This window comes from Salmo salar, chromosome 22, assembly GCF_965601325.2.
Source record: "Salmo salar chromosome 22, fSalSal1, whole genome shotgun sequence".
Classification (NCBI taxonomy): Eukaryota; Metazoa; Chordata; class Actinopteri; order Salmoniformes; family Salmonidae; genus Salmo; species Salmo salar.
The window spans coordinates 49,985,940-50,047,210 of record NC_138312.1 but is presented as its reverse complement, the minus strand read 5'-3'; the positions used below and the strand labels follow the sequence as shown (position 1 = coordinate 50,047,210).

Here is a 61,271-nt window from a genome sequence, read left to right as displayed (position 1 = left end):
ATAATGACAAGCCATTCGAATAGATGGAATGTTCGTGAAGTGTGTCCTTGCCTATCCCCTCTCAAGAGTGCAGTTTTGAATTCGGGCTGCGCAGTATGAGAGACCAGGGGTAATACGAACAACCCTGGTCAATTTCCCTGTCCAATCCCTTGCCAGATCCTACAAGAACGACACCTCATATTCCATTCATGACACTTTAGGTGGGGCTGACCTCTGTCGTATTCCCTGGTATGGGGCACTGAAGACCCCGTGTAGCTAAGGTTGGCTACTCTGTTTCGGTATGTAACGAAGGCTCTTTCCCTTTGCGTTGAGAATACATACATAAAAAAGACATTCAAGCAATATAATCCCTCTATAAAATAATCAAATAAATCCTCGGCCTTTTCATTTAATTACTTGAGCATTTCCCCCATATTGTAGACACGGGTCCGCTTTTTGTATAAAATTCTCTCCCGAATCCATCCATTCTACCGATACTTGCGATCACTCCTGTGTGCCACAACAACACATGGCAAAATCCGAATGCGCTTCAGCAACCCTTCCTAGAAAAACGTCACGCCCTCTTGGCATAGACAACAGCAAAATTCGGCGCCCTATTTGACCAATGGCTTGCTCGTACAGCAATGTTGTCCTTTGACAGGCACTTCACTGACCAATAATATATTGGAGGTAGGACATCAGTGCAAAACCCGCCCTAGTAGTGAGCCCCTGCATCATTGCCTGTGAAACCCCGTGGCACCGTTGTGTGTCAGACAGTTTCGCTGGGACCCGCGATCTATGCCGGCGAGGAGGGGGATGGGCGCCACTGCGAATGTTAGGACCCGAGACAGAATCATAGCCCTGTACTACTACCACATAGAGCTGCATATACCCCTTTATAAATATCGATTGTAAATAATATACAACACCATAATAAATGGATTAAACCACCCTGGACTCAACATATACACTCGATGGAAATACGGTGCCCAAGCAGGACAGGGAATTAAACTTTCAACCTTTACGTGAGGGAGATTTAGAAGTTTGTTTCCTACCCCAGAAGAGGGAGCTACCAAGGGGGGCAAAGCATACAGGAGACTCCGAGGCCGAGTTGGAGGCCTGGTTCGATTTGATGTTGGAATACTCGAAGATCTGCAGACAACACAGGAGGATACTTAGTTCGTACTGGGTTGGAATGTCTCACTAGGTGAGTGGTTTAGTCATGTTAAATGTGTATTATTGGCTGATTTACTTATGCATTTTCAACGTTTTAGTTGAAACACATTGGATTGCTTGCTGTCTTTCACTATCATAACGTCATCCCAAATTCTGTGCTAGCTAAACCTGTTAACTTATCAAATGCAACTGTTCACTTTGTTAATCCTTCTTTTGCTAATATTCCTGTTATTGTCTTATGTCGCAAAGCAGTTGATGTATGCAATGGTTGTCCTTGGTTTTGGCCATGTAACTTAGCTAGCCACATTCATTGCAATTATTTGATAGCTAGCTAGGCTAACCAACGTTTACCTGATTATAAACAATGTTCATTCCTGTTTTATGATCACCTGAAACATTGTATTCTTAGTTATACGTATATGATTTTTCGTGAGTTTGACTTAACTAACTCAGCAATGAATGCATTTTATTCATTAACACCATTTCCAATGTACCTAAGGTTTCAACTGTAATAATAACGTTAGTTGGTTCCCACGATGGCTGAACAGCTGAATAACATCACCTTTGTTGTTCTCACTAAATGTATTATTGCCTTGTTTTAGCTTTACTATTATATCTAGTTATTTTAACTAACTTAGGTATTATTAGTTATTACATTTTCTCTTTAAGTTACTGGCCACGTAGTGATTGGTTTTATACTACATTAGAATAAACCACACTTCAAGAGGACATTCTTCTTATTGCCGGTGGTCTGGTGTTTATTAGTTAGCCAACTAAGATTGGCAAAATAGGTTGCTTACAAGCTTGACTAACTGGTAGCGTAGATGGCTGCGTGTGGCTTGGAATCATCAGCTTGATGCGTTGCTTTTCTTGGCAACTATCTATATTTAGGAGTAGTTTTGGAGACAAATTAGAGGTAAATGTCCCTAAGGTAGATAATTACCTAGTTGACCAGACTAGTAAGGCTGTTGGGACATTTTCCAGTTGATTGTGTCCACACTTGATTCACAGTATTTCGTTATCTGTCCGAGTTGTGACATGGTGCATATTTTTACAGCTTTGCATTCATTGATTTAGGCTATCCCCCTTTCCTGTTATGTATTCACAGTTAGCCAATACTGTAACGTTTACTGTTGTCAGTCTAACACTAGACGCGTTTGAGTTCATGGCGTGTGAAGTGTGTTTTATTTGTTTTGTGTTAAAATATATATATATATGCGCTACATAAGATTGGGCCACTTAACTTTTTTACTTTATGGATTAAAGCTAATAGAAAGCCATATCTCGAGTAGTGACTTATTTGTCTAATTTGCCAACCCCCAACGTCTGTGGCGGATAAGAGAAATGGGTGGTATCTTTGAGTGGAGCTCGCGTTTCCTTTGGACCGAAAATTGTTGCGAGAGAATGGAATGGCTGTAGACTCGGATATCGAGCTTTCAGCTTTGCTAAATTTGATTTATCATTTGTTTTGGCCTGTTTTAACCGTCCGTCTATGTTGGACAATGAATACACTGGTAATGACCGATATGAGGAATTCGAGCGACAATTGTTTCACTTAGTTGCCACCAATGTAGACTAATTAGTCTTTACAATCTTTCAAGAGACTTGATTAGCACAAGCCCGCCCAGTTTATTTTTAGATCTAACCGGATGAAGCTATCTTGTTGACGTAGTTGTTCTGCATAGTATGCTTACTGATCTTATCATGTCATTTTGTGTATTGGCTGGCAGCTGTTGGACTGTTTCACTAATGCGTTGTTATAATAGAAAAGGGCCACTGCTTGTGGGTAGCCGCTTCATCGTGTTCCAGTGTTGAGCTCCCAGACCGAGAGCAGGGTAGTTGTGTGGGTAAAAATGTGATTGGGTAGTTGTGTGGGTGAATGCAAGGTAATGTATTCTGCTGTTGATGAGTTAGCTCTGCTTAGAAACCTCCCCATTGTTACAACACAGCATGATTGGCCTAACTACACATCAAGTGTTCCTGTTCCATATAACAGCAGATTTCCAGAAATAAAATGGAAATGTCACTGATCGATCCGTTCGGCTACCACGACCTATCTTATTTCATACAGAATAGGCAGGATTTGAATGTTTTTGTTGGTCTAGAAGACTGCCTGGCGGTTGGCACGGCGCACAGCCTGGACTCGTTTTCATTGGTCCCGGCTCGCATTCTCTGAATATGTTTTCACGTATTTTAATAACCTTGCCGCTCTCCCTCGCCTGACCCTTCTTTTTATCTAAAACAAACTGTGTGCTCACCGAGACAAACACACCAGTTCCTAAGAAACTCATGGAGAATTGGGACACGGACACACAATGGCTCGCTTTCTTAACCCAATCTGCAAATACTGTGAAATGTGTGCGTGGTCTACTTGGCCCTTTCATTGACCCGCCTCATATAGCCTCCCATTTTCTATTTGTCGACCTCTATAAAACAGGCTCACATTTACCGCATTACATAAAGTTAGCCTAAATAAATGTAAAAACATAACACTATCAACATACATGAGTTAACGTAGAAGGGTTGAATGAGTGATTCAGGAAGAGAAAATGGCTTCAGCTGTACACAGTAGCCTACACTGTTAATGTGCTTAGCCTTGGCAAGTGTGTCTTCCTTCGACAGTACTGTTGAATAACCTGCTTGGATTTCCCTTTGTGTGTGTCTGGAGGCTGCGGAATCCCCCCCAAAAGTGGGCCTCTCCAACTGTCAGAGATTTAAAGAAATGTGCAGAAGGCCTGACGACTCACACTAAATCCTTCCGTTGATCACTACATACTTCAGTCTGAGACTGCCATCATTGACGTTGTTTGTGGTGATGAGGGCGCAGTACAAAACAAAGTCATCAGCGATTGGGTTGTTTCTAACCAATCAGAGTATCTAACCAATCAGAGTATCAAAGCCAATGATGAATTTTCAAACTGCCGCTTTACCCAAGTGTGTTCTTTCATCGGTTTTTGGACCAATCAGATGGCCCCGAATGTGTTCCCATTCGGTCAAGGGTTGTGGAGATACTCAGATCCAGACCCATTGTGGAGGAGAAACTAATATCTGTGGGCGTGGTGTAGCATTTGGCTGCCGCAAGGAGTCTGGCTAGCCAGGCAAGGTTAGTCTGTCCTGATTCTGTGTTCCTATTAAAGTGGATCGCTAGCTATACACACAGCCCTAAAAGCACTGCAAGTGATCAATAACTGTTGGGCAACAATGTGTCGTTGTCACTAATAGATGGGTTAGCTGACAACGTCATGAAAACGATGTGCACTCTTCAATGGGGCAGAAATATGAGTTGTATTTCTGGCTGGTCAGATAACAACCAACAATGACAATAAACTGCCATGTGGGGAATTGTGATTCATTTCAGCTACTTTAATCTTGTTCTTGATACCATGTCTTGTTTTGAGGTGTTTTGACTGATTTCATGTCAATGCTAATATGGCAGAAATTCGCAAGCTAGCTAACCAACAACTGTAACAATGTATTTGACAGACAAGTGTTCATTGTGCAAATGTTTTTACGTTTCCAATAAAAGTTGGAGACGAAATATACTTTATATGTTCAACAATCTAATCCAAACCCGTCGATTTTGTCGCTAAACAACAAATCCGCCTATATAAAACCAATCAATGGAAGGTGAAGTTGCTGATTTATTAATGTTCCTGGAATGTTGAACACCTTATCATGCGAGTAGATTAGCTAGGTTTTCCAGCCTGTGTATGTCAGAAAGAGACAGAATACTGGCCTGTTTCCAACAGAGGAAGATTCCAGCTCCGTCGTGTAGACTGCTTTAGGCCGGGGAAATGAAGTCTTCCACTGACCATATACATGTTGATGGCACACTGTGCCATTACATGAAGGACAGGTGTGCCCATTGACATGGTAATGTGGTGTGTTTCTGCAGTCCCTGTTTTAAACGTGTCGTTATATGGACGGATCGAATTCACCGCTCAGAGAATTGAACGACAGAAGCTTGGTTGTGAGAGACCTCTGTGGTTTGTACTTAGCTACTTCCTTGTTTGTTAGTGATTTGCAATGGCTTTTAGTGAAGCCATTACCTCTTCCTTGCCTAATAGTAAATGGGTCTCAACCACAGTTGCCTTTCCTGTCTCTGCACCTTTTTTACTGACCGGATGTGTGTTGTACTGTACCAGTTGGATATTGATTGACTTTGCAACGTTGGCACGTTGGTTGTTTTGCTCGTGTCCATGTCAGTGAAGGTTGCCTGAATTTTAATATGTATTTGCGCAAGGGTGTGTGTGTGTGGAACGGCCTGCATATGTCACTCTCTTTCTCGCTTACTCCTCCCTGCTCTCTCTCCTCCCCCCTCTCTCCACTGCTCTCTGGCAGCTGCTCTGTGTTGTGTTGCTGGCTCATCTTGCACAATGGGGTTAAAAACAAGTCGCTGGGATGCCTGGCTCTCTGATTGGCCCAGGGGCTCTGAAGCCGCTCCAATGGCGCCCGCCGATTCCTCAGCCCAACCACTGCACTGGGGGAGCTGTGTTGGAGGAGGTGGCTGGTGGGGAAAAACAAGGTGGGGGAGCGAGCTACGTAATCATCTTGCACTCAAACTCTTCATTCTCTCCCTTTCTCTCGTTCTTTCTGGCTGTTTCCTCACTCCCTCCCCTTCGCTAACGTTCTCTCTTTTCTTTGCTTTTGCGCTCTCATGCTCCGTCCTTCGCACTCCATTCTCTTTTGTTCTGTCTCTCTTGGTCGAGGTCAGGGCTCTCTACAGGCCAGTGAAGTTCTTCCACATCGATCTCGACAAACCATTTCTGTATAGACCTCCCTTTGTGCATGGGGGCATTGTCATGCTGAAACAGGAAAGGGCCTTTCCCAAACTTTTGCCACAAAGTTGGAAGCACAGAATCATCTAGAATGTCATTGTATGCTGTAGTGTTTAGATTTCCCTTCCCGTGGAACTTAGGGGCCTAGCCCGAACCATAAGAAAAACAGCCCCAGACCGTTATTCCTTCTCTACCAAACTTTACAGTTGGCACTGTGCATTTGGGCAGGTAGCGTTCTCCTGGCTTTCGCCAAACCCAGATTCATCCGTCGGACTGCCAGGTGGTGAAATGTGATTCAGAGAATGCGTTTCCACTGCTACCGTCCAATGGCGGTGTGCTTTGAACCACTCCAGCCAATGCTTGATATTGTGCATGGTGATCTTAGGCTTGTGTGCGGCAGCTCGGCCATGGACACCCATTTCAGGAAGCTCCCGACGAACAGTTATTGTTCTGACATTACTTCCAGTGGCAGTTTGGAACTCTGTATTCAGGGTTGCAACCGAGGGCAGGCCATTTTTACGCGCAGCGCGTTTCATCTCCTGTCTGTCCCCTTCTGTGAGCTTGTGTGGCCCACCACTTCATGGCTGAGCTGTTGTTGCTAGATGTTTCCACTTCACAATAACAGCACTTACAGATGACCAGGGCAGAAATCTGACAAACTTACTTGTTGGACAGATGGCATCCTACGACGGTGCCACATTGAAAGTCACGGAGCTCTTCAGTAAGGCCGTTCTACAGCCAATGTTTTTTATGGAGATTGTATGGCTGTGTGCTCGATTTTATACACCTGTCAGCAATGGGTGTGGCTGAAATTGCCGAATCCACCAATTTAATAAAGGGGTGTCCACATACTTTGGTATATGCAGTGTTTTCCCCTCATGTGTGTCGGGGACAATAAAACAAGCTCAAAGTCAGAGTAGTGACACATTTGCCTTGTCCAGCTGAAACATTGCAAAACCTTGTGCATATTTATGACATGTGTTTACACAAAGGGTGTTGTCGCACCGCGGAGAGCAAATAAGGGAGATGAATAAACTAAATAGGAGTCAGACCCTTCAACACCTACCTACCCATTGCAGCTGCCCAGTTTTGTAATACACAGCTGAAAACAAATGGGAAAATGGCTCACTGCTGCCAAGTTGTTCCTGCTCTAGCCGCCGCCTCCTGTGACCTGGAACTGAGGTTCCTGTTGGGGGGAGGGGTGCCTTTTTATTGCCTTCCTTCAGATTTCTCTCCCTCCCCTCCCAAAACTGGTTATGGCTGAGTTGGAGGTTAGGCAGCACTAGCTGTTCCATTTAGTTCCTCTTCACCAAGCAATGGTCTAAATGTTTTCACTCATCCATGCTTACTTTACTGAGTACTGTATATTGTAATTTTTGTGCCTGTTTTAAATAATTTGTATCGTTGCATTTCCTGAGCCCAAAACAGAGTAGAATTGGTGGGCAACAGACTCTGTATTGGTACCCCCAGTATATAGCCTCACTACTGTTATTTTACTGCTGCTCTTTAATTATTTGTGCTTTTTATTTTTTACTTATCTATTTTTTTACTTAACACACATTTTTCTTAACTGCATTGTTGCTTAAGGGCTTGTAAGTAATAATTTCACTTTAAGGTATACAACACCTGTTGTATTCGGCACATTTGACAAATAAAAATGAATTTGATAGGCTAAACCCAGGAACCCAAAGGCATGTCAAAATGGCCGCTCTGTCTGTGTGACGCTGCGTTTGGTCTAGCGTTAGCATACGTATGCATTTTCTGATGAACATCAGCGCGAGGTGGAGTGAAGGCTGACCGTCTGTCTCGCTGCATAAGCGCATCAGCTAAAGGAGGAAATGGAAATGTCATGTAAATGTGTTCGTCATGGGAGAGAGAGAGAAAGACTGCTTTATGTTATGCTAGAACACGGGCTTATCTGAAAATGAGTGGTCAGGCCCTTGTTTGGTTTTTATGCTCAGGCTTCTGCGGACTATTACATGAAGTACAGGGAGTGTATTAGCTAAAGAGACTGTTACCCAGACTCACTGCCCTTTTCATTTATTTAAATTTCTCCCTGTTTTGATGTGAAAATTCCACCCTGACACCCATGAAGCAGGCTGATGCAAAAATAGAAGGCATACATTAGTGAAGTGACCACAAGTCAAGCACTGTACCCAGCCAACAAGTTCCAACAAATGTAAGAAAGTAACCATCCCATGATGAATGTCGACTGTTGCTTTGTACGGCCCTATTAACATCTACGCTAAACAGATGGTTTGCTACCTCAACGACAAGAAGCAGACTTTATTTATTCAATGAGCAGCTCTTGTGTCAGTCTGACTAATAGAAAGTGATAGGTCAGACAGATGATGTGTACGAGAAATTGGCGACATGGACAAAAATCCGTATGGCGATTAAATTGCCTGAATTGATGCGAGAATGTTAGTAATAACATTCATGTGCACCACAGTTTTTATTATAATTACTCTTTAAACTATTACCCATCAATTGTCCCATTTAACAATCACCCATAATGAACGACATCAGCAAAATGCCTGCGATATGTGATCGTTATGGTCGGTTTCGATAATCTTCTGTTATCGTCCCAGTTCTATTGTGAACCCAAACCAGCATCTCTTCCCTTTCCCTCAGGCTCTCTCTCCTCTTCTGCCCCAGTGGACAGTGGCTTGGTTTGTTTGCTTCCGAAACAGATGATTGATTTTGTGACGCATTGGCCCTTCTGTCGGCCTGCTCCCCCTTTTGTTTTTCCATTGTGTCCCCCTCATCCCCACTCTGGTTCCGGTCCATTCAGACAGCTGGACATTGTTGTGTTAATGGCAGGCTGCAATGCGCTTCTCGCTGCTTGACCGCATGGCGTGAGAACCGTCAGATCATGATATCGGTGTTTTAATCTGACGACACGATGGCTGACCAAAATTGAGTTGAAATCGCGGTTTAGCCATTTGACTTTGAGGTGCTGTCTCAACTAGGGCTAGCCTATATCACAATATGAAAAAAGAATGAGTGTTGGGACTCAGTTTGTGGGATTATTAACATGCTACCTTGTCTCAGTATCCCATGTTTACTTTCAGGGGGTTGCTTTTAGCAGGAGGCTGGGTGGGGTCCTATTTGATGCAGAAATGTGGAGGAGCTGTTATCGTGCATACTGTACTTTCTCTCCTTTCTCTATCTCACTTTCTCCTTCTCGATCTTTCTATCTATCTCTCTCTTTCCCCCCTGTTGTTTTCATGTTGCATAAGTGACGAGCGACTTCTACCAAATATGGTGTGGGATTCCAGAGAGGAGCTTTACTATCTACCTGCTTCAAGAACCTCAGACTCTTTCTTTTATTTTCTATTTTTCTAAAACAGAAAATATTTCTTATTGAGGCCTTCATTTCCTACTAGTTTCCCAGAAGCTAGCTATTCCTCTTTTGATCAATGTTCTGTTAGTGATGTATTTTTTAAAACTTCACATCACCCACCACAGATGTTATTTCAGTGCAACTCAGCCAGTACCATGTGCATCAAAATGTAAGCTCCATGTTTGAGGTCAATTTAAATTGTAGTCAATAGCAGAGGTGCATGAAGATGGCCATGCATTTGCCACAAATTCCTCGTTTTGCTAAGTTCGCCGTATTGTACCTTGCTCTCTTTTACTCTGTTGTTGTTGTATGGTTATCAGCAGAGTATACATGATCCCAATGTTGGCTTCAAGCCAATGGCACTTTGAAAAAAGTAGATTGTGCTGATTTGTGGGGACATTTAAACCATGTTGTATGCCATAGTTTAAAAACGCAGTGTATAGTGCTAAAACAATGACCGCAAGAATCAGATTTTTTTCCATATCAAGTAGCTGCAGTTAAAAAGACCCCCCCCCCCCCCCCCCCAGTAAAACATGCATTGCTAGGCTACGCCCAGTACTGAAGCACTGAAGTTTCGATGCATTGAAACACCAGATGAGTTTTGCTGATCCATCTTGTCGTTTCAAGTCTATTTCTCAAACGTTCTGTGTGTGTGAAGTGGCTTGCGTTGTGCCAGGCTATTGTCTTCTGCTTCTATTAAAAGTTTCTGGTGCAAAAATACATTTGCTAACAAAATGCCTCATCCACATCACCAAGGTTGAAAGTTTTGTACTTATTCAGTTTCACATTTTTGGACTTAACCTCTATGGGCTAGGTGGGACGCTAGCGTGCCACCCGTGGTGCACTCCATCAACAGCAGGTGCATTTCAAGAGCGGCAAATTTGAAACCAAATAAATGTCCAAATTCAAATTTTTCAAACATACAACTATCTTACACCATTTGAAAGATAAACATCTCCTTAATCTAACCACGTTTTACGATTTCAAAAAGGTTTTACGGCGAAAGCATAAATTTAGAGTATGTTAGGACAGTACATTTACAAGAGTTGTGTGTAATGTTTTGTCAAGTCAAAGACAGGGTCACCAAAACCATAAAACCAGCTAAAATGATGCACTAACCTTTTACAATCTCCATCAGATGACACTCCTAGGACATTATGTTAGACAATGCATGCATTTTTAGTTCTATCAAGTTCATATTTATATCCAAAAACAGCGTTTTACTATGGCATTGATGTTGAGGAAATCGTTTCCCTCCAATAACCGGCAGTCAAGTCAGCGTCACAAATTAAATAATTAAAATTAGAAAACATTGGTAAAATATTATATTGTCATTTAAAGAATTATAGATTTACATCTCTTGAACGCAATCAACTTGCCAGATTTAAAAATAACCTTACTGGGAAATCACACTTTGCAATAATCTGAGCACTGCGCCCAGAAAAATACGCGTTGCGATACAGACTAGACGTCATGTTGGGGAGATCTAAAATCGAAAATACTATGTAAATAATCCATTACCTTTGATTCTCTTCATCAGATGTCACTTCCAGGTATCACAGGTCCATAACGAATGTAGTTTTGTTCAAAAAAGCTCATCATTTATGTCCAAAAATCTCCGTCTTGTTCGCACATGATCTAAGCCAGCCGGACTTCTCGTCATGAACGAGGGGAAAAAATATATTTCCGTTCGTTCAAACATGTCAAACGTTGTATAGCATAAATCATTAGGGCCTTTTTTAACCAGAACATGAATAATATTCAAGGTGGACGAATGCATACTCTTTTATAACGTATTGGAACGAGGGTACCCAACATGAACTCGCGCGCCAGGTGTCTAATGGGACATCATCGTTCCATGGCTCTTGTTCGGTCAGATCTCCCTCCAGAAGACTCAAAACACTTTGTAAAGGCTGGTGACATCTAGTGGAAGCAATAGGAAGTGCCAAAATATTCCTAAACCCCTGTGTTTTTCAATGGGATAGGTTTAAAGTCAATACAACACATCAGGTATCCACTTCCTGTCAGAAAATGTCTCAGGGTTTTGCCTGCCAAATGAGTTCTGTTATACTCACAGACACCATTCAAACAGTTTTAGAAACTTTAGAGTGTTTTCTATCCATATATAATAAGTATATGCATATTCTAGTTACTGGGTAGGATTAGTAACCAGATTAAATCGGGTACATTTTTTTTATCCAGACGTGCAAATGCTGCCCCCTAGCCCTAACAGGTTAAGCTAGCATGTTTTTAAAACCAGCCAAACCAGTGAGGTTTCATGCCGTCCTGTCTGACTGTTTTTTTTTTTTTTTGTATTATTATTTTTTTTGAATCGGTAATATGAATGCGGCATTGAAGAATACGCACAGCCGTTGTGGTGTGGTTTTTGGCTGACAGAGATTTATTTAATTTTTTATTTAACCAGGTAGACCAGTTGAGAACAAGTTCTCATTTACAACTGCGACCTGGCCAAGATAAAGCAAAGCAGTGCGACAAAAACAACACAGAGTTACACATGGGATAAACAAACGTACAGTCAATAACACAATAGAAAAATCTGTATACAGTGTGTGTAAATGAAGTATGGAGGTAAGGCAATAAATAGACCAATAGTGGCGAAGTAATTACAATTTAGCAATTTACACTGGAGTGATATATGTGCAGATGATGATGTGCAAGTAGAAATACTGGGGTGCAAAAGAGCAGAAAATCAAATATGGGATGAGGTAGGTGGTTGGATGGGCTATTTACAGATGGGCTGTGTACAGCTGCAGCAATCGGTAAGCTGCTCTGACAGCTGACGCTTAAAGTTAGTGAGGGAGATATGTCTCCAACTTCAGTGATTTTTGCAATTTGTTCCAGTCATTGGCAGCAGAGAACTGGAAGGAAAGGCGGCCAAAGGGGGTGTTGGCTTTGGGGACGACCAGTGAAATATACCTGCTGGAGCGCGTGCTACACGTCGGTGTTATCGTGAGCTGAGATGAGGCGGAGCTATACCTACCAAAGACTTATAGATGACCTGGAGCCAGTGGGTTTGGAGACGAATATGTAGCGAGGGCCAGCCAACGAGAGCATACAGGTCGCAGTGGTGGGTGGTACATGGGGCTTTGGTGACATAACGGATGGCACTGTGATAGACTGCATCCAATTTGCTGAGTAGAGTGTTGGAGGCTATTTTGTAAATGACATCGTCGAAGTCAAGGATCGGTAGGATCATCAGTTTTACGAGGGTATGTTTAGCAGCATGAGTGAAGGAGGCTTTGTTGAGAAATAGGAAGCCAATTCTTGATTTACCTTTGGAATGGAGATGCTTGATGTGAGTCTGGAAGGAGAGTTTACAGTCTAACCAGACACCTAGGTATTTGTAGTTGTCCACATATTCTAAGTCAGAACCGTCCAGAGTAGTGATGCTAGTCGGGCGGGTGCGGGCAGCGATCGGTTGAAGAGCGTGCATTTCATTTTACTTGCATTTAAGAGCAGTTGGAGGCCACAGAAGGAGTGTTGTATGGCATTGAAGCTCGTCTGGAGGTTAGTTAACACAGTGTCCGAAGAAGGGCCAGAAGTATACAGAATGGTGACGTCTGCGTAGAGGTGGATCAGAGAATCACCAGCAGCAAGAGCAACATCATTGATGTATACAGAGAAGAGAGTCGGCCCGAGAATTGAACCCTGTGGCACCACAATAGAGATTGCCAGAGGTCCAGACAACAGGCCCTCCGATTTGACATACTGAACTCTATGTGAGAAGTAGTTAGTGAAGCAGGCGAGGCAGTCATTAGAGAAACCAAGGCTGTTGAGTCTGCCGATAAGAATACGGTGATTGACAGAGTCAAAAGCCTTGGCCAAGTCGATGAAGACGGCTGCACAGTACTGTCTATTATCGATTTAGGTTATGATATCGTTTAGGACCTTGAGCGTGGCTGATGTGCACCCGTGACCAGCTCGGAAACCAGATTGCATAGCCTTGGTACGATGGGATTCGAAATGGTCAGTGAACTGTTTGTTCACTTGGCTTTCGAAGACTTTAGAAAGGCAGGGCAGGATGGATATAGGTCTGTAACAGTTTGGGTCTAGAGTGTCTCCCCCTTTTGAAGAGGGGATGACTGCGGCCGCTTTCCAATTTTTAGGAATCTCAGACGATACGAGATGTTGAACAGACTAGTAATAGGGGTTGCAACAATGGCGGCGGATAATTTTAGGAAGAGAAGATTAAGATTGTCTAACACAGCTGATTTGTAGGGATCCAGATTTTGCAGCTCTTTCAGAACATCAGCTGTCTGGATTTGGGTGAAGGAGAAACAGCAGGGGGGGGGGGGGGGGGGCTTGGGCCAGTTGCTGGGGGGGTGCAGAGCTTTTGACCGGGGTTGGGGTAGCCAGGTGGAAAGCATGGCCAGCCGTAGAGAAATGCTTATTGAAATTCTCGATTATCGTGGATTTATCAGTGGTGACAGTGTTTCCTAGTCTTAGTGCAGTGGGCAGCTGGGAGGAGGTACTCTTATTCTCCATGGACTTTACAGTGTCCCAAAACTATTTGGAATTAGTGCTGCAGGATGCAAATTTCTGTTTGAAAAAGCTACCCTTTGCTTTCCTAACTGACTGTGTGTATTGGTTCCTGACTTCCCTGAAAACGTTCATATTGCGGGGACTATTCGATGCTAGTGCAGTACACCACAGGGTGTTTTTGTGCTGGGCAGTCAAGGGCAGTCAAGTCTGGAGTGAACCAAGGGCTATATCTGTTCTTAGTTCTACATTTTTTTTGAAGGGGACATGCTTATTTAATATGGTGAGGATGGAACTTTTGAAGAACAACCAGGCATCCTCTACTGGCGGGATGAGGTCAATATCCTTCCAGGATACCCGGGCCAGGTCGATTAGAAAGGCCTGCTCGCAGAAGTGTTTTAGGGAGCGTTTGACAGTGATGAGGGGTGGTCGTTTGACCGCGGACCCGTAACTGACGCAGGCAATGAGGCAGTGATCACTGAGATCCTGGTTGAGAACAGCAGAGGTGTATTTAGAGGGCAGGTTGGTCAGGGTGATATCTATGAGGGTGCCCATGTTTACGGATTTGGGGTTGTACCTGGTAGGTTCATTGATAATTTGTGTGAGATTGAGGGCATCTAGCTTAGATTGTAGGACGGCCGAGGTGTATCCGGCCTAAATATCCCAATTTAGGTCACCTAGCAGTACGAACTCTGACGATAGATGGGGGGCAATCAATTCACATATGGTGTCCAGGGCACAGCTGGGAGCTGAGGTGACTGAGGGTTGGTGTAGGCTGATCTTTGGCACCCGAACAGGGGCATGACTTGACAAGGTGCCGACAGGGTCTCATGGATGTGTGTAGGTCTACTACTCCGTGATAGTGTTTTGCACAATGATTGCTGTGCGACAGAAAAGCCCTATGCTAAATAATACTTTCAACAAACACCTCTCTGTAAGTAGAAAAAAAGCTCAAATTTCATTTTTAACCCTGGCTGCGACATCCGTTGAGCAATGGAAGGGGGATATCTCTAATGTGACAGAAATCAAAAAGTTGACGCATGACAATCATTTATTCTGTACTTTTTGCTTCTCTGTATAGGCTAATTGTCAATTGGGCAAGCACCCGAAACCCAGCACCAATGCTCCTCAATGGCAACAGAGAGTTGTAGGGAGTGGCACTATTTACAAATCGAAGAACACATTGCCCAAGGAATTTTCACCCTGTCAATTCCCCTTTTCCTGAACCTAGACTCCTAAAACAGCGCCGAGGGAATTGCCAATTGTAAAAAATAAAATAAAAAACGTGTTAATTATGTCTAGGGCCTATTGAATGAGCGTACACACAGACTTATTTTTATCCCCAGTCAGCCTATTTCCTGAAATATGGCTGGCTGTGTGCGGGGTGAGCTGCATGGCTGCTTCACTTCGGTTTGTTATGGCGGGGGTCTGTCTGTCTGTGTGTTTTGGTCAAGCGGTGCATGGCTTACTCTGCCTGCTAGGCTGTTTCTAGGTGTTCAGCTGTTTGTGTGTGAGTGTTTGTCTGTAAACATCCTGTTTCCTCTCTCCCTTCTTGTGGCGGCTTATGTACACTATATCCCTCCAGGGACACGCGAGCACCTAAATCATTCAAATATTCAAATAATTTATTACCAGATGGTACAAGCACGTCTAGCAGAGCTCAACTGTGTCTGGAGAGTGAAAGAGAAGGAGGGGAGTGAAGGACAGGCAGGGAAGAGAGGAAGAGGAGGAAGAGGGAGGTAAAGGATTCCTCTGTGCTGTTCATTTTATCACCCTCACAGACTCCTCCAAAATGGCCTCTGTTCTAGTGAAGTGAAAAGACTTTGAGCCCGCTGGTAATTTGAGCCTGCTATTCAAGGCTGGGGGGAGCAAACAAGGGAGGGAGGAAGGGGGAGAGGTAAGAGAGGCCCTTCTGGAATATACCTCTCGGTTCATTGTCGTTTTGGAACGAGGCCCAATGGTGAACTCCCTTTGAGGCCTTGCAGGGAACCGGCTATTTCTGTCCCAAAAATGTATCTCTTGTACAGCTCTCTCTACTAACAGTCAAGTTGTTTCTAGTAAGCTCTTGTTCTCTCTATGGCACTCTGGCCATATGCTATGGGATTTTCTTTTTCTTCTTAAAGTCACAGTTACTCTTAACTCTTTGTGTGACCTTGCATAACTTTACATATTACGTAACTTTTCCCTAAAGTACAATTTTACGATTGTACGTACTACATAGACTGAGTCCACATCCAAGCAAAATACGGCTTTTCTTACTACAGCCTACTGTATTTGCACAAGATAAGCCTTTTATTGAAAAGATTTCAACTCAGAAGTGTAAAATTGGCATGTTCTGTACCGTAAACACTCTGTATATTGTTCTTATCAAACCAAACACAAGGTTTGAATCTGTTTGTAGCAGAGCAACACACATCTAGGACCACACCTTTCCACTATTGTATTTGGATTGATGTTTTCTGAGCAACAACCACTCTGAGGAAGAGTGCATATTTTTCCGCAGTCGTCACTGTTCGGCTAGAAACTGCCCAGAGTTAACTGACCTTGACGTTAGTGGAGGGAGCTAGGCTATTAGGTAATCCATTGTTGTTGCCTAGATGCTGGTAACTAGCCACTGGGTATGCATGCAAGTTAGCGTAGCTAAGGGACCAGTTCAGAAATGCCATGCATCTCAGTACTTTGACCAGGCTACCAATTACTGGACTCACCACAGTAGAACAATGCACTTTATACAAGGATGGGTCATAAAGTCTACGTGTCGTCTTCATTGTGCCAACCAATATTATCTGCATTACCACCAGCGTTACGTGTTAAAACCACTTCCTCGTGTGTGTGTGCGACAGTGTATGTACATTTGAGTATGTTCACGTAATTTCATGAATGTGAGAGTCTGAGTTTTAAGATGACCTTGCTCTATGCCAGATCATCTCCCTCTCTCTGCTGCTGGGTTCACACGCTCCTAGGGCTGGTTCTTCTTTCTGCAGCCTCAGTCTGCTGCCTGCCTGCCTGCCTGACTGCGAGGTGGCTGGGTGGATGAGACAGAGCGCGAGAGAGTCGGAGGAGTGTTCGTCAGTGTTCCAGAGTTGTTGTCATGGTGTATGGATCATATGACAGCCGGCTGGATGACTCACCCTTGTGGTGTGTCTGGGCAAACACTGCGCCCGCTGGTTCTCCTTGGTACTGCACCTGGTGAGGAGGAGACAGGCCCAGTTAGAGCTCCTACTGTAGGGGTGGTGACTGGGGGAATCTGTCTGTTGTTTTTCTCCACACTGGATATTTAGCACCACTGGCCTGGGCGTCACTTTGACATGTTGGTCATTTAGCAAAACCTCTTATCCACAGCTTACAGTCAGTAACCCATCGGGTCCTGGTCAAAAGTAGTGCACTATATAGGGAATAGTGTGCCATGCAGACCGACTCCTCTCCAGGCAGTCATTGCTGCTGTAACAAGGCCAATCTAGGTGGAGCAGCCTGCATGACTCAGCATACTGTTTGTTCTATGTCAAGTATTATAGGTGGCTCTTTGACTTTCCCCCTGTGTGTTTGTGCATGTACATGTGGCTGTGATTGTGTGTGGCTGTGCTGCATGCGAGTGTGTACGGGAACAAATGCCAAAGAGACTGGTTCCTCATCTGATTTGAGTTTGGGACACTCTTTTGCTATGGAGCTGTTGAAGTATCAGATGTTCTTTTTCACCGTGTCATTGCTGCTACCATTCTGATCCAGCTTGCCTCAGACGAAGGCCTAGGTACCAACCCATGGTCCAGAAAGTCACATTCATTGTTCACACACACTTACAGAACATGAGCAGGGGTTTGCCAACTGTTTTTACATTTTTTTTGGAGAGTGTTGTTTCTTACTTGAGGCTGAGTAATGCTGCTTCTACCTCTGTAGTCCTTTTTAGACTCGCAAAGATTTAGTATGACCTCTGAGTTGGGATGACTCACGATAGTTGATTGAGAATCCAAATGAAATGGTCCAGTGGGGTGTCAGCCGCGGGGAATGCAGCTTCATGATTCGTTGCCAGCTTGTCTCTATAATGGTGTTTTGACCATGGAGGTTTTGCCTGTATCCTGCTGGTGCTTTACCCAACTCCCTCAGCTTCACAGGGTCAGAACTGTGTTTGCTGACTTTTCACTTGTTACTCTGTGTGTGGATCTGGTGTCTGTGTTTTTGGTGTCTGTGTTTTAGGGCTGTGACGGTCATGGAAATGTTGGATTAATAGACACTCTCTTCAGCTCCTGACTGCATGTGCTGCTGCAGGGGGGGGTGAGAACTTGTTTGCTAAAACACCTTGCTTGTTTCAGCACGGAGCAACGGTTTCATCATGTTGGAGAGTCTAGTCCATGTTACAGCAGAAACAGACTTAACTGCACAAATGCCTGGGTGTCCCATCTCCAGGCACCTGTTCATCCAGGCACCTGGTCCATCCAGGCACCTGTTCATCCAGGCACCTGGTCCATCCAGGCACCTGTTCATCCAGGCACCTGGTCCATCCAGGCACCTGGTCCATCCAGGCACCTGGTCCATCCAGGCACCTGGTCCATCCAGGCACCTGGTCCATCCAGGCACCTGGTCATCCAGGCACCTGGTCATCCAGGCACCTGGTCCATCCAGGCACCTGGTCCATCCAGGCACCTGGTCCATCCAGGCACCTGGTCCATCCAGGCACCTGGTCCATCCAGGCACCTGGTCCATCCAGGCACCTGGTCCATCCAGGCACCTGTTCACTCCACACATTTATTAGAATAAAAATATATATGTTTACGTTTAGTTTATATTCATGACGGCCTTCATCCATAACCGTCTGTTAAATGGTAATTGTGCCAACCCTATGTCTGTGTAGGTGATTGTGTCTCACGAATTACCTCTCTTTCTCCCAGGTCTCCCCATGTCCGTGAGCCGTCGGCTGCGGCTTTGCGGCACCCCACCCCTAGAGTGGTCTGTCGCTGCAGTTCGGACCCTGTGATTTCCCCCCCCCCCCCCCTCCTGTCCCCCCCCCCCCCCCCTCCCCATCCCCTCCCCACCCCTCCTCCTCCCTCCCCCCGTTCCCCTCCTCATCGCTGTGCAGGACGTCATGAGCATAGTAATCGCGCTGGGAGTCACCACACCAGAAACGTCCTACTCAGATATGGCTGCTGGATCAGAGTGAGTACCGCGCGGGTGGGTGGGTGGGGTGGAGTGGATGGCAGGCAGGCGGGGTGGAGGGTGTACCGTGCGGGTGGAGGAGAGAGGAGGTGTGAGGGTGAGAATGCATCCTTCTTCACCTTCTAGAAATAGACTTGTCAACTGTGGTGAAAGCCTTTCTCTTACATTGTAAAAATAAACAAGGTGGAAAAACCTTGAACTGATGCACTCAACCACCACATACATCACATACTGGAACTGAATAGTGATGATGCCAAGGCTAAATCAGACAAGTATTGAAATAGGAGCCCAACAGTCCACTGTTCTGCTGAACACTGTGAAGAAATGTCCATAGAAACCACAGATGAAATGGACCTGAACCCAGCGCTGCTGCTACACTGTAGGTGGGACAGATGAAATGGACCTGAACCCAGCGCTGCTGCTACACTGTAGGTGGGACAGATGAAATGGACCTGAACCCAGCGCTGCTACTACACTAGGTGGGACAGATGAAATGGACCTGAACCCAGCGCTGCTGCTACACTGTAGGTGGGACAGATGAAATGGACCTGAACCCAGCGCTGCTGCTACACTGTAGGTGGGACAGATGAAATGGACCTGAACCCAGCGCTTCTGCTACACTGTAGGTGGGACAGATGAAATGGACCTGAACCCAGCGCTGCTGCTACACTGTAGGTGGGACAGATGAAATGGACCTGAACCCAGCGCTGCTGCTACACTGTAGGTGGGACAGATGAAATGGACCTGAACCCAGCGCTGCTGCTACACTGTAGGTGGGACAGATGAAATGGACCTGAACCCAGCGCTGCTGCTACACTGTAGGTGAGACAGATGAAATGGACCTGAACCCAGCGCTGCTGCTACACTGTAGGTGGGACAGATGAAATGGACCTGAACCCAGTGCTGCTGTAGGTGAGACGGATGAAATGGACCTGAACCCAGTGCTGCTGTAGGTGAGACAGATGAAATGGACCTGAACCCAGCACTGCTGTAGGTGAGACAGATGAAATGGACCTGAACCCAGCACTGCTGTAGGTGAGACAGATGAAATGGACCTGAACCCAGCACTGCTGTAGGTGAGACAGATGAAATGGACCAGAACCCAGCACTGCTGTAGGTGAGACAGATGAAATGGACCTGAACCCAGCACTGCTGTAGGTGAGACAGATGACTGAGCTTCTATGGAATGTAGCTGGATCAGGCCTCCTTCCCCCTCTCCATACATGTCTTCTCCTCCTTCTTCTCCCCACCCAACCTGACTCAGGGGGATTTCACTTCACATCAAAACAATGATAAGCAGACAAGACATTTACAAAAAAATCTCCTGCTGGGATGTAATATGTTCTTGTTTGAGATGGAGCGTTATGACATTTGAGATGATAGTTATGCAGCACTTTGTGCACCTGGACTATAGTTGTTAGGTGAAAGACGAGGTTGTTCTCCTCTCCCACCGAGACCTCTGCTAAAGGGCAACGGGGGAGGTGCATAACACGCCAGGCATCATGGCGGCCGACATTCCATTTCCTGAATGGTCATCATTCTCCCAGGCTTTCCTTGGTTCTTGGGGGATGTTTTGGGCTGTGGTGCCATCTAGTGTACAGAACAGGCCTGGGAGATTTCACCTGCTGGTTGTTTACAAGCTTAGCTGCTGTATAAGTGGTTGACAAAATGGCTTTCACCATAGTTAGACTAAATGTTTAGTCTTTCTAGATAAAATGTTTCTTCTAACTTGTCCCATTATCTGGTTGTCTTTCTATCTTGAACTTCTCTACTTTCTCCTGCTCTCACTCGCTCTCTCGCTCGCACTCTCAGCCCTGAGTCAGTGGAAGCAAGTCCTGCTGTGAACGAGAAAAACTACCCCAACCACAACTGTGGGAGTGCACACAGTCATGGGTATCGGGGACTACCATATACTGTGAGTACACGGCTCTGCTCTATCACTATTAGTCTCTGTTCTATACTTAGATATCTACCTTCACTCTAATTATAGTCTCTGTTCTATACTTAGATATCTACCTTCACTCTAATTATAGTCTCTGTTCTATACTTAGATATCTACTTTCACTCTAATTATAGTCTCTGTTCTATACTTAGATATCTACCTTCACTCTAATTATAGTCTCTGTTCTATACTTAGATATCTACCTTCACTCTAATTATAGTCTCTGTTCTATACTTAGATATCTACCTTCACTCTAATTATAGTCTCTGTTCTATACTTAGATATCTACCTTCACTCTAATTATAGTCTCTGTTCTATACTTAGATATCTACCTTCACTCTAATTATAGGCCAGTCTTTGTTATACACTTAGTTATCAATATTTCGGTCAAGTACCTTTTTGTAAGAGAATACTTCTGGACTTTTTGCAGAAAACTAAATGAATTAGTCAGTGTACGAGCATGTAAAGCCAGTACGGCTGCATGTGGAATCTTAGGTCAGAGACGAAGGATTATCCCTCACAACACGGCAGTCTCACGTATCTAGACATACCAAACAAATTAAAGTCAGCGCAATGTTGGAACTCTGTAAAGCTGCTTGACACGTCCACATAGCGCCACCTTGCGTTTTCAGCTAACAGGTTGTATTGTCATGTACCATTTGGTTTGTCCTCATTTTCATTCGTCTTCCATTTTCCGTTTCCTCTTCCTCCTTTTTTTGTGCCTGAACACCTGTTGTTTGAAGATGCAACAGTCTTCCGTTGTGTGTTGTCAGGATCACAACTATGGCGCGCCCCCTCCCCCCACCCCACCCGCCTCCCCGCTCTCCCAAACCATCATTCCCCGCATGGAGCTCAACCACGCCTCCCGCTACCATGACAACGCCACCAATGGCGGCCAGGAGGAGAACTCTGCCGACAGCGAAAGCTCGTCAGAGGAGGACGGTGCTGTGGCCAGCTGGTGCCACTGCAGCCTGACGCAGGACGGCTTCCTCATCAAGTGCGAGAGCTGCAGGTGAGAGAACGTGTTCCTGAATACACTCTGTTGATGTGTAGAAGTGCCAGGTGATTTTATACATGTTTGCTATATTTGTGTGCGTCACCTCTTCTATTTGTCTTACATGAATACACAGACATAGTATAAGTCATATATTGATATAGCAGATCTGCAATTTCCTGGTTGTAATATTGTTCTGTGATTTCAGGGGGCTGGACAGGAGGAAAGGACTGTATGGCCAACGCAGGAAACCAGAAAATGTATCAGGTATTGTGAAGGGTACTTGAAACACACTGCATTATATTCATCTTAATGTCCGTCTTCCAAGTATGGAACACGCATACAGCCACAACATTAATGCTTTGGCAGTACATACAGTTGAAGTCAGAAGTTTACATACACTTAGTCATTAAAACTCGTTTTTCAACCACTCCACAAATTTCATGTTAACAAACTATAATTTTGGCAAGTCGGTTTGGACATCTACTTTGTACATGACACAAGTAATTTTTCCAACAATTGTTTACAGATTATTTCACTTATAATTCACTGTATCACAATTCCAGTGGGTCAGAAGTTTACATACGCTAACACGGAACCCAAACCGGCTGCGTGCGTGCGCCATCGTGCATACATTTTATTTTGTCCCCCGACACCAAACAAGATCACGACACGCAGGTTAAAATATCAAAACAAACTCTGAACCAATTACATTAATTTAGGGACAGGTCGAAAAGAATTAAATATTTATGGGAATTTAGCTAGTTAGCTTGCACTTGCTAGCTAATTTGTCCTATTTAGCTAGCTTGCTGTTGCTAGCTAATTTGTCCTATTTAGCTAGCTTGCTGTTGCTAGCTAATTTGTCCTGGGATATAAACATTAGGTTGTTATTTTACCTGAAATGCACAAGGTCCTCTACTCCGCCAATCCACACATAAAACGGTCAACCGAAATGTTTCTAGTCATCTCTCTCCCTTCCAGGCTTTTTCTTCTCTTGACTTTATATTGCGATTGGCAACTTTCATAAATTAGGTGCATTACCGCCACTGACCTCGTTCATCTTTCAGTCACCCACGTGAGTATAACCAATGAGGAGATGGCACGTGGGTAACTGCTTCTATAAACCAATGAGGAGATGGGAGAGGCAGGACTTTCAGCGCGATCTTCTATTTTAGCCCTTGGCAACGCGCACGAGCAGTGTGGGAGCAATAATTGAATAACACAGATTTCTTTTGCAACGCTCACACACGCGACGCGGGCGGTGTAGTCAGCCTGTTAGTTGACTGTCCGTTTAAACAGCTTGGAAAATTCCAGAAAATGATTTAATGGCTTTAGAAGCTTCTGATAGGCTAATTGACATAATTTGAGTCAATTGGAGGTGTACCTGTGGATGTATTTCAAGGCCTACCTTCAAACTCAGTGCCTCTTTGCTTGACATCATGGGAAAATCAAAAGAAATCAGCCAAGACCTCAGAATTCTTTTGTTGTTGACATCCACAAGTCTGGTTCATCCTTGAGAGCAGTTTCCAAACGCCTGAAGGTACCACGTTCATCTGTACAAACAATAGTACGCAAGTATAAACACCATGGGACCACGCAGCCGTCATACCGCTCAAGGAGACGCGTTCTGTCTCCTAGAGATGAACGTACTTTGGTGTGAAAAGTGCAAATCAATCCCAGAACAGCAGCAAAGGACATTGTGAAGATGCTGGAGGAAATGGGTACAAAAGTATCTATATCCACAGTAAAACGAGTCCTATAGCGACATAACCTGAAAGGCCGCTCATCAAGGAAGAAGCCACTGCTCCAAAACCGCCATAAAAAGCCAGACTACGGTTTGCAACTGCACATGGGGACAAAGATCGTACTTTTTGGAGGAATGTTCTTTGGTCTGATGAAAGAAAATTGAACTGTTTGGCCGTAATGACCATCGTTATGTTTGGAGGGAAAAGGGGGAGGCTTGCAAACCGAAGAACACCATCCCAACCGTGAAGCACGGGGGTGGCAGCATCATGTTGTGGGGGTGCTTTGCTGCAGGAGGAACTGGTGCACTTCACAAAATAGATGGCATCATGAGCTAGGGGAAATTATGTGGAGATATTGAAGCAACATCTCAAGACATCAGTCAGGAAGTTAAAGCTTGGTCGCAAATGGGTCTCCCAAATGGACAATGACTCCAAGCATACTTCCAAAGTTGTGGCAAAATGGCTTAAGGACAACAAAGTCAAGGTATTGGAGTGACCATCACAAAGCCCTGACCTCAATCCTATAGAAAATGTGTGGGCAGAACTGAAAAAGCGTGTGCGAACAAGGAGGCCTACAAACATCACTCAGTTACACCAGCTCTGTCAGGAAGAATAGGCCAAAACTCACCCAACTTATTGTGGGAAGCTTGTGGAAGGCTACCTGAAACGTTTGACCCAAGTTAAACAATTTAAAGGCAATGCTACCAAATACTAATTGAGTGTATGTAAACTTCTGACCCACTGGGCATGTGATGAAAGAAATAAAAGGTGAAATAAATAATTCTCTCAACTATTATTCTGACATTTCACATTCTTAAAATAGTGGTGATCCTAACTGACCCAAAACAGGGAATCTTTACCAGGATTAAATGTCAGGAATTGTGCAAAACTGAATTTAAATGCATTTGGCTAAGGTGTATGTAAACTTCCAACTTCAACTGTACATATATTTTTCCACTTGGCCTCAACCTCATGTAAACGCCATGGGCCAGTTTTCCTGGACACAGATTAAGCATAGGCCTGGACTAAGAAGATCAAAGGAGGATCTCTATTGAAGTAGCTTTTTAGTACTGGACTAGGCTTAATATTAGTCCGAGAAACCGAAGTGATCACTGTTGACGAGCCAGGTACCTGTGCATGCTCAAGTCTCTCTTCTTGTTTCTAGTGGGCGAGAGCAGTGCCACGGAGAGCGGCGACGAGGAGGTGTCGCCCGCCACAGTGTCCTACACGGCGACACAGCACACGCCCACCAGCATCACGCTCACTGTCAACCGCGTCAAGCGGAACAAGTCCAAGAAGAGGAAGAAGAGCACGGAGAAGGCCCATGTAGCGCCCAAGGGAAAGAAGATCAAGGTTGGTACTAGGAAGCGAGGGCCCAATTAACACTGCAAAGAGTCCCACCTGTGTGCTAAATGCGAGGCATGCCAGGCAAAAGTGACGTGCTAAATGTAGTGCTAGTGGAAGGTGCAAGACCCACGTGAGCTAAATGTAGTGCTAGTGGAAGTTGCCAGCCGCCACGTGGGCTAAATGTAGTGCTAGTGGAAGGTGCCAGACCCACGTGGGCTAAATGTAGTGCTAGTGGAAGGTGCCAGCCGCCACGTGGTGCAAATGTAGTGGTAGCAACAATAAGTGTTGACAAATGTCACACGAGCAAAGTTTGAAAAGGGTCTGAGTGTGCAAATGCATAACTCGCAGCTAGCAAGAGGACCAAGATCGCAAAGTTTCCTGTTTAACTTGCTGAGAAGGCTGATGTCACCGTACTCGTATATGTAATTGATAGTTTGATCAGATGATACTCGTGACCGGAAAAAACTGAAGGGTTTTAATATGCCCAAGTAGATGTTGTCAAAATGAAAGTTTTCTTTTTTTTTAAGATCACAGGTAATTACTGAGTAAAAATCGTATCAGGAAAATGACTACTTGGCACACCCCAGCTGAGTATGCCTATTATCGACCTCTAGAAGCCAAGAGAGGAGTTGCAGTCTTTTTCTAGTGGCAGAAATAGTTATTTTTGGTACGTTATTTTAGATTAAACTCAAATGTCTAAACGTTGAATACAGACTCTCTGAAACTGTGTAAACGTTGTGAGTGGACTCTGAAATGTGGTCAATACGTTGAGTAAACAAGCGTCTGTCTTTACAGGCCTTCAGAGAGGGTTCTAGAAAGTCCATGAGGATGAAGGTAAGATTCGTTCATTCCTGAGGATCTTCTGTTTAGTTATATACCAATGTATACTACTACACATTTGAACTTCACAGCGTTATTGTATAGTGGCTTGTGAAAGTATTCACTCCCCTTGCCATTTTTCCTATTTTGTTGCCTTACAACCTGGAATTAAAATATATTTTTTGGGGGATTTGTATCATTTGATTTACACAACATGCCTACCACTTTGAAGATGCAAAATATTTGTCTTTGTGAAACAAACAAGAAATAAGACAAAAAAAACTGAACTTGAGCGTGCATAACTATTCAACCCCTCCAAAGTCAATACTTTGTAGAGCCACCTTTTGCAGGAATTACAGCTGCAAGTCTCTTGGGATATGTCTCTGTAAGCTTGGCACATCTAGCCACTGGGATTTTTGCCCATTCTTCAAGGCAAAACTGCTCCAGCTCCTTCAAGTTGGATGGGTTCCGCTGGTGTACAGCAATCTTTAAATCATACCACAGATTCTCAATTGGATTGAGGTCTGGGCTTTGACTAGGCCATTTCAAAACATTTAGATGTTTCCCCTCCTTGTTGCTTTAGCAGTATGCTTAGGATCATTGTTCTGCTGGAAGGTGAACCTCCGTCCCAGTCTCAAATCTCTGGAAGACTGAAACAGGTTTCCCTCAAGAATTTCCCTGTATTTAGCGCCAGCCATCATTCCTTCAATTCTGACCAGTTTCCCATGGGGATGGTGTTCTCGGTGTGATGAGAGGTGTTGGGTTTGTGGCAGACATAGCGTTTCCTTGATGGCTAAAAAGCTACATTTTAGTCTCATCTGACCAGAGTACCTTCTTTCATATGTTTGGGGAGTCTCCCACATGCCTTTTGGCGAACCACAAATGTGTTTGCTTATTTTCTTCTTTAAGCAGTGGCTTGTTTTCTGGCCACTCTTCCGTAAAGCACAGCTCTGTGGAGTGTACGGCTTAAAGTGGTCCTGCGGACAGATACTCCAATCTCCGCTGTGGAGCTTTGCAGCTCCTTCAGGATTATCTTTGGTCTCTCTGGTGCCTCTCTGATTAATGCCCTCCTTGCCTGGTCTGTGAGTTTTGGTGGGCGGTCCTCTCTTGGCAGGTTTGTTGTGGTGCCATATTCTTTAAATGTTTTAATAATTGATTTAATGGTGCTCCGTGGGATGTTCAAAGTTTCTGATATTTTTTTATTACTCAACCCTGATCTGTACTTCTCCACAACTTTGTCCCTGACCTGTTTGGAGAGCTCCTTGGTCTTCATGGTGTCGCTTGCTTAGTGATGCCCCTTGCTTAGTGGTGTTGCAGACTCTGGGGCCTTCCAGAACAGGTGTATAAACTCAGCAAAAAAAGAAACGTCCTCTCACTGTCAACTGCGTTTATTTTCAGCAAACTTAACATGTGTAAATATTTCTATGAACATAAGATTCAACATCTGAGACAAACTGAACAAGTTCCACAGACATGTGACTAACAGAAATTGAATAATGTGTCCCTGAACAAAGGGGGGGTCAAAATCAAAAGTAACAGTCAGTATCTGGTGTGGCCACCAGCTGCATTAAGTACTGCAGTGCATCTCCTCATGGACTGCACCAGATTTGCCCGTTCTTGCTGTGAGAACACTGACATTCCTGTCTTGCAGGAAATCACGCACGGAACGAGCAGTATGGCTGGTGGTATTGTCATGTTGGAGGGTCATGTCAAGATGAACCTGCAGGAAGGGTACCACATGAGGGAGGAGGATGTCTTCCCTGTAACTCACAGCGTTGAGATTGCCTGCAATGACAACAAGCTCAGTGCGATGATGCTGTAACACACCGCCTCAGACCATGACGGACCCTCCACCTCCAAATCGATTCCGCTCCAGAGTACAGGTCTCGGTGTAACGCTCATTTCTTCGACCATAAATGCAAATCCGATCATCACCCCATGTGAGACAAAACCGCAACTCGTCAGTGAAGAGCACTTTTTGCCAGTCCTGTCTGGTCCAGCGACGGTGGGTTTGTGCCCTGGCCACATCTGCAGTCCTCATGCCTCCTTGCAGCATGCCTAAGGCACGTTCACGCAGATGAGCAGGGACCCTGAGCATCTATCTTTTGGTGTTTTTCAGAGTCAGTAGAAAGGCCTCTTTAGTGTCCTACGTTTTCATAACTGTGACCTTAATTGCCTACTGTCTGTAAGCTGTTAGTGTCTTAACGACCGTTCCACAGGTGCATGTTCATTAATTGTTTATGGTTCATTGAACAAGCATAAGAAACAGTGTTTAAACCATTTACAGTGAAGATCTGAAGTTATTTGAATTTTTACGAATTATCTTTCAAAGACAGGGTCCTGAAAAAGAGACATTTCTTTTTATGCTGGGTGTATATTCTGAGATTATGTGACACTTAGATTGCACACAGGTGGACTAATTATGTGACTTCTGAAGGTAATTGGTTGCACCAGATCTTATTTAGGGGCTTCATAGCAAAGGGGGTGAATACATATGCACGCACCACTTTTCCGCAGAAAATATTTTTTCAATTTCTTGAAACAAGTTATTTTTCATTTCACTTCACCAATTTGGACTATTTTGTGTGTCCCAATTACATGAAATCCAAATAAAAACCCATTTAAATTACAGGTTGTAATGCAACAAAATAGGAAAAAGGCCAAGGGGGATGAACACTTTTGCAAGGCACTATATGGGGTAAGGACTAAATCTTGTCATCAGTGCCACTTTGTGTTGCACCGGGAATCTATTGAGTGACCTATGTTCCATTGAGCATAACACAAAGACACCCGTCACCTTATTATGACACGGTGCATGTGATCTAGAACACAGTGCATTACCCAAGCACCCACCCATGATAACACATGCGTCTCTAAACACTTTGACTTGGTATGGCTCCAAAGCAAGAAGAAACACGTAGACCTGAAATGGACATTTTTGAAAAAGGTCTTCCCTGTATGAAGGTGAATATATATATATTTTTTAAGTGTATTTATTTTTAACACGACACTGCTCTGGAGTAAACACTCTCCTCCCACCCTCCTCCAGAACTCCACGACGGAGGCCAGCGCAGTGGACGAGACTACAGTGGAGGGCTGGGAGAGCCGCATCCGCCAGTGGACGGACCAGTACGAGGAGGCTACAGCCAACCAGTACAGCGCCGATGTCCAGATGCTGCTCCAGCTGCACCGTGCCGTTACCGCCGAGGGCGTGGCGAGTGAGACTACCTCACCGGCCCAGGTCAACGCCTCGGCGGACGCCATGGACACAATTAACCGTACAGAGCTGGCGTGCAACAATACGGTGCTGGGCTCTCAGATGCAGTTACAGCTGGGGCGGGTGACGCGTGTGCAGAACCACAGGAAGATCCTGCGGGCGGCAAGGGATCTAGAGCCAGACACCCTGATCATCGAGTACCGGGGCAAGGTCATGCTGAAACAGCAGTTTGAGGTCAACGGACACTTCTTCAAAAAGTATGCGTTCTCTGAAATATTCATACGCTGTGGAAGAATTGTGTTAAACTGCGCCAGTGTTTTAAAAATGTTTTATGGAGGAAATGTATGCTGTATTCAGGATAAACATTAGCACTGTAAAATATTATGCAAAAATGCACATTTTGACATTATTTTGACTTTTTTTTAGGCCCTACCCCTTTGTGCTGTTCTACTCCAAATTCAACGAGGTGGAGATGTGCGTGGACGCGCGGACGTTTGGGAATGATGCACGCTTCATCCGGAGGTCCTGCACGCCCAACGCAGAGGTCAGCCATCTTGGTTTTGTGTTTGTTTTCTTCAAGAAAGGCATTGGGTGCATCTCAATCGTCTCTCCCTCTCATCTCTGGTCGTTAGTTCAGTTCACTCATCTCAGGTGAATTGAGGTCAGTCAATCAATCAAATGTATTTATGAAGCCCTTTTTACATCAGCAGATGTCACAAAGTGCTATACAGAAACCCAGCCTAAAACCCCAAACAGCAAGCAATGCAGATGTAGGTCTCACCTATCCAGATCTCTGATGTCATCGTAGATGAAGGAAAGGAGATTAGGAGAGCAGGCCACTCAGGACTATTGAGACGTACCCTTCTAGAGGGAAATGGATACAGTTATGATCTCCTAGATAGAAGACACGCCTTCTGTCTCCTCTCCAGGTTCGCCATATGATCGCCGAGGGCATGATCCACCTCTGTGTCTACGCTGTCACGCAGATCCCCAGAGACGCAGAGGTCACCATCGGCTTTGACTATGACTTCAATAGCTGGTCAGTGTCAATTATATCTATGAAAGCCGTTTTACATCAGCAGTTGTCACAAATCACACAAAAGACTGTTTCTCTTGTCTGTCTCTTGACTCCAAAGTGTCCAGTATCTTTGGGGTTCAGAAAAGTGTGATCAAAATCCTATGTATTATCATTATTACAGTAACTATAAGGTGGACTGTGCCTGCCACAAGGACAACCAGCAGAACTGCCCTGTGCAGAAGCATAACCAGAACCCGCGCGAGTCCCTAGGCTGCCCCGGCACGGGGTCACTACCCTCCCAGCTCCCAGGGCACACGGGGGCAGAGACGCGGCGGCGGAAGGCCCGGCGGAGAGAGATAGAAGGGTCAGGCGGCGGCCCAGGACCGGGCGGGATGTCGGATGACAGTAACCAGCCGCCCGAGGAGAGTGGTGAGGTCCGGGAGACGCTGCAGGGCAACGGCAGCCTGGGCAACAGCGATGTTGAGGTATGTGTGAATCTTGGTGCAACGGTGTGTGTGTGTGTGTGTGTGTGTGTGTGTGTGTGTGTGTGTGTGTGTGTGTGTGTGCGCATACAGGCAGTTAATGGTGAGGTGTGTGGTGTGGCAGTTTGTAATGGAATGTGGTGCTGTCCCACTAAGACACATTGGGGTGTATCCACTGTGCAGTGAAAATGTCCCACATTTATCATTCACAATGTAATGTGTATGTGTGTTACAGGAGGGCCTCCTCAAGCAGGAGGAAGGAGAGGAGGGCGAGCTGGACCAGAACGGAGTCCTCATCTCCAGTAGACAGGTATATGCTGCCTACATCACCGCTTTGACATCAATTCCTGTTACACTGACCAACCCACTGTCATAATATGGAATCGTAGTATTAGTCTTCAGTTCGTAATCTACCCTCTCTCTCTCTCTGTAGAAGAAGACGTCTACCACAGGGGGCATAGATGAGCCCAAACAGGAGGGCCTGGAGTGCGAGGAGTGGAGCAGAGGGAACCCCACGGGGAGTAACCCCACACCCCACCAAGCAGGGGTGGGGATAAGCACCCGTCGTGCAACTTACGCCACTGTGAGTCGGACTTCCCTCCCCCTTAGCGCCACATTCTCTTTTTGAACTTTGTGTCCAATTATCCAATTTAATTTATCCCTTAACAGAATCTCCCTCTCGGTCTCCAGGAACCCTCCTTAGCAGCCGACGCAGACAAGACCCAGACATCTGCCGCTCCCCTCCCGGCCCCCCTTGCTCCCCCCAAGCCTCCCCCGGCCCGCTCCTCCAAACCCCGGCCTAAGAGCCGTATCTCGCGCTACCGCTCCAGCTCGTCGCAGCGCGCCCGGCGCCAGCGGCAGGCCCTGGCCCAGCAGCAGGCGGCCCTGGAGCAGGGGGCGGCGGCTGAGATGCAGGAGAGCCCCCTGGGGGCCCCTGGTTCAGAGCTGGGCCTGGTGGACGGAGCACTGGGAGTCGGGCAGGTCTTAGACGGAGAAGGCCTGAGTGCTCTGAACAAGGGCAACCTGCCCAAGACCAAGAAGGTGAGAGGGATGGGCCTGGCTTCCAACCACCTTTTTGGGGATTTAATCATTATTATTAATTGACCCTTTATTAAACCAGGAGAACTCTTTTGAGGTTAAGAACCTATTTTTCCTTGCTGAATTACAGATTTATAGGCTAATATCAACACAATACAAATATCACACACAAACTTGACAATTTGTCCCTAAAAAGTCTCCCCCCACCCTCCAGTATCTGGTGACAGAGTGGCTGAACGACAAGGTAGCCCAGCAGGAGGTGCCCACGGTGGAGCGGCAGCTGCGCATTACCACCGACCCCACGGTGCTGGCCACCACCCTCAACATGCTGCCGGGCCTGACGGCCTCGCCGCTCATCTGCACAGCGCCCAAGCACTACGTGCGCTTCGGCTCGCCCTTCAACCCCGAGCGCCGGCGCCGGCCCGTCAGCGTGGACGCAGCCTACGGATCCTTCAAGAAGGTACCCGGGGAGACAGTTGTGGGAGTTGTCATAAAGTCGGTTATGGGTTGAATGGAGAATAGGGTAGATGGGGAAATGTAGTGTAGCAGGTGCTCCAGAAGGAGGGGGCTGTTGGAAGTGGATGCATCCCAATAATCTCTCCTTTCCCCTAAAGTGTGCACTTGTTCACTTCCCTTCATAAATGTGAAAGCGTTTCAGTATATTGTCTCAGGCTGATATCTATTTGTATCTGTGTTCAGAGATGGATCCAACAGGCCCAGTGCGAGAGTGGGCCGTGTTCTGGAGGCCTGGAGGACGGCACCGAGTCCACCTCCTCTCACCAAAGTAACAGCAGCAGCTCCACCCCTAACCCTTTCAAAGCAGGTATCTGCCGCTTTTTGGTCTCCTAACAAGTCTAGCAGGGTTTGTAATCTAGGACAGATCTGATTTAATCTAGGACAGATCTGATTTAATCTAGGACAGATCTGATTTAATCTAGGACAGATCTGATTTAATCTAGGACAGATCTGATTTAATCTAGGACAGATCTGATTTAAAATACGTTGACAATTCGTTTTAGGTTGGGTTTGAACTTTTCTACTTTTCTATTGGTTCCACTGCAACAGGCAAACTCAATGAAGCACAGATAGAATATTTGAAAGGATTTTTAATCGTTTTTTGAAGCCACGTCTGGTGTAGTGTTCTTGCAGTTGGAGGTTATGTGAAATTGATCTCAAAATAAATGTTGATTCAACATAGATTAATAACCAATTGTTTTAGCTACTTTGTCCTAATTAGTCAACCATGCACGTCATTTAATTTGAAATTAACTTAACACCAAATGAAGATCCTTTTAATCATCGGCATACGCTGACACCTGTCACAGAGATAATCTGAGGCTATTGCTTTCTTTCCGCTCGCCGCTAAAAAGAACTGGCGGCGCCCCCCAAGAAGCGGCGGTCCATTTACGAGGCGGAGGCGGCTCCACCACTTCCCGGCTCAGAAGAACACAGTCTGCTACTGAGGCCCTTGTCACCCATCACGCCCCCGTTGCCCTCAGACCACCCCCTACTCAGCCCCGCCTCCTACACCGCCCCCGCCCTGCTGGGTCGTTACGGCGACGAGGAGCACCGGCTGTCCAATGGCTACTCACCGCTGCCCTCGCTGCCCACCAGCCGCTGCAACACGCCACTGCAGTTTGAGGTACTGGGGACACAGAGAACGCCCCTAGAACACACACACACACACACACACACACGACATATTGAAATACACACACATATGACATACTGAAATACACACACATATGACATACTGAAATACACACACATACAAAACGATGGGCCACCCGAACAGGAAAATTCAGCATTGAACTACAGTGCATATACATGGTTGTTTTCACTGTGCTACCTATCTGTTTGTAGTGGTATTTAATGTGTCTCCTTCTTTCCTACCCATCCAGAACATATCGTCTCCAGAGGCCTCTCCTGTGCACAGGCCGGAGTCCATCTCTCCAGAGGTAGGTACCCCACAGAGCCAGAGCAGCTGTCAGAGCACTGAAGCCAGGGCTACATGACATTCACTTTAGTCTCACGGGACAGGGAACACGGGCCGATGAGGCCAGTGTTCATCTTGTAACTCTGTCCTCCTCTGCTCCACCTATAGCCGTGCCTGCGGCCAGACTTTGACGCCCAGTGCTGCGCCCTGCAGTTTCCAGACCTCTCCCTGTCCTCGGGCCTGGAGAGCCCCGTGCCCGCCATGTCGGATGACTTCACTCTCCTCTCGGCAACGGGGCCTCCTCCCGACACACAGGGACCGCTCACCCCCTTGGCACCGGGTACCCCGTCCGAGTCGCCCCAGCAGGCCAGAGAGCAGAGCTTCAGGACGGAGTTCAACCTCATCTACACCTGCTCCCCGCTCAACGCCAACCTGGGAAACCCCGCCCCCGCTGCCCCCACCAACAGGCGCATCAGCCAATCAGAGGGCAGCTATTCCCCGGCCGAGTCATTCTACAGCACCGTGAGTGGCCAGGGGATCCTGGCAGAGGCGGGGTCTGACTCGCTGTCGCCCTACGGCGAGCCGCACTATGGCGGCAGCTACCCGGATGGCGGCACGCCACCCCACCACACCAGCAACCCACCACAGAAGAAGAAGGCAAGTCCTCCAACTCGCTCAACTTCTTCCTGCTTTAGTTTTTTTCCCCCTCAGAAATGTAACTGTTAATGAAGATATTTCTGTTCGAAATACATTTCCAAATGGGGGTACGATAGGTAGGTCATGTCTGTAGTGTGGAAGTAGTGCCTACATGCTTATTGGTATAAAGTCTGAATTTGAGTGGAGAGTGATATTGAGACTGTGGTATGAAAATTGAAAGGATACTCATTCATTGTGTCGTCTTTACTTGCTTTGTGTTTTCTATTCACTATGTGTCAAATAGATGAATTGGTCTCAGTGACTCCACATCAACATAATTAAATCAAAATAGACCTGGGGTAATTATTTTCCAAAAAACCTACATCGGTTTGTTTTATTTTGACAAATTGTTACATTTATCTTTTCTATTGTCTGTCAGTTGGCTGCATGGACTTTCAGCTGTCTTTAGAAAGGAATAATACGGGACTTCTAGAATGATTTCCACATTTCTCATTCTGTATGTTTACTGTCTCCTACTGCAGCTAGCCCAACAGGTTGTGTTGTCCACCCTGTCACTCCCCCTATGCTCCTCCTGAAACCTTTGCCAAGTCTTTCTTCCACTGTTTTTTCCAAGGCAGAGGGCCATCCTGCAATCCGTTAGTCTGCTGACAGGACAGCCAGGTTACCAGGCTATAGCAGTAAGACGTGAATACAAGACAGTACAAAATATGGTGAATATTTCCATACGACCATTTAGAAGTGTGCATGTAAATATTGTTTGCATTTGCATACAAACCCCACCCCCGTCCGCCAACCCCCCCCCCCCCCCCCCCCCTCTCCAAAAACGTACCATGAGTATCATCCATTTATCTAAACATCCATTTATCTAAACATCTCTATATCTGAAACATGGTCACCCCATCGGCTCGGAGTGCCATACGAGGCTGATGGTTCATGATATCATCATCAGCCTGTCGAGGTTGGGCCAGGCCTTGCTGGCTTCACTGGCCGTTCGTCTACGGTCCACCTCATCCATAGTTCTGTCCTCCTCTACCTGCATCCTCTTTCACCAGCCTTGACCACGCCCAAGTCAGATCATACCAGCAGTATGGCCAATTCCCATCTAAGAAGCATACCTAAGGGTCCAAGGACAATCAGAAGGCCCATAAAATAAGCCTTTGGAGCCTGAAGCTGTTCTAAGGGCCCAATTGGGATCAAAAGGCCCTAACAAATACAGTGGTCCTCAGATCCTAGTGCGTGGCCATTCTTCAAGTCCTAAGGCCCTGATGGCAACCCTAAGGGTCTAGGTGGGGCCCCCTGAGTGCCTCTCCCTACCCTTCTCTCAGCCCTCTTTTGGTTCAGCTCATCGCACCCCGATAGCCCTGATATCGGACTGTCTATTCAGCCAGCCTGCTCCATATCTCTCACCCCCCATCCCCCGGACCCTGCCTTTGCCATGACAACATTCCGCCGGACTGTTCTCGCTCATTGTCTCTGAGTGTGGCTGAATGTACAGGACTGTTCTCTCTCTCATTGTGGGTGTGTGTACCGTAGTGGGTGTGTGTACCGTAGTGGGTGTGTGTACCGTAGTGGGTGTGGGTACCGTTGTGGGTATGTGTATGTGTACTGTAGTGGGTGTGGGTACCGTAGTGGGTGTGGGTATGGGTACCGTAGTGGGTGGGTGTACCGTAGTGGGTGTGGGTATGGGTACCGTAGTGGGTATGGGTACCGTAGTGGGTGTGGGTACCGTAGTGGGTATGGGTACCGTAGTGGGTGTGGGTATGGGTACCGTAGTGGGTGTGGGTATGGGTACCGTAGTGGGTATGTGTACCGTAGTGGGTGTGGGTGTGTGTACCGTAGTGGGTGTGTGTACCGTAGTGGGTACGGGTACCGTAGTGAGTGTGGGTACGGGTACCGTAGTGGGTGTGTGTACCGTAGTGGGTGTGGGTGTGTGTACCGTAGTGGGTGTGTGTACCGTAGTGGGTGTGGGTACGGGTACCGTAGTGAGTGTGGGTACGGGTACCGTAGTGGGTGTGGGTACGGGTACCGTAGTGGGTGTGGGTATGGGTACCGTAGTTGTTTCGTGTCTGACCTCACAGTAGTTGCTTTGTGTGATGTTTCATGTGACGATGATAATGATAATGATGACAACGACCAGTTGCCTGTGCTGATGTTAGGTTTTGACCGTTACTAACTGTCCATAAAGCACAGAAAGGCTTCAAAAGCAAACAGAAGGTTGGTACGTGAACACGATTGCTTCCCGATCCTGGTAATGGAACTGATACCAATACTCTGGTACAAACATGTATTTTGTTTACCGTTCAGCAGGTGGGTTGTCCCAGCACTGTAAGGTCAGAGTGCTGAAGCTATACTGGATAGTTTCTTTGTCTTTTGTCATATGACTCGTTCCAATGGTCATCCCTCCCAAGGTATAGGTTGTTTTCTTGTTGCACCTATCAACTTCAGATAACCACGCCAACAGAGGATGAGGTTGACCAGTCATAGAACAAAATAGAACTTCCAGGATGGTAGAAGTATTAAATCGTTGACCAGACTCTACACAGTCTTCGCAATGGATCCGACAGAGATTAGTTTGCGTTGCTCTACGTTACGTAGTTCTACGTACTTTTGTGCTGCTGAATTTTCGGAACGCCACTCAGATGGAGCGCGGTAGCTCTGACATCACTGTGGAGAAACCTTTAGGGTTTGGGAACATTTAGGATGTTTGGTCTTTTGGACAATCAGTTGGTAACATGTAAGCGAATGTACATTCAAGATAGAGTCATCTTAATAGTTGATATGATGCATGACGTTGTCTGTCCATACTGCTCTGGTGATTGATAACGGTGTCACAATGCAACCAGTGGTATTGTTTGACACCATGACGTGTGTAACCTCATGGCACTAAGCCTGTACATATGGCTGAGTGGTTCTTTTCCCTCAACTCCTCAGGTGTCTCTGCTGGAGTACCGTAAGAGGAAGCAGGGGAGCAGCAGGGACCCCGACAACGGTGGCAGCTCCCTGGGCACCCGCCTCGGCTCCGTCTGTCCCAGCGCCGAGTCCCCCAGAGGCCCCCATTCCCTCCACTTGCAGCCCTCGTCCTCCCCCCACAGCTCCTTCTCCTCCCCCCCCCAGATGGAGGAGGTGAGCCCCCCAGATAACCACAGCACCACCTCCCACGCCCTGGGACCACCACAGCAACAGCAGCCCAGGGATCAGGAGGGCACCAGCCACTGGTAAGACTAGATATCTCTCACAGTACTTTGTTCCCTGTCACTGTTTTCAGACATATCCACCTTTGCTGTACAACCTTTTTTATGTTGTGAGGTTGACTGGTGTTTGAGACTATTTGCTTGGTAAGGTGGGACCATTAGCAGCCTGAGCCCCGTGCGGTGTCTCCAGACATAGCCAGCTCATCTGAACATAAACCCCTAGTGTGATTGAACGTACTGTACATGACGGTGTTGGTGTTGTGCTTTGATCCAGGATGGTGCCCACGACGGTAGAGCGGCTGAGGGAGGGCCAGGGCGTCTTAGAGCGGGTACTGAGGGGCTCCCTCAAGATGGACCGCGTGCTGAAGAGGACGGATGGCTCGGCTGCTGACAAGGACCCTGGTACTGTACTCGTTTTCACATGAATGTGGCGTAGTAGAAAATTCAGACCAGATGTCCACGTTATTGTCTGAAATATAGACTTCTCGGTGTGTTTAGGCTAAAGTCCAGGTTTGTCTTGTCTGAAATGTAGATATCTAGCCTAGTTTGAAACACAGACAGTTGCTGAATTCAGAGGTTGAGGTTTCAGGGAATGTTCATGCATGTACCATCTGTTCTCCTGTTAAGCTTGTGTCCTGTTGTGTGTTATCCCAGATACAGACCGGTATGAGATCCAGACAGTTCCCCTGGCCTCTCCTATGAAGAGCCCACAGAGATACAGCCCGTCTGTCTACACTTACCAGGTATTGTCCTACGTCATTTGTGAGAATTTAGTGTTTTGTCTGGGCTGGTTCTTGTTTTGTCTGGCGGTGTAATCATTTCTTAAAAGTTTTGCAACGAAAACTAGCCTTTCTGTTGGACAGGCTCAGCAAACCGGGAGAGACCTACCTGAATCTGTCCAATAGAAACGCTAGAATTCAAAAAATAAATTGTTTTGATTACACCTGGGGTTTTTTTTTGGGGGGGGGGGTGTTAATTTGTTTGAGGTGTGTACTGGGTGTCAGGTTAATTCTAAGTCATTTATATGTGTTGTCATTGTAAGGTGCAGCCCCCCTTATCGGAGAGCCACCAGCAGACAGTGGACAGTCCGGCCTTCCTTCAGCAGAGGGCGTCCTCTCCATTACATGGCTCCTACAGCCCCTCGGCCCCCCTTCCCTCAGTTCAGGGCTTCTACCCTCGCCTGTCTCAAGACCACTCGCAGCATCATCCACAACAGCCCCTCAACTCCCCGTCCTCCTTCCCCAACCAGACCACCTCCTCTGCAGACTCAGCCCTATGTGGGGCTTCCAGACCACCAGGAGGCGCTCTGCACCAGTCGAGCGGCAGCAGCAGTATGGACGGGTCCCACGCGTACAGCGCCGGGAGCCAGCTAAAAGCCAGCCTCTTGAACAGCGGGTTGTCAGGGTCTCCTACCCCTGGCTCCAGGGCTCACGGCAACCCTAAAACAGACTTGGGCGCCAGTGTGGCGGGGAACCACACCTCCAGACTGAGCCAGCAGCTGGCGTCCCGGAGCCTGAAACCAGGCAGCCCCGGGCAGGCGGTGCTGCAGGCCGGCTCCAGGCTCCTGGTGGCCACCGCCGGCCAACACTACCCGCAACGCGGGGCACCACTCAGTCCGTTCCAGCACCCCCCCATACAGGGGCCGGGTGTAAGGACACAGTCAGGAAGCTTTTAGGATGTTGTGTTTGTGTGTGTTTTTGCGTGAGAGTGAGTGAAATGGCGTACCTCCTCTCCTAAACCCTCTGGAGAAACTAGGCTTGGGGAAATGTACAGACCTCAGAGGAGCCACGACTCTGCTTCTTGTATTTCTCCTTATTTTCTGTCTTTCTTTTTGTGGAAAACAATTGACTGTGTTCTGCGTCTAGCTAATCGAGGAACTTCAACATCCTCAAGGAATCAATGGAAAAAGAGGAAGAAAATACATGTTCAACAAAAAAGAGAAATCATTTGAAATGACCCTGACATGAACAGACTGTAAAACAGGCAGAGGAGATGGTGAAACTCAACCATGAGTATCTGGACAAAGTGTTTTTGAAGAAATGTACCTGTTGTTTTGGTACTTGGTTTGATAATGCTGAGATGGCAGCAGAGATTTTGTTGAGGTAACTTTTTGTTATTTGGCCAGCAGCAGGGTCAGTCCTGCAGTATACATGTGTTTTGTTTGGAAAGGGTAAACCATACCAGCAAGAGCGTGTGTGTATCATCCGTTATAAAGATGCAGAGAGGGTGGCAGTCATGAGCGCCCTAAAAATCATTCCATATGATTTCCAACTTTTTGTGTAAAATGTTTTTCTGAAAACTCTTGATCTGTATTTCACTGTTCTTTGATTTTCTTCTGCTCTTTGTTTTCCTTCCACACTTGACTGTTTTGATTTGCTTTATTGCTACTTCACAGTAGATTTGCTATATTGTACTTGAGTCAAACAGATCTTGTAATTCATGGTGCTGCAGTTGTTTTAAGTTATTTACAGTTAAATCCAGTTATGTTTCCCACAAATCGGTTGATTCAACTCGCCATCTGTAATTTGGAATCAAACTTTTGCCAGAAATGCATCCTAGTAATCGTTAAAACCTTTTTGTGCTGGAATGCAGGGACAGAGTGAGAAGTAAGAATATATATATATATATTTTTTTTTTTTACTCCGTTGTTGGGTTTGTCGTCTCTTTTGAATCCTGTCGGATTATTTTTATCAAAACGTATTGAGAATATATTTTTTCTCTCCTTCTGACCATTCCTTGCATTCCGTATGCCACCTAAGAAAAAAGGATGGTTTGAACGGTATAAAAAAAAGCTGCTGTGTTCTCCTTATTTGTTGCTGCTTCAAAAAGTCTCACTTTCCACAGAATGCTGTACCCCATTTTATTAGGGTCCTCACCAACTGAATACTAAACAAAAAGATGAAAATCACAACGCAAAATTAGTCATGTGCCATGACCACTGCATTGGGACTTTTAATCAACGTTAAATGACATTGCTGATGCACGCTGGGAGTTGTAGTACCCTAGTGATAGGAAGATGGAAATCGTTCAGACTGGACGTTCTAATTTGGTTGAGAGTAAATGTCTTTGGGGCCCCAGGAACCACACTTGGGGCTTCGGACAGAGGGACTGGCCAGCTTGACCGGACACTTGACCTTTCTTCTTATTGCTTCATCCACAGACGTAAGGTACTCACTTGTTACATGAATGTTTAACAGAAGACTTCCGAGAAATGTCACCCAAAATTACCAGCACCTTAAGTTAAGAAATAACCCCTAAAATGAAACAAAAACGACAATGTATGATCATGTGTACTTGTATAAAATGTGTTAAACTGTAAAAAGAGAAATATAGTACACTAAATTTGACGCATGATATTTCTTTTCTGGGACTGACAGATGGTCAGATTGGGATGATTACGTCTGTTGACGAAGTCTTTGTTTTTGCTCTTCACTTTTGACTCCCAGAGAAATTGGACACTGCATTCTTTGGGGGGAATGACGTTTAACTCGTTTTTGTTTTATTTTTTACACAACATAGTGGTGACTATGTGGACTCCCCCATCCAAAAGATAAAAAAGCAGAAGAGATGTAATGCATTTTCATAATAAAATACTGATGATAATGTATTTAGAAAAATTGCCATGTTGATATTTAATGCACTATGGTATGGTACCCGTTCCCAAAAACCTGTTGAAGAAATAGTGAACATTTCTTTACACAATATATAACACTGCCATGTTTTATTTGAAATGATTGATTATATACATATACTGTACACACAGTGAAATATCTCCTTAGCCTGACAAACAGTCAACGGATGAGGCTAGGGAGTCACCCTGTAAGGCTGAGTAAACTCCACAGTCAAGCTTTCTGCTGAGCAATTCATCACTGACATGCACAGCTCAAATCTCAGTGCGGGTGAAGCGTTTGCGGAGCCTGTGTGGAGCGTGCATAGTAGAGTGTAAGCCCAGCCTAGGTTTGTGAAGTTGACCGATGGCGCTCTCGCTTCCTCACATTGAAAACATAGCGGTCTATGACATACAGAAGACTGAACACCTACAAAGGAACCGATAGGAAAATATCAGTGATATAACTATAGACCTTTGTAACACTGCATGGTAATGAAGGGTATCTGGTGGAGATTTGAGGGACACCCTCGGGCAGTGCCGGGTAATAGCGTCAACATCTAGCACCACGCCGTTTGTCTTGTGGCTTATCACGAGGTCAAATCAAACTTATTTGTCACATGCTTCGTAAACAACAGGTGATACAATATTGACATGGTCCGAGTCCTCATCAAACTACTCAGTTTGTCGCATACACCTCGATCACACCGATGGTCATTGCATTTTTGTACACCAGAAGTACATTAATGTTCAATGGAACGCTGAGTTTGCTTTGCAGAGGCAGTTAGTGTGTTGTGTGATGCATTAATTAAATTAATTGAACGTATGCGTCAAAGCCGTCTACGCATACGATTTGGTGGATACGTTCGACAAATCAAATTTATACAGAAAGCACTGCAACTGCCTCTGCAATGCTGCAGGGCAATCACAGATTTCCATTGGAAATGAATGTACTTTTTGTGTACCAAAAAACAATGACGCTGTCGGTGTGATCAAGATCAGTGGTCACTAAAGTAAGGGGAGGAGGGCAGGAAGCTGAGCAATCATATTGGGATGATGGGATACTACTGTACAGTCAGTATGTTGCTACTTTGTATGGTACTTGTGTTTCAGAATCTATTAGAATTGGAATCTATGCCCATTTGGAATCCTTCGGTCCCACTTTTTAATAACATTAACACACACACTGACCTCCTACACACATTTATTGAAACGAAGGATGAAACTTTTGGAGTTGGGTCGTTCAATTTGGGAATTGGTTCCTTCTTTGATTGAACAAGTTGACAAATTGAAGGTTGGATGTGGTCTGTTCTCTGCATGGTAACTACTTTATTCAAGAGGTTGTCCACAGCCAGAGTCTTGCAATTGTGTATTTTGACTGTAGGGGGGCATAGGTGTGTGTGTCTGCCTTCACCAGATCCAGCTGTAGGCTTCACACCACGTTTCATCAGTCTGGGGATATGAACGAAAAAAGACGTGATATTGGTTAAAACGGAATTCATGTTTGGTTTATATATTTGACTTACTGTCACTAATTTGGTCTGTTTACTCACGAGAGACAGAAGTAGCCATTTTCGTGGCAGTAGCACTTGTTACAACCCCTGTAGAAGGTCTGTCCAGGCTCAAACGAAACCTCTTTGTAGATACACGGACCTGCAGTCAATGAATTCAGAGAACAATTGATAACGGTACAGGTTGTTACATTGTACTTTCAACTGTAATCTGGCTATGGCATGCATAAATGCAAGGATTTGCAAATACACTCACGAGAGATCTGCGTGATCCCAAACTATACTGGCCAGCATTACTTCAGCTGGCCAGTAGAGGGAGATGTTATACTGAACTGCTGAACGGTAAAGCCTTCCACACCAAAGAAGTGACCCAAACTTGAGAAATAGATTCATTCAATATACAGTACCAGTCAAAAGTTGACACACCTACTCATTCAATGATTTTCTGTCTTTTGACTATTTTCTACATTTTAGAATAACACTGAAAACTATGAAATAACACATGGAATCATGTAGTAACCAAATAAGTGTTAAAATATATTTGAGATTCTTCAAAGTAGCCACCCTTTGCCTTGATGACAGCTTTGCACACTCTTGGCATTCTCTCAACCTACTTCATGAAGTAGTCAGCTGGAATGCATTTCAATTAACAGGTGTGCCTTGCTAAAAGTGAATTTGTGGAATTTAATGCATTTGAGACAATCGGTTGTGTTGTGACAAGGTAGGGTGGTATACAGAAAATAGCCCTATTTGGTAAAAGACCAAGTCCATATTATGGCAAAAACAGCTCAAATAAGCAAAGAGAAATTAGAGTCCGTCATTACTTTAAGACATGAAGGTCAGTCAATCCAGAACATTTCAAGAACCTTTAAAGTTTCAAGTGCAGTCGTAAAAACCATCAAGCGCTATGATGAAACTGGCTCTCATGAGGACCGCCACAGGAAAGGAAGACCCAGAGTTACCTCTGCTGCAGAAGGTAAGTTAATTTGAGTTACCAGCCTCAGAAGTTGCAGTCCAAATAAATGCTTCACAGAGTTCAAGTAACAGACACATCTCAACATCAACTGTTCAGAGGAGGCTGCGTGAATCAGGCCTTCATGGTCGAATTACTGCAAAGAAACCACTACTAAAGGACACCAATAATAAGAAGAGACTTGCTTGGGCCAAGAAACATGAGCAATGGACATTAGAATGGTGGACATCTGTCCTTTGATCTGATGAGTCCAAATTTGCGATTTTTGGTTCCAACCGCCGTGTCTTTGTGAGGCGCAGAGTAGGTGAACGAATGATCTCCACATGTGTGGTTCCAACCGTGAAGCATTCTGCAGCGGTACGCCATCCCATCTGGTTTGCGCTTAGTGGGACTATCATCTGTTTTTCAACAGGACAATGACCCAACACACCTCCAGTCTGTGTAAGAGCTATTTGACCAAGAAGGAGAGTGATGGAGTGCTGCATCAGATGACCTGGCCTCCACAATCACCCGACCTCAACCCAATTGAGATGGTTTGGGAGTAGTTGGACCGCAGAGTGAAGGAAAAGCAGCCAACAAGTGCTCAGAATGTGAGAACTCCTTCAAGACTGTTGGAAAAGCATTCCAAGTGAAGCTGGTTGAGAGAGCTTTGCACACTCTTGGCATTGTCATCAAAACATCTCAATTGGGTTGAGGTCGGGTGATTGTGGCTACTTTGAAGAATCTCAAATATAAAATATATTTAGATTTGTTTAACACTTTTTTTGCTTATTACATGATTCCATATGTGTTATTTCATAGTGTTGATGTCTTCACTATTATTCTACAATGTAGAAAATAGGGTTAGAATGTTTCTATTGACAAAAGCCAAATGAGATTATTTATAGGGTTATAATGTTTGACCCAAGACAGGTTAAATTTATAGGGTTTTCTACTTTCTTTCACACCAAGGTAGAACAGAACATAGAACGGAAGCCACTTAAAATAAGGAATTTATTGTCTTCGGGGGAGAAATTACTAAACATCTTACTGTGTTAAAGTGACTCTTCAGAACTTTTGTATAATTTCAACCAGTAGTTTTGAAAGTGGTACTCATGAGCCAAATCGGGTCCCTGTTTTTTGTCTACTACGTCATTAAATTGTGTACATCGTCATCCATTTAGTTTATGTTACGTCCTGCACATTTTTATATGTTACGAATCTAATTTGTACAATATGTTACGAATTTGTTGTGCTTAATATCTCGGACTGCATCATCCAATTGCTCAGATTCTTAAAAACAGACAACTCTTAGCTGTGCACCAAAGGATGAATGGTAAGTTACCAGAAGCATGTTAGCCTTCTCTGGTAGCAAACCAATATGCTACCTAGAACCATAACAGATTCAGAACCCTTTTTTTTAGTTCCAAGTAGAACGTTTTTATGAAAGGATTCTTAAAAAGGGTTGTTTGTTGGGTAAAATGTTTCTAGTTGGAACCAAAAAGGGTTCTCCCGCAGCGACACCTGAAGAACCTTCCATTAACCCTTTTTTCTAAGAGAGTATTTAATCAAGGTTGTACTTCACCTGCGAGTGTGTAGATGGCTGCCTGGGTCACTTGATAAGTCCAGATGAGACAGACTGACATGCTGGGTCCAAATGCACGTCTCATCCACGCCATGCCGGCCCGACTCCACTCCAAAAAGTCACAAGAAAAAGGAACAAAGAAATCTCTCTGAGGAAGAAGCAGGTCTTTACACTCCACTAACCTCCCGACAGCAGATGCTAATCGAGGGGGGTGAGTGAACATGTATGTTTTAGTGAGAGAGCATGAGCACCGGAGGTCGGTGTGTGAAGAAGCTGGGAACAGGTTTTTTAACCTCTCCAGCGTCTCATCCCGTCAGCGGGATCAAAATCCAGCGAAAAATCATATCGCCAATTAGCATTAAAAAAAAAATCATAATTATTTTTTATATTTTTTTATATATATATATATTTTTTTATAGATACACCTCTCCTGAATCGACCCACGTCGTCCGATTTCAAAAAGGTTTTACAGGAAAAGCAAATCATTAGATTATGTTAGATGAGTCCATCGTAAAAAGCAGCTTCATAGCCATTTTCCGACCAACCACTTGCATCACATATAATCAAAAAACAGCTAAATGCAGCACTAACCTTTTACAAACTTCATCAGATGGCACCCCTAGGACATCATGTTATACAATGCATGCATTCTTTTGTTCAATAAAGGTCATATTTATATATAAAAACAGCATTTTACATCGGCGTCTGACGTTGACTAAATAATTTCCCCTCAAATGAGTCCCGGTAAACAATGCTACAATTCCCTAAATTACTATCCGATAACGATTTTTTAAATTTATATTGTCAATCTAACATTTATAGATGAATATCGCTTGAGAACACCTGTCATACCAGATTTTAAATTAACTTTACTGGGTAATCACACTTTGCGATAAAAGGAAATGCGATACTCAGAAAAGGAGCTAATATACAGAGCTCGGCGCCATCTTGGAAACAATAGCATGTCACATCTCATCTTGTATAATATTGTCAATAATCGCCTACCTTTAGTTGTCTTCATCAGAAAGCATCCCAGGTCCACAACAGATGTATTTTCGGTCGAAAAAGTCCATACTTCACGTTCCATTAGCCTGCTGTTGGTAGCGCGTCCTAGGGCTCTCTCCAAGCGCAGGGTTGAAGTTCCGGATAAAATGAGATTCTCCCGCCTGTAGGTTCGTTCAAACATGTCAAACGTTGTAAAACATTAATCTTCAGGGCCTGTAACACCAAGAGAGCCAATAAGATTCGAGGGGGATGATTTCATTGCCTTTAAAACCGTTTCCAAAGGTGGGGGTAGACATGGCCGCCGGCGTCATAATGGTGATGGCCCATCCCCTGTGACCAATTTCCAACGCGTCTCATTCACTGAGTTTCGACTGTATAAGGCTCAAACCACTGTGAAAAGACTGGCGACATCTAGTGGAAACAATAGGAAGTGCTCACTGAACCATGGTTAACGGTGTGATTTATAGGGAAAGATGAGAAGTCGAGTCCACAATTCTGAATTCCACTTCCTGTTTCAATCGGTCTCGGGGTTTTGACTGCCATTTGAGTTCTGTTATACTCACAGACACCATTCAAACAGTTTTAGAAACTTTAGGGTGTTTTCTATCCATATATAATAAGTATATGCATGCCCTAGCTTCTGAGTTTGATTAGTAGGCCGTTGAAAATGGGAACGATTTTTTTTCAAAATGCGCTGTGGCGCCCCCTATCCTAGGGTATCCTCAAGAGGAAGCGAGGAGGGGACCAGATGGTTCGTCTGAGTGTGGAGGTCTTAATTCTCACTGCTCAGCGATCCCTCACTCCAGATGGCCTTTATACCCTGTCCAACACCTGCTCTGACAGCCAAGGTACCGCACAGCGAAAAATGAGAGGGAGAGCGAGAACGGGGGAGAGGGCGGGACTAAACAGACATTTCAGTGCTTGTTTCTTTCCTCCCTCTCTCATTTTCCACTCCTGTCTGTTCCATTCCGCTCCATTCCACTCCTGTCTGTTCCATTCCACTCCTGTCTGTTCCATTCCACTCCTGTCTGTTCCATTCCACTCCTGTCTGTTCCATTCCACTCCTGTCTGTTCCATTCCACTCCTGTCTGTTCCATTCCACTCCTGTCTGTTCCATTCCAGTCCTGTCTGTTCCATTCCACTCCTGTCTGCCATTCCACTCCTGTCTGTTCCATTCCACTCCTGTCTGTTCCATTCCACTCCTGTCTGTTCCATTCCACTCCTGTCTGCCATTCCACTCCACTCCTGTCTGTTCCATTCCACTCCTGTCTGCCATTCCACTCCTGTCTGTTCCATTCCACTCCTGTCTGTTCCATTCCACTCCTGTCTGCCATTCCACTCCTGTCTGTTCCATTCCACTCCTGTCTGTTCCATTCCCCTCCTGTCTGTTCCATTCCACTCCTGTCTGCCATTCCACTCCTGTCTGTTCCATTCCACTCCTGTCTGTTCCATTCCACTCCTGTCTGCCATTCCACTCCTGTCTGTTCCATTCCACTCCTGTGTGTTCCATTCCACTCCTGTCTGTTCCATTCCACTCCTGTCTGTTCCATTCCACTCCTGTCCGTTCCATTCCACTCCTGTCTGCCATTCCACTCCTGTCTGTTCCATTCCACTCCTGTCTGCCATTCCACTCCTGTCTGTTCCATTCCACTCCTGTCTGTTCCATTCCACTCCTGTCTGTTCCATTCCACTCCTGTCTGTTCCATTCCACTCCTGTCTGTTCCATTCCACTCCTGTCTGTGCCAGGGAGCACACCACACCCCCGAAGATGTTGTGGGGGTGCTGAGGAGTATTTTTCTCCACTCAAACAGGAGTAATAAAGGCCTAGTGCACACATTTATTTTTTAATCAGGGGGTGCTGCAGCACCCTCTGCACCCCTACTTCCGGCTACTATGCCCCCATCCCTCATTGTCTGGCTCGCTCATCTCCATTCTGGAGCACTCTGGCTCCGGGTCGACTGGGGTATTGGTCCATCTTGCTCCATCTTGCTCCATCTTGCTCTTGCTCTGGGCAAAGGGAAAAGTTCCACTAAATATTTTGATATTTCTTCTGACTCATTGGGTTTATATGAGCAAAGCACAGCTTCTGGAATCGTAACGCTAAGTGTGGAATATGGACCGCTTAGTTTCAGGAATTTCCTCTGGGTGTCTGTGCCGGTGGAGTGTATAGTACTGTAACACGCTGGGTGCCTTCTTCACATGAAAAACACGGAAACACACACACACACACTCAGCCAACCACAGCTGGGGTCTTACGTGGGAACAGGCTGTCTTGTACCTCTATCTGTCGTCACTGCCACTCTCTGAATAACAATCACTCAGACGGGAAACTCTGGAGAGCTAACAGACGGAACGGGAACAACAGCCCCTCCGTAAACTAACCCAGTCACCATGACTCAACCGCTTTTTCAATCCCTCCATTCAAGTCTGGGACATGGGTGACTCCTGACCTGTTTTTTTGGCCACATTAAGTAGTGTTTATTCCCATTTCCCACCCAACATCCTAACCAATAATTAGCAGCAATCCTACCTTCTGGCCCGACCTCAAGATCTTTGGAAATGATCCAAGCCAGGAGGGTACTTGGCTATGTACTGTATGTGCATCGCCAGTGATGATGTTAGATGTGTCAGTTTTAAACGAGGAGAACCTCCTCCATGCAGTCACTGTGTCAGCAGACCCTTTACATACCTGGTTAATTATACCAGCTGATGAAACCCGCTGTCTCATTTTATCTTGTTGTGTCATCCAACCAGTCTCCAGAAGGAGAACCAGTAGATGCATATAAATCAAATCACATGCACCGAATACAACAGGTGTAGTAGACCTAACTGTGAAATGCTTACTGACAAGCCCTTAACCAACAACGTAGTTGTTTTTTAAGAAAGAAAATATTTGCAAAAAATACAAATGAAAAAAATGTGCCTCTAGATTGGCTATTCCCAAACTGGAATGTTTCAAGCAGACCACCATAGTCCCTGCACCCAAGACACCAAGGTAACCTGCTTAAATGACTACTGCCCCGTAGCACTCACGTCTGTAGCCATGAAGTGCTTTGAAAGGCTGGTTATGGCTTAAATCAGCACCATCATCCCGGAAACACTAGACCCACTCCAATTCACATGCCGCCCCAACAGATCCACAGATGACGCAATCCCAATTGCACTCCACACTGCCCTTTCCCACCTGGACAAAAGGAACGTGTGAGAATACTGTTCATTGACTACAGCTCAGCTTTCGACACCATAGTGCCCTCAAAGCTCAAATCAAATAAAATGTTATTGGTCACATACACATGGTTAACAGATGTTATTGCGAGTGTAGCGAAATGCTTCTGCTTCTAGATCTGACAGTGTAGCAGTATCTAACAGGTAATATCTAACAATTGCACAACAACCTAATATATACAATCTAGTAAAGGAATAGGATAAGAATATATAAGTATAAACTATATGGATGAGCAGTAACAGAGCGGCGAAGATGAAATAGATAGTAAAGAATACATAGTGAAGGATACAGTATACATTATATACATATGAGATGAGTAATGCGAAATATGTAAACATTCTTAAAGTGGCATTGTTAAAGACATTAGTGTTCCATTTATTAAAGTGGCCAATGATTTTAAGTCTGTATGTAGGCAGCAGCCTCTCTGTGCTAGTGGTGGCTGTTTAACAGTCTGATGGCCTTGAGATAGAAGCTGTTTTTCAGTCTCTCGGTCCCAGCTTTGATGCATCTGTACTGACCTCGCCTTCTGGATGGAAGGGGGGTGAACAGGCAGTGGCTCGAGTGGTTATTGTCCTTGATGATCTTTTTGGCCTTCCTGTGACATCGGGTGCTGTAGGTGTCCTGGAGGGCAGGTAGTTTGCCTTCTTCACCACACTGTCTGTGTGCGTGGATCATTTCAGTTTGTCAGTGATATGAACACCGAGGAACTTAATACTTTCCACCTTCTCCACTGCTGTCCCGTCGATGTGGATAGGGGGGTACTCCCTTTGCTGTTTGCTGAAGTCCACGGTCATCTCTTTTGTTTTGCTGACATTGAATGAGAGGTTATTTTCCTGACACCACTCACCGAGGGCCCTCACCTCCTCCCTGTAGGCTGTCTCGTTGTTGTTGGTAATCAAGCCTATCACTGTTGTGTTGTCTGCAAATTTGACGATTGAGTTTGAGGCGTGCACGGCCATGCAGTCGTGGGTGAACAGGGAGTATAGGAGGGGGCTGAAAACGCACCCTTGTGGGGCCCCAGTGTTGAGGATCAGCGGAGTGGAGATGTTGTTTCCTACCTTCACCATCTGGGGGAGGCCCGTCAGAAATTCCAGGACCCAGTTGCACAGGGCAAGGTCGAGACCCAGGGTCTCAAGCTTAATGATGAGTTTGGAGGGACTATGATGTTGAATGCTGAGCTGTAGTCAATGAACAGCATTCTTACATAGGCATTCCTCTTGACCAGATGGGATAGGGCAGTGTGCAGTTTGATGGTGATTGCATCGTCTGTGGACCTATTGGGGCAGTAAGCAAATTGAAGTGGGTCTAGGGTGACAGGTAGGGTGGAGGTGATATGATCCTTGAGTAACCTCTCAAAGCACTTCATGATGGCAGATGCTACGGGGCGATAGTCATTTAGTTCAGTTACCTTAGCTTTCTTGGGAACAGGAACAATGGTGGCCATCTTGAAGCATGTGGGGACGGCAGACTGGGATAGGGATGGATTGAATATGTCCATAAACACAACAACCAGCTAGTATGCGCATGCTCTGATTACGCGGCTAGGGATGCTGTCTGGGCTGGCAGCCTTGTGAGGGTTAACACGTTTAAATGTTTTACTCAGGTCAGCCACGGAGAAGGAGAGCACACAGTCTTTGGTAAAGGGCCGCGTCGATGGCACTGTATTGTCCTCAAAGCGTGCAAAGACGTTTTTTAATTTGTCTGGAAGGAAGACGTCGATGTCCGCGACGGGGCTGGTTTTCTTTTTGTAATTTGTGATTGTCTGTAGACCGTGCAACGTACGTCTCGAGTTTGAGCCGTTGAATTGCGACTCCACTTTGTCTTTATACTGACACTTTGCTTGATTGATTGCCTTACGGAGGGAATAACTTCACTGTTAGTATTTGGTCATATTTCCAGTCGCCTTGCCATGATTAAATGCAGTGGTACGTGCTTTCAGCTTTGTGCGAATGCTGCCATCAATCCACGGTTTCTGGTTAGGGATGGTTTAAATAGTCACAGTGGGTACAACATCTCCCATACACTTCCTTATAAACTCACCCACCGAGTCAGCGTATACGTCAATGTTATTATCTGAGGCAACCCGGAACATTTCCCAGTCCACGTGATCGAAGCAATCTTGAAGCGTGGATCCATTGGTCAGACCAGCGTTGGATAGACCTAAGCATGGGAGCTTCCTGTTTTAGTTTCTGCCTATAGGAGGGGAGCAACAAGATGGAGTCGTGGTCAGATTTGCCAAAAGGAGGGCAGGGGAGGGCCTTGTATGCATTGCGGAAGTTATAATAGCAATGGTCGAGCGTGTTACTCGCTCGTGTACAGCAATCGATATGCTGATAGACTTTAGGTAGCCTTGTTCTCAAATTAGCTTTGTTAAAATCCCCAGCTACAATAAAGGCAGCCACAGAATTTATGGTTTCCAGTTTGCATAAAGTCCAGTGAAGCTCATCACTAAGCTAAGGACCCTGGGACTAAACACCTCCCTCTGCAACTAGGTCCTGGACTTCCTGACGGGTTGCCCCCAAGTGGTAAGGGTAGGCAACAACACATCTGCCATGCTGATCCTCAACATGGACCCCTCAGAGGTGCATGCTTAGTCCCCTCCTGTACTCTCTGTTCACCCACGATTGCGTGGCCAAGCACAACTACAACACCATCATTATGTGGTGCCAGGACAACAACCTCTCCCTCAAAGTGAGCAAGACAACGAATCTGATCATGGAATACAGGAAAAAAAGGGCAGAGCATGCCCCCATTCACATCAACTGGGCTTCAGTGGAGCGGGTCAAGAGCTTCAAGTTCCTTGGTATCCACATCACCAACAAACTATCATGGTCCAAACACACCAAGACAGTTGTGATGAGGGCACGACAACGCCTATTCCCCTTCAGGAGACTTAAAATATTTGCCATGGGTCCCCAGATCCTCAAAAAGTTCTACAGCTGCACCATCGAGAGCATCCTGACTGGTTGCATCACCGCCTGGTGTGGCAACTGCTCGGTATCCAACTGTAAGGCGCTACAGAGGGCAGTGCGTACGGCCCAGTACATCACTGGGGCCAAGCTTCCTGCCATCCAGGATTCTATACCAGGCGGTGTCAGAGGAAGGCCCTGAAAATTGTCAAAGACTCCAGCCACCCTAGTCATAGACTGTTCTCTCTGCTACGGCAAGCGGTACCGGAGCTCCAAGTACATATTACATATTACCTCAAATACCTTGACTAACTTGTACCCCTGCACATTGACTCGGTACCGGTACCCCCTGTATATAGCCTCGTTATTGTTAATTTCTTACTTTACTTTTAGTTTATTTATTAAATGTTTTCTTAAAACTGCATTGTTGGTTGTCAGGGGCGGCAGGTAGCCTAGTGGTTAGAGCGTTGGGCCAGTAACCAAAAGGTTGCTGGATTGAATCCTCGAGCTGACAAGGTAAAAATCTGTCGTTCTGCCCCTGAACAAGGCAGTTAACCAACTGTTCCCTGGTAGGCTGTCATTGTAAAGAATTTGTAAGAATTTGTTCTTAAATTGAAAGAAAAAAATGGTTAAGTAAACATTTCACGGTAAGGTCTGCACATGTGACAAATAACATTTGATTTGAAAGGGAGGACGCATTTGAAAGAGTATTCAAAAACTTTGCCTTGGTGGGATTCGAACAGCTCAATCTCTTGACTAGCCAAAAGGCCCTGTCCACCACCCAGCAAGTGGGGAATGATACTGGGTGTAGCAGGACACCTTGGCGCTGGTTCTGCTGGCGCTAGCGCTGGTGCTGGCAGTGCCATCCTCTGGCAGTGCCCCGTAATCAAAGTGAAAGGGCCCTCCACAGGGGTTCTCTGTGGCAGCTGGCTCCTCTCACAGCCTGTTGGCCCCTCTCACAGCCTGTTGGCACTGCCCAGGCCTGTGCCCCCTCCATCTTGCCATCTCATTGGCCTAGCTTGTGGGGAGCCCCCTCAATCCTGCCGTCCCATTAGCCCAGCCCGCATACAGAAGACGGCCCGCTGCAGCCAAGTGCCAGGCTGACCATCTGGGTCTTCTCCTCTCTTTTTCTCTCTCTCTCTTCCCATCTTTCTTTTTTTTCAATTTGCCCAGTTTTGCATTCATTTTCTGCGCTCTTTCTCCCTTTCTCTCTGTATCTTTCTATTTATCTTCATGCCTCTTTCTAGCCATAGCTCTATCATGTGATGTTTAACTGTGTCATTCCAGCATTTTCGAACTTCAGTCATAGAGTAAACAGTTGTGTGGAGATCTTTTTAATTGATAGTTCACTGCGGTGTCCATTGTTGTGATCATACAGGGTCTTGAGTCTGTTGTATTAGTTTGAGGGCATCAGTCACCTTTTATGTTTAAAATGATAACGATAACCTGAGTCACTAACTGGGTCTTCTACTGTAAACAGATACATGTGTGTACAGATAAATGACATTTGGCAGTACGGACATGAAGACAGGAAGTTTGGTCTGTCAGACAGGAAGTGAAAGACCCAGGGTTACACCTCCAGCTTCAGTCGTCCTTTTTTTTTAGTTGTCCCTTTTTTCTACCGCTCCTGACCTCATGTAGTGTCATCATCCCTGTCCTCAACCCAGTTGACCCCCTGAACACTTTGGGCACACACCCCATAGGGAGAGGCGACTCTGTGGGTCAATTCAAATCAAGCTTTATTCATACAGCACATTTCAGACACGGAACGCAACGCAATGTGCTATACAGAAAAAACAAATAGAAAACAAATAGAAAAGCTGAAATATTTATTACACAACAAACATAAGATAAAAAACGAAAGAATGACAACTGAACGGATAAAAAGCACCCAATGGAAAAGCAAAGATAAAAAATATTAGTTTTAAGATCTCTTTTAACTATGTCCACAGTTTCGGCCAACCTCAGGTTCTCTGACAGGCTATTCCAGAGGCTGAGGGCATAATAACTAACGGTTGCCTCTCCATGCCTCTTGTCCTAGGCTTTGGGATAGTTAAAAGGCCAGTGCCAGAGGACCTGAGGGACCTACTGGGTACATAACTTAAAAGCATGTCTGACATGTATTGGGGTGCACAATCATGGACTGATTTAAAAACCAATAGAAGAATCTGAAAATGAATTCTAAAACTCACAGGCAGCCAGTACAGAGACCTTAAAACCGGTGTAATGTGAGCTCTCCATCTGGTCTTGGTCAGTACCCGTGCTGCAGCATTCTGTATGTTTTGCAGTTGACCAATGGCTTTCTTGGGTAGACCAGACAGGAGAGCATTACAGTAGTCAAGCCTGCTTGTAATAAAAGCATGGATGAGTCTCTATCAGCCTGAGAGAAAAACGTCCGCACCTTGGCAATGTTCCTCAGGTGGTAAAAAGCTATTTTGGTCACATTCCTAATGTGTGATTCGAAATTGAGTTCAGAATCTAAAATAACAACTAGGTTTTTTACCTGGTGTTTTATCTTTATTGCCCGTGAATTAAAATGTCTATCTCTGTCTCTATCAACAATAAGTACCTCAGTCTTGTCTTGATTTAGCTGGAGGAAATTGTGAGCCATACAAGTTTTTAAATCTAAAAGCTAAAATCCTCTGGTGACACAGAAATGTAAAGTTATGTATCATCTGCGTAGCAGTGAAAATCAATGCCGTGCTTTCTGATCATGCTGCCAAGAGGTAACATATGGACCCAAAATGGAACCATGTGGAACACCACAGGTGATATGTATATTCTCTGAGTTATATTCACCAAGGGTGACAAAAAACTCTTGACCGGCTAAACCAATTTAGAACTGGACCGGAGAGGCCCAACCTACCTCTCCAGTCTGTCTAGAAGGACATCCTGGTCAACAGTGTCGAATGTAGCACTTAAATCCAAGAATACAGAGAGAGCGAGAGAGAGAGAGAGAGGATACCAGTGTTATCATCCTGACAGTCTGGGCAGCCCTGCTGTACAAAAAAAACACCAATCTCATCTGACATAACGTGCTGCACACTCCCCCCAGCCATCTTTTAGACGCTCTGCCAAGGTCTAAAAATAGCTGGGGCTAGCGCTCCCTAACCGATTCAGTGGGGTGGAGTGATTTGTGTGGTGTACCAGGAGATGTTTCCACAAGGTTGGGTTTTAATGTTCATGCGTTTTGCAGAATGTCCAGAGTACAGACCTACTCCTCTCTTTGCTGGTTGATTCTGTATCCACTCCCTCCCTGGGTGGAAAACATACTGTTCCGACAAAAGCATTCGCCTCTGAAATGGAGATTGTTTGTCTCATGTGCATGAGAGTCGCATGGCATCTTGTGCCTCATGTTCTTTGCTGTGAGCTTTAGCTTTGAGAGTATATGTGACCTCTGACCTATAGGTTAAGACTTAGTTCTGTTTCAGTCAGATCATACAGTATAGTACAACCTCTACAAAGACTGAGGGCACAATTCAATCAATGCAGCATTGCAGTATGTATGCACTGTAAACATGTTTTTGGTCGCTGTAAAACAAAATAGCATTTAGAACACTCTTGACAGGTACTGTCGATGCTTCCAAAATAGGACAACATTTTGCACGTTACTATGTCAAATTCAACTGAATCTCTCTCATTCCCTCTAAAGTTGTCTCTCTCCTCTTTATTTTTGTCTAATTTATTTTACCCCTTTTTCTGCCCAATTTTGTGGTATCCAATTGGTAGTTATAGTCTTGTCTCATCACTGCAACTCCCATACGGCCTCGGGAGAGGCGAAGGTCGAGAGCCATGCGTCCTCCGAAACACGACCCTGCCTAGCCCCACTGCTTCTTGACACACTGCTCGCTTAACCCGGAAGCCAGCCGCACCAATGTGTCGGAGGAAACGCCGTACAGCTGGCAACCGAAGACAGCGTGCATGCGCCCGGCCGCCACAAGGAGTCACTAGAGCTTGATGGGACAAAAACATCCCAGCTGGCCAAACCCTCCCCTAACCTGGACGACGCTGGGCCAATTGTGCGCCGTCTCATGGGTCCCAGTCGCGGCTGGCTGCGACACAGACCGGGATCAAACCAGGAACTGTAGTGATGCCTCTAGCACTGCAATGCAGTGCCTTAGACCGCTGCACCACTAGGGAGGCCCTCTCTCTTCTTTCTAATAATCATTTGGTGGGCGCTTATATTTGTCCTATTTCACAGATGTACAACTGTATTAATATGCATGTGTGAATTGGAAATGTGTTTTTTGCACCTCCCAACTCTCCCTAAAATATGTGCTTTGATTGAAACTAAACACTGGTAAGCTTTGCTACAGTTTGTTAACACCATCTGCTCTAATCTGCTCACTGTACATCATTCAAAACAACACTGTAGGCTACTTCTAAACAACACTGTATAACTCAATAAGATCTAAATGCTTATCCCCATGAAGCTGATTGAGAACAAATGGTTGGTATGTAAACTCAGCAAAAAAAGAAATGTCCCTTTTTCAGGACCCTGTCTTTCAAAGATATCAAACAATCGCATGGCATGCTTTCGCTGTAATAGCTTCTGTAAATCGGACGGTGCAGTTAGATTAACAAAAATGTAAGCTTTCAACCGATGTAAGACACTTTTATGTACCTAACTGTTAAATATCCATAATTTGTATGATTATTTATTTGAATTGCGCGCCCTCCAGTTTCACTGGAATTTGTCCCCCCAGCAGGACATCTAGCCCACTAGAAGTTAATGCAGCTAGTGGCCCCACCAGATACTGACTGTTACTTTTGATTTTGACCCCCCTTTGTTCAGGGACACATTATTACATTTCTGTTAGTTCAGGGACACATTATTCCATTTCTGTTAGTCACATGTCTGTGGGACTTGTTCAGTTTACCGTAATTTCCGGACTATAAGCCGCAACTTTTTTTCCCACGCTTTGAACGTCGAGGCTTAAACAATGACGCAGCTAATATATGGATTTTTCCCGCTTTCAATTTTTTTTGAAAGGAGATGACTTCAGTGGTTTCAGTGCACAGGAGGAGGAAGATAGTGACCAATGACTTTCTTGGTAGGGTACTGTTTACTGCAAATTTGTTATGTTTTGTTACAAGGTGTGTTTCGTTAAAGCCTATTTATTTTTGTTACAAGCCGTGTTTCGTTAAAGCCTGTGTAAAGTTCATTTGTTTCAATGTACCGGTAGACATGTACGGCTTATTTATGTTCAAAATATATATATTTTTTAAATTCAGTGGGTGCGGGTTATATTCGGGTGCGCTTAATAGTCCGGAAATTACGGTATGTCTCAGTTGTTGAATCTTGTTATGTTCATAAAAATATTTACACATGTTAAGTTTGCTGAAAATAAACGCAGTTGACAGGGAGAGGACGTTTCTTTTTTTGCTGAGTTTAGATGCCTCATGGACGTTTCACTGGTAAAAGTTGAAGAATTGTCATTCACGATTGACAGTGAGAAATTTGACGATTGACAGTGAGAAATTTGACGGGAGGTTCTCTATGAAGGTGCGTAAATTAGAGAATCCTGCACATGTGCAGAAGCTTTGGGACCTTTAGCTGTTGGGAAGAGAAGTCCTGAAAAGACAGATCAGCAGCCAGTGATATTCATTGTTCAACTATTTTACCCCTCAGTCGCCTACCTCACTCAGTGCAAGTGTCCTAGCGGGAACAATGACTTCAAATGCACAATAGTCAAACCTCTGTGGTATTATCCTCCCAGCAGGGTTAACAGGGTCCTAGCTATATGAGCCCCCCTCCCCCGCAGTAATGCAGGGAGCCCTGGGGACACAGCTTGGTCATAACTGATATTGTTGATCAGTTACAGTCCACTGGCACTCTGTCAAACCCCGCCGCTTCAGATGAGACCAGAGGATGGCACTCGGGGCCCAGCACCACCCGCCCGTCAGCCCCTATCCTCCAGAGGGGACTCCACCACAGACCGTTAGATACTGTGCCTTGCGAAAGTATTCGGCCCCCTTGAACTTTTCGACCTTTTGCCACATTTCAGGCTTCAAACATAAAGATATAAAACTGTAATTTTTTGTGAAGAATCAACAACAAGTGGGACACAATCATGAAGTGGAACGAAATTTATTGGATATTTCAAACTTTTTTAACAAATAAAAAACTGAAAAATTGGGCGTGCAAAATTTTTCTGCCCCCTTAAGTTAATACTTTGTAGTGCCACCTTTTGCTGCGATTACAGCTGTAAGTCGCTTGGGGTATGTCTCTATCAGTTTTGCACATCGAGAGACTGACATTTTTGCCCATTCCTCCTTGCAAAACAGCTCGAGCTCAGTGAGGTTGGATGGAGAGCGTTTGTGAACAGCAGTTTTCAGTTCTTTCCACAGATTCTCGATTGGATTCAGGTCTGGACTTTGACTTGGCCATTCTAACACCTGGATATGTTTATTTGTGAACCATTCCATTGTAGATTTTGCTTTATGTTTTGGATCATTGTCTTGTTGGAAGACAAATCTCCGTCCCAGTCTCAGGACTTTTGCAGACTCCATCAGGTTTTCTTCCAGAATGGTCCTGTATTTGGCTCCATCCATCTTCCCATCAATTTTAACCATCTTCCCTGCCCCTGCTGAAGAAAAGCAGGCCCAAACCATGATGCTGCCACCACCATGTTTGACAGTGGGGATGGTGTGTTCAGGGTGATGAGCTGTGTTGCTTTTACGCCAAACATAACGTTTTGCATTGTTGCCAAAAAGTTCGATTTTGGTTTCATCTGACCAGAGCACCTTCTTCCACATGTTTGGTGTGTCTCCCAAGTGGCTAGTGGCAAACTTTAAACGACACTTTTTATGGATATCTTTAAGAAATGGCTTTCTTCTTGCCACTCTTCCATAAGGCCAGATTTGTGCAGTATACGACTGATTGTTGTCCTATGGACAGAGTCTCCCACCTCAGCTGTAGATCTCTGCAGTTCATCCAGAGTGATCATGGGCCTCTTGGCTCCATCTCTGATCAGTCTTCTCCTTGTATGAGCTGAAAGTTTAGAGGGACGGACAGGTCTTCGTAGATTTGCAGTGGTCTGATACTCCTTCCATTTCAATATTATCGCTTGCACAGTGCTCCTTGGGATGTTTAAAGCTTGGGAAATCTTTTTGTATCCAAATCCGGCTTTAAACTTCTCCACAACAGTATCTCGGACCTGCCTGGTGTGTTCCTTGTTCTTCATGATGCTCTCTGCGCTTTAAACGGACCTCTGAGACTATCACAGAGCAGGTGCATTTATACGGAGAATTTATTACACACAGGTGGATTCTATTTATCATCATTAGTCATTTAGGTCAACATTGGATCATTCAGAGATCCTCACTGAACTTCTGGAGAGAGTTTGCTGCACTGAAAGTAAAGGGGCTGAATAATTTTGCACGGCCAATTTTTCAGTTTTTTATTTGTTAAAAAAGTTTGAAATATCCAATAAATTTCGTTCCACCTCATTATTGTGTCCCACTTGTTGTTGATTCTTCACAAAAAATTACAGTTTTATATCTTTATGTTTGAAGCCTGAAATGTGGCAAAAGATCGAAAAGTTCAAGGGGGCCGAATACTTTCGCAAGGCACTGTATATTATCCAGTTGATTTAATCTATATATGTTATCCAGTTGATTTAATCTATATATGTTATCCAGTTGATTTAATCTATATATATTATCCAGTTGATTTAATCTGTATATATTATCCAGTTGATTTAATCTATATATACTGCTCAAAAAAATAAAGGGAACACTTAAACAACACATCCTAGATCTGAATGAAATAAATTATCTTATTAAATACTTTTTTCTTTACATAGTTGAATGTGTTGACAACAAAATCACATAAAAATAATCAATGGAAATCCAATTTATCAACCCATGGAGGTCTGGATTTGGCGTCGCACTCAAAATTAAAGTGGAAAACCACACTACAGGCTGATCCAACTTTGATGTAAGTCAAAATGAGGCTCAGTAGTGTGTGTGGCCTCCACGTGCCTGTATGACATCCCTACAATGCCTGGGCATGCTCCTGATGAGGTGGCGGATGGTCTCCTGAGGGATCTCCTCCCAGACCTGGACTAAAGCATCCGCCAACTCCTGGACAGTCTGTGGTGCAACGTGGCGTTGGTGGATGGAGCGAGACATGATGTCCCAGATGTGCTCAATTGGATTCAGGTCTGGGGAACGGGCGGGCCAGTCCATAGCATCAATGCCTTCCTCTTGCAGGAACTGCTGACACACTCCAGCCACATGAGGTCTAGCATTGTCTTGCATTAGGAGGAACCCAGGGCCAACCGCACCAGCATATGGTCTCACAAGGGTCTGAGGATCTCATCTCGGTACCTAATGGCAGTCAGGCTACCTCTGGCGAGCACATGGAGGGCTGTGCGGCCCCCCAAAGAAATGCCACCCCACACCATGACTGACCCACCGCCAAACCGGTCATTCTGGAGGATGTTGCAAGCAGCAGAACGTTCTCCACGGCGTCTCCAGACTCTGTCACGTCTGTCACGTGCTCAGTGTGAACCTGCTTTCATCTGTGAAGAGCACAGGGCGCCAGTGGCGAATTTGCCAATCTTGGTGTTCTCTGGCAAATGCCAAACGTCCTGCACGGTGTTGGGCTGTAAGCACAACCCCCACCTGTGGACGTCGGGCCCTCATACCACCCTCATGGAGTCTGTTTCTGACCGTTTGAGCAGACACATGCACATTTGTGGCCTGCTGGAGGACATTTTGCAGGGCTCTGGCAGTGCTTCTCCTGCTCCTCCTTGCGCAAAGGCGGAGGTAGCAGTCCTGCTGCTGGGTTGTTGCCCTCCTCCGGCCTCCTCCACGTCTCCTGATGTACTGGCCTGTCTACTGGTAGCGCCTCCATGCTCTGGACACTACGCTGACAGACACAGCAAACCTTCTTACCACAGCTCGCATTGATGTGCCATCCTGGTTGAGCTGCACTACCTGAGCCACTTGTGTGGGTTGTAGACTCCGTCTCATGCTACCACTAGAGTGAAAGCACTGCCAGCATTCAAAAGTGACCAAAACATCAGCCAGGAAGCATAGGAACTGAGATGTGGTCTGTGGTCCCCACCTGCAGAACCAATCCTTTATTTGGGGTGTCTTGCTAGTTGCCTATAATTTCCACCTGTTGTCTATTCCATTTGCTCAACAGCATGTG

General features: G+C 45.4%; 1 protein-coding gene across 8 annotated transcripts; it reads left to right on the top strand.

The window, feature by feature from the left end:
• The first annotated feature begins 18,803 nt into the window (after positions 1 to 18,803).
• On the top strand, positions 18,804 to 40,930 carry LOC106583631 (histone-lysine N-methyltransferase SETD5). 8 transcript variants are annotated; one of them, XM_082967665.1, is made up of 24 exons: positions 18,804 to 18,927; positions 20,740 to 20,842; positions 21,643 to 21,881; positions 22,072 to 22,130; positions 24,774 to 24,961; positions 25,751 to 25,789; positions 28,407 to 28,472; positions 28,824 to 29,248; positions 29,418 to 29,535; positions 29,921 to 30,030; positions 30,191 to 30,494; positions 30,727 to 30,801; positions 30,925 to 31,074; positions 31,182 to 31,532; positions 31,744 to 31,989; positions 32,229 to 32,352; positions 32,900 to 33,171; positions 33,431 to 33,487; positions 33,634 to 34,122; positions 34,740 to 34,832; positions 37,054 to 37,337; positions 37,588 to 37,715; positions 37,968 to 38,056; positions 38,356 to 40,930. In XM_082967665.1, the coding sequence occupies exons 1-24, from the start codon at positions 18,857 to 18,859 to the stop codon at positions 38,986 to 38,988; spliced, it is 4,713 nt and encodes a 1,570-aa protein (XP_082823791.1). In that variant the 5' UTR covers positions 18,804 to 18,856; the 3' UTR covers positions 38,989 to 40,930. The 8 variants fall into 8 exon arrangements, with proteins under 8 accessions (XP_082823791.1, XP_082823792.1, XP_082823790.1 ...); XM_082967666.1 differs by having other exon boundaries at positions 21,613 to 21,881; positions 30,925 to 31,038; XM_082967664.1 differs by having other exon boundaries at positions 21,613 to 21,881; positions 38,362 to 40,930.
• The last annotated feature ends 20,341 nt before the right edge of the window (positions 40,931 to 61,271 follow it).

What these genes read in the sequence shown, in the direction of transcription:
- LOC106583631 (XM_082967663.1), top strand. Translation starts at nt 18,857, where the DNA reads ATGAGCATAGTAATCGCGCTGGGAGTCACCACACCAGAAACGTCCTAC. An exon ending in TGGGCAACAGCGATGTTGAG is followed by an intron (nt 30,495 to 30,726) that starts GTATGTGTGAAT and finishes TGTGTGTTACAG; the next exon opens with GAGGGCCTCCTCAAGCAGGA. An exon ending in ACAAGACAGTACAAAATATG is followed by an intron (nt 34,833 to 37,053) that starts GTGAATATTTCC and finishes TCAACTCCTCAG; the next exon opens with GTGTCTCTGCTGGAGTACCG.